Source organism: Muscardinus avellanarius, assembly GCF_963383645.1.
Source record: "Muscardinus avellanarius genome assembly, chromosome: 3".
NCBI classification, from domain to species: Eukaryota; Metazoa; Chordata; class Mammalia; order Rodentia; family Gliridae; genus Muscardinus; species Muscardinus avellanarius.
In genome coordinates, this window is record NC_137788.1 from 97,747,752 (window position 1) to 97,817,353 (window position 69,602).

Consider the following 69,602-nt stretch of genomic DNA (forward strand, 5'->3'; position numbering starts at 1 on the left):
GCTTGGAGGTAGAAAGCCCTTGAGTTCAATCCCCAGTGCCGAAAAGGAAAGAAAGAAAAAAGAAAAAGGCATTCCAGCTGTGAGGCAGGAGAGCAGGAATCTTAAATTGAGGTAATCCTACTGACAAAAATATGTAGCTCTACTCTTGTATTGATGCAGGATAGAAGAAATAACATAAATAGGCAGAAAGAAGACAGACAGGAAAAAGTAAATATAACTTTAACAACCTGGTGTCTCATACCTTTACTCCCCAAACCAGGCTTGTCTCCCCCAAATTCCTGGGAAATTAGTAAATCTTAAATCTTAAAAGTTAAGGAAAGACAGGTGAAATCCCAGTACTTGGGAGGCTGAGACAAGGAGGACCCAGGCTTGTGGCCAGCCTCGGCTACTTAGTGAGACCCTATTTCAAAATAAAGAATAAAGCCGGGCGTGGTGGCGCACGCTTGTAATCCCAGCATTGGGAAGGCTGAGACAGGAGGATTGTGGTTCGTGGACAGCATCAGCTACTTAGTGAGGCCCTCTGCAACTTAGTGAGACCCTGCTTCAGAATAAAGAATAAAAAATAGGGCAGGGGGTGTAGCTCGGAGGTTGCCCCTGGGTTCTATCCCCAGACCCGCAAAATAATAATGATGATGATGATGATGATGATGAATAAAAAATAGGGCTGGGGATGTAGCTCAGAGGTAGAATGCCCCCTAGATTCAATCTCTAGCACCACAAATAAAAAATTTTAAAAAAAGGAAAGAATGAAACTATACCTTGGGAATGATTAACAAAGACAGATACCATATCTTGAGAAACCTATGACTTTAGGGGCGTTGGATCTTATCTACTGATCAGATAATGGAGACCACAATTATCCTAAAAAGTCTGAGAATGACCAGACCACCAGAAGCCACCTCTCACATACGTTAACATGCCTGCCCTCCCCCAAAGTTTCTTTTAAAAGAAGAGTCATGAGCTGGACACGGTGGTGCATGCCTGTGTACCTAGTACTTGGGAGGCTAAGACAGGAGGATCACAGGCTGGAGGATAGCCTCAGCAAGCTTAGCAAGACCCTGTTTCCAAATAAAAAATAAAACGGGACTGGGGGTGTAGTTCAGAGGCAGAATGTTCCTGGGTTCAATCTCCAGTATCACAAAAAAGAGGAGCCATGAACCCCCAAAAGGCCTTTCTCACTTTTGGGGTGGCCCGCATTCTCCCTTCAATGTGTATTTCTTACTTTCCTAAATTAAGCTCTATGTCTCTGACTGGCGTGAGCTGAAATTCTGTGTGTGTGTGTGTGTGTGTGTGTGTGTGTGTGTGTGTGTGTGTGTTAGACTCCTAGCCCAATTTTTTATTCTTTATTTGGATACAGGGTCTAAGTTGCGGAGGGCCTCACTAAGTAGCTGAGGCTGTCCACGAACCCTCCTGCCTCAGCCTCCGAAATGCTGGGATTAAAAGCGTGCGCCACCACACCCGGCTCTCTGAGCTGAAATTTTGTCCTCATGTAAGCCAAGGACCCTGCCAATCTTGGGTTGAGGAATCAACCCTTCTCCCTTGACAGCTCCAAGGTAGAAAGCAGAGATTCAGGGAGAAGGTTTAGTGAAGCGCCCAACCTCATGAGAAGAAAACTGGAATTTGCGGGTGAGCCAACTTTCAGGTCAGGAATCAGAGAATCAGAGAAGAGCCTGAAATATGCCATTCAACAGTAGGAGGAAACAAGCATCCACACTTAAACAAAATGCGCTCTGAGCCCTTACAGGAACTAAGGAGGACACGCCCACGCACCACGCCGCTTCCGGCCGAGAGGGGGCGCCCGCGCGTGTCCGCCGCGCATGCGCCGGGAGGGTGGATCGGCGCGCAGGCGCAGTGCGTCCGTCACCGGGTGGCTGCTGCGGTACTGCTCCTTGCTTCCCCAGAGTGTTGGCCCAGAAGATAGGAAGATGGTGCTAGATCTGGATTTGTTTCGGGTGGATAAGGGAGGGGACCCAGCCCTCATCCGAGAGACGCAGGAGAAGCGCTTCAAGGACCCGGGACTGGTGGATCAGCTGGTGAAGGCAGACAGCGAGTGGCGACGATGTAAGTGCCGGGATGCGCGGGGTAGCCCTCTAATCCTAAACGTAGCCTCTTCTCGAGTCCAGTCACTGCTCCAGAGGCCACGGTTTCCACCCTTCGTCAGATGCCCTCTTGGGCTTCGGTGGCTCCAAGACCCTCCTGTCCCCAAAACACAGGCTGGGAGCCGGAGTCATCCCACTTTCCCCGGCTCGGGCGGCGCAGGGTCCTCCGCGCGTGCTCAGTGCCGGTCGCTGCCTTTGCCGCTGGGAAGGAGCGCGGCGCATGCGCCTCGGGAGCTGTCATCTGGGCCGGCCAGAAGAAAACCCGAGCGGGAGGTTTGGTAGGGGTGGGGTGTCTTTTCTCATCTTTAGCATGGCCACAGCCTGGTCCTCTGTTTTGAAACCACTAAAGGCTGTTGCCAGAGGTTGAGTCACATCTGAAGCACAGTAGGTCTACTCCCCCTATGTCAGAAGCATTTGGGGACTGTGGAAGCCACTCCAGGCTAAAAACAGTGACCCCAGAGCATTGCGAAAGGCCCTCCTTCTGACCTATGGGTATACCTTTAAGAATCAGGAGTCCTTTGTATGGCAGGTCAGACAGGAAAGGAAGGGTGCCGTAATGAAAATTTAAAAAAAAAGCTTGTAATTATCGAAGTTGTTTATGATTTGTGGGAGCTTCTGGAAAAGGGGCAAAAAACCAGAAACTTCTTTCACAAGCTAAATAAAACTATCGAACTCTGCCTGTCAATTTCAGCCTAGACTAGAGTGGTCAGTGGTGGCCGGATGTTGTCAAGCACATGTGATCCATTTTGTCTGATGCAATATGTCTGCAACCAGCTGAGAGCCAGGTTTAGGCCAGCATGCTGCAAAGGCAGTTGCTATGCAACAGCGTGATGAATTTCTATTAGGGAAATTGATTTTCCTAAACTTATAAGGTGTTAGGTATAAAACAAAAAAGTGGGTTTTTTTGTTTTTTGGTGGTACTGGGGGTGGAACCCAGAGGCTTTCTACCTCTGGGCTATACTCCCAGACCTTTTTTATATTTTATTTGGAAACAGGGTCTCACTAAGTTGCTGAGAGCCTCACTAAGTAGCTGAGAGCCTCACTAAGTAGCTGAGGCTGGCTTCGAACCCGTGCGATCCTCCTGTCTCAGCTTCCCAAGCGCGGGGATTACAAGCATGTGCCACCATGCCCGGCTAAACAAAAAAGTGTTTAACTTGAGTTGTCTGCTGATTTTGTATCTCTTAGGGATCGTGCTAATATAGTTTGGGAGAGTCCACACTTGAATCTGAAGTTTTGAGTTGCAGTGGAATTGAAATTTGCCAAATGTTTTTGTGTAGGACAAAAATATACTGAGCAATATTTTATGGAATCAGAAGTATCAGATTGTTCTATCAGCCCAGATGTTAGCTGTGAAATGACTGAATGTTGTGTATAACATACAAATCTGTGGGAAGTTTTTTCTCATATCTGACAAATGGATATGAGATGAGTTCTTTCGGGACAAAGATTTGGTCATATATACATATATACATATATATACACACACATACACATATATAAACCATATGTATGTATATATAAAACATGTATATGTAAAACATACATATATATGTCAGAGGACAAGATTACAACAACTTAAAAGTCTTAATTTGCTTTATTTTGCAAGTTTAGAATCAGTAATCCATCATTCTGTAAAATAAACATTCCTGTGAGCTGAGCATAAGAGATAGGTTTTGTACAGAAAGCGGAAACAAAGAATAAAGCATCCGGGCATGGTGGCGCACGCTTGTAATCCCAGCATTCAGGAGGCTGAGACAGGAGGATCCCGGTTGCAGACAGCCTCAGCTACTTAGTGAGGCCCTTTGTAACTCAGTGAGATTCTGTTTCAAAATAAAGAATAAAAACAAAAATAGGGCTGGGGGTGTAGCTTGGAGGTAGAATGCCCCTGGGTTTCATCCCTAGTAACACACACACACACACACACACACACACATAAATAATAAATAAATAAATAAATAAATAAATAAATAAATAAGGTTGCTTTCCCTGTAAGATGAGGACAGGGAAAGAGAACAATAGAAATATAACTTACTGGTTAACATCAGATTATTTTGGTAATGCTTAAAGCTGAGGAAACTTCATTGTCATGTTGAATGAAACTGGCTTACATAGGAAATTTGTTTTCTCCTAATTTCTGGGAAGGTCAGATAACAATTTAGTTTCAGATTGATGATGTGGAACTTCAGCATAGATGTCTACAGTCATTTTTGTTTGTTTGTTTTTAAACGGGTCTAGGATGGAACCCAGGGGCATTCGACCTCCGAGCTATACCCTCTGCCCTATATTCTATTCTTTATTTTGAAACAGGTTCTCACTAATTTTCAGACAGTCTCACTAAGTAGCTAAGGCTGTCTGCAAACTGCAGTCCTCCAGTCTCGGCCTCCTGAATGCTGGGATTACAAGCCTGGGATTACAAGTGTGCGCCATCACCCCTGGCTACAGTCTTAATTTTTAGTCTGATTTGCTGGGGCCTGGTGTGGTAGCCTAGTCTAAAACAATGGTCTCCTCTAATTTTTATTTAATATGTATACACATACACAAATTATACATAAAATTCCAGTACCTAGCACTGCACCTGGTCTTTGGTAAGGGCTTGATAAAGGTTTTTCAGATGTGTGAGTATCATCTGTTGAGGGTTTTTTTTTTTTTTTTTGTGGTACTGGAGATTGAACCCAGGTGCTCTCTACTTCTGAGCCACACCCTCAGCCCTATTTTATTTTTTATTTTGAAACAGGGTCTTGCTAAGTTACAGCACACTGGCCTCAAAACCATGATTCTCCTGCCTCAGCCTCCCAAGTATTGAGATAACAGGTATGTGCCATCACACCCAGCTGTAGTATATTTTCAGTGCAACTATTAATTTGAGTATTTTCTATGTGACAACCCTTTCCAACATTCTTTTTGCATCCAAAGGGAATTCATTATTTTCTCAATCCCTTGGCTGTTCAAGTTGGTCTTTGGCAGATCTTGTATCAAGGTTCTCTTAAATTTTGAACTTCTGCTGGGCGTGGTGGCGCACACTTGTAATCCCCGCGCTTGGGAGGTTGGGACAGGAGGATCGCACAGGTTCGAAGCCAACATCAGCTACTGAGTGAGTCTCTCAGCAACTCAGTGAGACCCTGTTTCCAAATAAAGTATAAAATAGGACTGGGAGTATTGCCCGGAGATAGAAAAGCCCCTGGGTTCCACTCCCAGTACCACAAAAAAAAAAAAAAAAAAAAAAAATGAACTTCAGCCAGGCGTAGTAGCGCACGCTTATAATCCTAGCATTTGGGACGCTGAGATAGGAGGATCATGGTTCACAGACAGCCTCAGCTACTACTTAGGTCCTTTGCAACCAGTGAGACCCTGTTTCAAAATAAAGAATAAAAAAATAGGGCTGGGGGTGTATCTCAGAGGTAGAATGCCTCTGGGTTCCATCCCCAGTACCACAAAATAATAATAATAATAATAATAATAATTGAACTTCATAGCAGAGGATGAGGTTCTGTCATCCGCTGCAGTGAGGACTCACTGCAGACTTACTATAGCCAGAGCCTTAGTAAGAGCTCCGATGATGCTCCCTGGTGAGGGCACAGAAAGCTTCCCAGGCCTCCATTACAGCCATATCTGTTCATCTCCCTGGAGGCTCCCAACATGCCGTTGGGCCCTGGAGAGAATTACAGGAGTCTGCAGTGACTTGGAGTCATAAAAACACCACATTGGATTTACTACAACTCTTCTAATTCCAGAGATTTGAACTGTGATTTCTTCTTTTAACTCAGAGTTGCACAGTGAGGCCACATTTGGGCCTATGTGGCTTGTCTGCTCCCTAACCCATCAGATTTCCATGTATGCTTCTTGTTTTTGCTGTGCTGGGATTGAACCCAGGGCCTCACATTTTCCATGTCTCTTGACGTCTTCTGCCAACCCCAGGAATTCTCTTCTCCCCCAAATGTGCTAGCCTAATGAGATTTCTTTTTTTTATCATCAGTTGAAGTTTTTGTTTCCTTATAACCCTTATGTACATGCCTTGAGCCCGGCCCCCATCATGGGTGGCGAGTGGAATCGCTTTCTCACCGCTTTCAGTTTCACACTGATTCTCCCCAGGCAGAGGCCAGGCCTGGAGCGTCTGATCTGTCTAGAGTACAAACCTAATTCTTCTACTTGCGGGCCTCATTTTAGAGTGGCACTCAACCTTATCATAGCACTCATAGATTAGGGTGTGAGCCACATGGGTAACTGTACATTTGCTTGTAGTCTAAACATATAAAGAGAAGCAGGCGAGCCAGCCATGGTGGCACACCCCTGTAATTCCAGTACTTGGAAGGCCAAGACAGGAAGATCGAAGGTTCAGAAGCAGCCTCAGCAAGTATAGAGACTCTCAGCAACCTAGCAAGACCCTGTTTCAAAAACAAAAAATAGCCAGGCAGCGTGGCACACGCTTGTCATCCCAGCATTTGGGAAGCTGAGACAGGAGGATCGTGGTTCACGGACAGCCTCAGCTACTACTTAGGCCCTTTGCAATTCAGTGAGACCTGTTTCAAAATAAAGAATAAAAAAAAATAGGGGTGGGGTATAGCTCGGAGGTAGAATGCCCCTGGGTTCTATCCCCAGTACCACAAAAAATTAATTAAAATAAATTTTAAAAAAAAGGGCTAGGGGTATAGCTCGGAAATAGAACGTCCCTGGGTTCAATACCCAGTATCACAAAAATAAAAAGAAAAGGTAAAATTAATCTTGGTAATATGTTTTATTCAAAATAGTATATCCAAAATTGTTTTTTCAATGTTTAATCAATATAAAAAACTTACTAGGATAATCTGTATTCTTTGGTTTTTTTATTTTTATTTTTTGGTGGTACTGGGGGTGGAACCCAGGGGCTTTCTACCTCCGGCTATACTCCTAGACCTATTTTATACTTTATTTGGAAACAGGGTCTCACTAAGTTGCCGAGAGCCTGACTAAGTATTTGAGGCTGGCTTCCAACCTGTGCGATCCTCCTGTCTCAGTCTCCCAGGTGTGGGGATTAGAAATGTGTACCACCGTGCCCGGCTGTATTCTTTGTTTTTTATGCAAGTCTTAAAAGTACAGTGTACATTTCGCACTTATAGCGCATCTCAACTCAGCTAGCCACATTTAAAATGCTCCACAGTCATGTGGCTAGAGGCTACCATGTTGACTTCATTTGTTCGCTGTTCTCCATATATTATCTCCTAACTCTTTTATAGCATTTATATTATTTTATATATGCCATTTCTGGACTGATTTTATTGAGATGTAATATATACAATAAAGTATACGTTGATTAATTTACAACTCTGTACACCTATGTATAAATTAAAGTTCATCCATCCAGATGAAAGTCTAACACAAGCCAGACATGGTGGCACACGTGGAGGCTGAGACAGGAGGATCAAAGGTTCAAGGACAGTCTCACCAAGTAGTGAGACTCGTCAACCTAGCAAGACCCTGTTTCCAAATAAAAGTAAAGTAGGGGTGGACCTGTAGCCCAGAGGTAGAATGCTCCTGAGTTCAATCCCTAGTACTAATAAAACAAAAATGTAACACATTTTTATCATGCTGTTAGGCTCTCGCATATCCCTTTCCAGTCAATCTAATAGTATCCTAACCTCTGTCACCATAAATACTTTTGCCTGATTTTGAACTTTAGATAGTCTTAGTATATACTTTTGTAAAAAATGGCTTCTTTTGCCGGGCGTGGTGGCGCACGCTTGTAATCCCAGCGCTTGGGAGGCTGAGACAGGAGGATCGCACAGGTTCGAAGCCAGCCTCAGCTACTTAAGTGAGGCCCTCTGCAACTTAGTGAGACCCTGTTTCCAAATAAAATATAAACTAGGTCTGGGAGTATAGCCCGGAGGTAGAAAAAAGCCCCTAGGTTTTACCCCCAGTACCACCAAAAAAAAAAAAAAAATGGCTTCTTTCAAAAACACATGCAAGCTGGGCCCAGTGGCACACACCTGTAATCCCAGTGTTTGTGAGGCTGAGACAAGTGGATTGCAAGTTCAAAGCCAGCCTCAGCAATTGAGTGAGGCCTTGTTTCCAAATTAATAAATAGTATAGGGCTGGGGGTGTAGCTCAAAGATAGAGTACCCCTGGGTTCAATCCCCAGCACCACAAAGCAAAAACAAAAATGCACACTAGGTGGTTCGTGTTCACTGCTGAACACCACTCCATTATGTAAATATCCCAGTAGATTTGATTGGTATATTTACATAATGCCATCTGTGCAAAGTGGGTTGTTACCAATTTGAGGGTATTATGAATTAGCTTCTGTGTACATTCTTTTTTTTTTTTTTTTTTGGTGCTAGGGATGGAACCTGGGCTTAGCACATACTAGCAGGCCTTCTACCACTGACATATATTTCAGCTCTAGGTTTTCTTCTGTTGAGGTGGTGGTGGTGGCATTGGGGATTAAACTCTAATATGATGCCCCAAGGTAGGGGCATTCTACCTCCAAGATACAGCCTATTTTATTTTTATTTGGAAACAGGGTCTCAGAGGTTGAATAGAGTCTCACTACTTGCTGAGTCTATCCTCAAACCTACGATCCTCCTGTTTCAGCCTCCAAGTACTGGAATTCCAGGTGTGCACCGCCATACATGGCCTATGTATATCCGTTTTTGTTTGTTTGTTTTGTTTTTCTGGTACCGGGGATGGAACCCAGGGGCGTTCTACTTTTGAGCTACACCCCCAGTCCTATTTTTTTCAAAGGACCTCACTAAGTAGCTGAGACTGTCCACGAACTGCGATCCTCCTGTCCCAGCCTCCAGAATGTTGGGATTACTAGCATACACCACCACGTCTGGCTCCTATGTATATTCTTTAAAAAATCTTAATTGCCAGGTGGTAGCTCATGCCTATAACCACAGTACTTGGAAGGCTGAGACAAGAGGATCACAGGTTCGAAGCCAGCCTCAGCAACTTAGACTCTGTTTCCAAATAAAAAAATAAAATAGAGCTGGGGTGTGGCTTGAAGGTAGAAGGCCACTGTGTTCAATTCTCAGCACCACTACAAAAGAAAAAGTAAGCCAGGTATGGTAGTGCATACTTATAATCCCAGCATTTGGGAGGGTGAGACAGGAGCATGGCAGTTCAAGGACAGCCTCAGCTACTTGGTGAGGCCCTCTGCAGCTCGGTGAGATGCTGTTCCAAAATAAGGAATAAAAAATAGGGCTGAAGATTGTAGCTCGGAGGTAGAATGCCTCTTGGTTCCATCCCCAGTACAGAAAGAAAGAAAGAAAGAAAGAAAGAAAGAAAGAAAGAAAGAAAAGCTATTTTAAATTAACACATTATAGTTGTATAAATTTATGAGGTACAAAGTAATGGTATAGCCCATGCAGTGGTACACGCCCATAAACCCAGTACTTGGAAAGCTGAGGCAGAAAGATTGAAGGTTGGAAACCACCATGCCATAACTTAGAGGTACAATGCCCCTGGGTTCAATCCTTAGTACCACCAAAAGTAAAAGTGCTGAGCAGAGTGGCCTACGTTTGTAATCCCAGGACTTGAGAGGGTGAGACAGGAAGATCACTTGTAATCAGTACTTGGGAGGCTGAAACAGGAGGATCTCAGGTTCAAGGACAGCCTTAGCAAATAGTGAGACTCTCATCGACCTATTGAGACTCTGTTTCAAAATAAAAATAATAGAGTTGGGCGTGGTGGCAGCACTCTTGTCATCCCTGCTCTTGGGAGGCTGAGACAGGAGGATCACACAGGTTTGAAGCCAGCCTTAGCTACTGAGTGAGGCTCTCAGCAACTTAGTGAGACCCTGTTTCTAAGTAAAAGATAAAATAGGTCTGGGAGTATAGCCCAGAGGTAGAAAGCCTCTGAGTTCCACTCCCAATACCACCAATAAATAAATAAATAAATAAAAATAATATAGGGCTGGAGGTGCAGCTCAGAGGTACAGTGTCCCTGGGTTCATTCCCTAGTACTACAATAAATAAATTAAGTAATGGTATGATTTACAATGTGGAATAATTAAGTTAAACCATTTAACGTATCTATCACCTCATAGGCTATCACCTTTATTGTAGTGAAAACATGTATATTTGGGGGGGGGGCTGAAACCTGGGCCTCACACATTTTGCTCTACCATGAGATGCACCCCAGCCTTGTCTTATGTATTGTTCAAGTAGGCATACGCGCCTGTTTTGTTACCTAGATACCCAGGAATGGAAATGCTGGCTCTAGGGTGGGCGCTTGTTTGGATTTAGTGGATACTGTCAAAGTGGTGGCAGTGATTGGTATTCTCACTAGCAAAATTGGAGTTCCAGTTGCTCTACATTTTTGCCAATATTTGGCAAAATTGGCAGTCTTTTAATTTAGCTATTCTGATGGATACAGTGCTGTTTCATTATGGATTTATTTATTTATTTATTTATTTAATTTATTTATGGTATTGGAGACTGAACTCGGGACTTTCTACCTCTGAGATACACTCCTCAGCCCCTTTTTTCATTAATCAATTATTTGTGGGTCTGGGGATGGAACCCAGAGGCATTCGACCTCCGAGCTACACCCCTTGCCCTACTTTTTATTCTTTATTTTGAAACCGAGTCTCACTGAGTTGCAGAGGGCCTCACTAAGTAGCTGAGGCTGTCCGCAAACCGCGAGCCTCTAGCCTCAGCCTCCCGAATGCTGGGATTACAAGCGTGCGCCACCACGCCTGGCTTAACATGTTTCTTAATGATGAACTACTGAAAGTTTCCCCTTGCGGTTAGGACTACAGCAGGGTGTCAGTTATCATCACCTTTGATTAAATCATGCTACAGGCTATGCCATGTGAAGTAAGGAGACAGGAGGATTGCAGATTGAAAACCAACCTCAGCAATTTAGCTAGGCTCTCAGCAACCTAGTGACACAATTTCAAACCAAAATATAAAGAGAGTAGCTCAGATTTAGAAATCCCTGGGTTCAATTCCCAGTAACCCCCAAGACCACTGAATATACAGAATCTGGTGTGTGTGTGTGTGTGTGTGTGTGTGTGTGTGTGTGTGTGTGTGTGTAACAATGAAAAAGAATCAGATAATTGGAGATGTGAATGGCATACAAGACCTCTACACCAAAAACTGCAAAACATTGCTAAGAGAAATTAAAGATTATAAAGCCGGGCATGGTGGCGCACGCTTGTAATCCCAGCATTTGGGAGGCTGAGACCTGAGGATTGTGGTTTGCGGGCAGCCTCAGCTATTTAGTGAGAGACCCTGTTTCAAAATAAAGAATAAAAATAGGGCTGGGGGTGTAGCTGGGAGGTCGAATGCCCCTGGGTTCCACCCCCAGACCCGCAAAATAAATAAATAAATAAATAAATAAATAAATAAATAAATAAATAAGTAAGTAAGTAAGTAAATAAGTAAATAAAACAGGGTCTCACTAAGTTGCTGCGGGGCTTTCGGGGACACTTATCCAAACCATAGCAAACACCACAGCGCTATGACAAGGGAGTCTTAATGATGCGCATCTCTTCTTCATTTACTTGGCTTCTTTATTCTTAGGTAGATTTCGGGCAGACAACTTGAACAAGTTGAAGAACTTATGTAGCAAGACAATCGGAGAGAAAATGAAGGTAAGAAAACAGAAATAGCCATGGGAGCTTCAGGACGGGTATTCCATCTTGTTCTTAGCTAACATTCACTGAAGTTCTAACTCAGTGTCTAGTTCTATAAGACGCTGAATTGCTTACCAGGGGAGGGGAGTTATTATTTATTTATTTGCGGTACTGGGAATGGGACCCAGGAACATTCTGCCTCCAAGCTATACCTTCAGCCTTATTTTTTATTCTTTCATTTGAAACAGGGTCTCACTGAGTTGCAAAGGGCCTCACTAAGTAGCTGAGGCTGTCCTTGAATCTAGATCCTCCCTGTCTCAGCCTTCCAAATGCTAGGATTACAAGCATGTGTCACCATGCCTGGCTTTATTGTGTGTGTGTGTGTGTGTGTGTGTGTGTGTGTGTGTGTGTGTGTGTTACTGGGGATGGAATCTAGGGATATTCTACCTCTGAGCTATACCCCCAGTTCTTTTTTTTTTTTTTTTTTAAATTTTGAAGCTGGTTCTCACTAGGTTGATGAAACTCTCAGTACTTTCTGAGGCTGTCCTTGAACCTGTGATTCTCCTGTCTCAGTCTCCCAATGGAATTGCAGGCATGCGCCACCACTCCTGTGAATTATTTACAAAAGAAAGGGAGGAGGTCTGGGGAAGTAGCTCAGTGTTAGAGTGTTTGCCTAGCATACACCTGCCCTAGGTTCTAGCCTCAACATCACAAAAAAGGTGAGATGAGCCAGGTGTGGTGGCACACAGTTGTAGTCTCAGTACTTGGGAGGTTGAAACAGGAAGTTCACAAGTTTGAGGGCAGCCTCAGCCATTTAGTGAGACCCCTTTTCAAAATAAAAAATAAAATAGGGCTGGGAGCATGGCTCAGAGGTAGAATTTGCTGAGTTTAGTGCCCAGTCCCACCAAATAAAGGGGCGTGGGGGTGAAGAGGCGCCCAGCCACTCACTTCAGGTCCATTCCCTGTGTTCTGGTTAGATCTGCCACCTAGTCGTTCATGGTCAGTTCTGTTCTTACAGTAGGAATATCAATTCCAAGCCGCTCTTTCCGTTTCTTTCTTGAGCTCAACCAGGAAGGGTCCCTTAGGGTAGACTTCAGAGATTTTGCCCCAGGACGATCCTGCTTCTTCACAGAAAGAGCGCAGATACAGTCAGCATCCTGAGCCCAAGCCTCCCGTTGGCCATGTGACTTTTGGGGAAGTTCACATCTGGGCCTCTGTTTTCTCATCTGCAGAATGGCAATACAAATAGCTGTAGAGTGGAATTAGAACTTTTTTTTTTTTTAAATAGGGTCTCACTAAGTTGTTGAGGGTCTCACTTAGTTGCTAAGGCTAGCTTCAAACCTATGATCCTCCAGTCTCAGTCGGCCAAGTACTGGGATTACAGGCAGGTGCCACCAGACCAGCCTAAGTTTATTTTTTAGTGTGGAAAACTTGGCACAATGCCTAGAACATTGTAGTTGTTCAACAATTGTAGGCTACAGTAAATGGCAATTAGTTACTAGCCTTCATCCAAAACATCCTTCTGGAATATTAAATTTTAGCTCAGTTTTTACTTAGGAATCTGGAATCGTTTTTATTTTATTTTTAATTTTTTTTTTTTTTAGCTTTTCAAAAAATAGCCCTTTAGCCCCAAAAAACATATTCAATACGCCCTACAATCTGGATCATTGTGAAGTTGTAAACTTGAAACTAAGCAAACAGAACAAAAAAATTATAAAATCTTGGAACTGGAGCCAGTCAAGAACATAACACAAAGATCACCTGGGATTTTTAGCACCTCGCACTTCATGATAGCCTGCGTCTTTCTCTTTGACAGGATTTTGCTAGCCTTCCAGATGGAAACTGATTATCAGTAACACACACTTTTCTTCTTATGGGACTCAGGCTGCTTAATCATTTGCGGGTCAGACACCTCATAATTATATTAATTCCCATGTGTCCCCCACCGAGGTGTTCTTGGGGACATGTAGACAGCACCAGCTGGTGTTTCCGCGGTGGGCCGGGAGCGAGCGCGTCCACCCGCAGTAACCTCTTAGGTTTGGTTTACTGTCAGCCCCACAGGCGGCGTTCACTTTTGCTGTCACTGGGGTGGTAGTAATAGTGCTTTAATTTGTATAGCACTGGAAAGTATTCAAGTACTTTTATCGACATCTCGTTTTGGTTGTGAGCTTTACTGCAAATCTGTAATGTAGGTTTTCTTTGTTTATTCATTTTATTTGTGGTACTTGGGATTCAACCCAGGGACATCCTACCTCTGAGCTATACCCCCAGCCCTTTTACTTATTTTGTTTGTTTTTGTGGTGCTGGGGATTGAACCCAGGAGTATTCTACTTGCAAGATACACCTCCAGCCCTATTATATTTTTTATTTGGAAACAGGGTCTCATTAAGTTACTGACAGCCTTGCTAAGTTGCTGAGGCTGGTTTTGAACCTGTGATTCTCCTGTCTCAGCCTCTTAAGTACTGGGATTACAGGTGTGCACCACTACATATGGTGGTTTGTTTATTAATCTGTTAATGATTTATTTATTTTTTGTAATATCCAGGATTAGATCTAAGGTCATTCTACTCCTGAACTATACCTCCAAGCATATTTTTTTCTTTTTGAAACAGAGTCTCACTAGGTTGTTGAGGCTGGCCTCAAACTTATAATTCTCCTTTCTCAGCCTCCCAAGTACGGTTATTACAGGCATGTGCCACCACACCCAACTAATTTTTTTTAAATTTTGAATCAGGGTCTTGCTAAATTGCTGAGGGCCTCCGTAAGTTACTGACGCTGGCCTAGAAACTGCAATCACCCTGTCTTAGCCTCTCAAGTACTGGGATTACAGGCATGTGCCAACACACCTGGCAGCAGTATATTTTTATCAGTCCTGCTTATTTATTTATATATTTATTTTGGGGGTACTGGAGAGATTAAACCCAAGGGCATTCTACCTCCAAGCTACATCCCCAGCCCTTTTTTAAAATTTTTTTTTTATTATTTATTTATTTATATTTTATTTTATTTATTTATTTATTTATTTATTTATTTATTTATTTATTTATTTTGGTGGTACTGGGGTTCCGGGAAGCCCTTCTACCTCCGGGCTACACTCCCAGACCTATTTTTCATACTTTTTTATTTGGAAACAGGGTCTCATAAGCCAGCGCGCGCGGCTGGCTTCGAACCTGCGCAATTCTCCTGTCTCTGCCTCCCAAGCGCGGGGATTACAAGCGTGCGCCACCACGCCCGGCTAAATTTTTTTATTTTGAAACAGGGCCTTACTAAGTTGTGTAGGGTCTCACTGAGTTACTGAGGCTTGCTACAAACCTGTGATCCTCCTGTCTCAGCCTCCCAAGTCTTGGGAGTACAAGCATGTACCACCAGGTCTGACTTTATCAGTCCTATTTAAAGAGTAAGGAAATAGGCTTAGATATATTCTTTTTTTTTTTTTTTTTTTTTTTTGGTACTAGAGGTGGAACCCAGGGGCTTTTCTCCCTCTGGGCCACATTCCCAGACATATTTTATATTTTATTTGGAAACAGGGTCTCACTAAGTTTAAGTTGCTGAGAGCCTCACTCAGTAGCTGAGGCTGGCTTCCCCGTCTCAGCCTCCCAAGTGCTGGGATTACAAGCGTGCAACACCATGCCTGGCTAGGCTTAGAATATCAAGGAATATTAAGGAGCCTGCCTAAGTCACAGCCTGAGTCGGTTGCAGAGTTAAACATTGGGCTCAGAACATGAGTTCGCTGCCCTTAGGGACTACTGCATGGCATGGCTTACTGCTGCGTGCTCCCCCGCCTGTTAGCCATCACTCAAGTCCGGAGGGTTAGGCCATCATTTTCTCCCTCTGTAATCTGTCCTTGGTTTTCTCAAGGCTCATTCTGATCATTTCAGACTTGTGTAACTTTTTCAGATGATTCTGCTCTGAGTTACTGAAGGGTGTGAATGGAGTCATGGTTTTAATCCTTACTTCTGGCTTTGGTCTATGAGGATGAGTAATAATAAACGTGAAGAATTTCCATACTTAACTTTTAGAAGAAGATTTAGTTATTTCTTATAATTCAGTTTTGTGTAGTAGGATAAAAGGTTGTATAAACATAATTCCTACTGTTTATTAATCCCAGCATTCGGGAGGCTGAGACAGGAGGATCGTGGTGTGCGGACAGCCTCACCTACTTAGTGAGGCCCTTTGCAACTCAGTGAGACCCTGTTTCAAAATAAAGAAAAAATAGGGATGGGGGTATGGCTTGGAGGTAGAATGGCCCTGGGTCCCATCCCAAGTACCGCAAAAAAAAAAAAAAAAAAATTAAAAAAAATCTTTAGGACATTTGAACATGATTAAAAGATCTTTAGGACATTTGACCATGATTTAGTTATTTATTGTGGTACTAGAGCTTGAACCTAGAGGTATTCTACCCCTGAGCCTTTTTTTTTTTTTTTAAATTTTATTTTATTGGTGCACTATATTCATACATCATAGTGGGATACAAACTTTTGTAGACATACATGCACACATCGCCCAGTCAGCCCCCACCCGATCCCCACCCCATTCTCTCCCCATCCCTCCTTCCCATGCTTGGCTTAGTGGTTGACATCTAGTATTATAGCAATTTATCCAAAATTAAAAATGATGATCTCACATAACAGTTTCATTTGTCTGATACCAAGCGTTTGATGATTTAAAGATAACATTTCAATATTTCTTTTTGCTTTCTTTCTTACCAGAGCATATTTTTTTCTGTTTTTTTAGGTGGAACTATCATATATTTATATATTTATTTTTCAGAAAAAAAATCTATCCTAATATGGAATATGAATTCTAGATACCCAAAACGATCTTGAAAAAGAACAAAGCTAGCAGATATATATTTTCTGATTTCAAACCATATAAAGCTACAATAATTGAAACAGTGTAGTACTGTTCTAAAGGCAGATATATAAACCATTGGAGTTAAATACAAGCCTAGAGCTAACTTCTTCCCTATATTGTCAAGTTATTTTTGACAAGGTTTCCACGAAGATTTGGTGGTGGAAATAATAATCTTTTAACTAAATATTGTTGAAAAATAATAATTACATGGAAAAGAATAAAATTGGACCCTTACCTAATCCCACATACAAGTATTAACTCAAACTAGATAAAAGACCTAAATATAAATCTTAAGACTATAAACATTTAGGAGAAAATCTGGGTCATAAAACCTCACAACATTGAAATTGGCAGTGATTTCTTGGATATGATTTCAATGGCACAGGCAACAGAAGAATATACAAACTCCCTAAAAAATAAAAGAAAACATTGTATATCCAAAGACAATGTAAACAGAGTTAAAAGTTACTAATAGAATTGGATAAAATATTTCCAAATGCTATATCTGAAGGTATATTAATATTCCAACTAGAAATCCTAAAAATTAACAACAATAAAGGCAAACAATACAATTTAGAGATAGGTAAAAGACTAACATAAATAATGAATCTCCACAAATAACCAATCTTAGTTGTCTGTTGGATGGAAACTCTTGTTTCTCTGGTTCTGGTGAGTGTTACCTATTTCTTCTTTGTAGTTAATCTCTTTGAGTATTTTCTCTAGCGCTGGTTTTGAAGACATAAATTCCTTCAGTTTCTGTTTGTCATGGAAGCTTCTTATTTCTCCATCTAATTTGATAGAAAGTTTTGCTGGGTAGGAAATTTTTGGCTGGAAGTTGTTTTCTTTCAGAGTTTGGAATATGTTACTCCAAGCCCTTCTGGCTCTCATGACTTGGTTTGGGAAGTCTGGAGTGATTCTAATTGGTTTGCCTCTGAATGTCACTTGGCCCTTTGTTTTTGTTGCCTTTAAGATTCTCTGCTTGGCTTCCACATTGGTCATTTTGACAATTATATGGCGTGGGGATCCTCTTCTCCGATCCTGTCTAAAGGGAGTTCTATAAGTTTCCTGGATCTGTGTATCAACCTCTTGCTCTATATTTGGAAAATTTTCTGCTATTACTTCCTTGAAGAGATTGTTGATCCCTTTGGTATCACTTTCTTTTCCCTCCTCTATTCCAATTATTCTTAGGTTAGCTCTCTTAAGATGGGCCCATATTTCTTCAATGTCAGATTCCTGCTGTTGGATATCTTTTTCTAGATTAGAAACTATGCATTCATTTTTGGATTGCTCATCTTCTAAGAGCGAGATTCTGTTCTCCATGTGTTCTAATCGGTTGTTTGTGCTTTGAATTGAGGCCTTTACTTCATTAATTGCATCCTTTATCTCTTTTTGGCTCTCTCTGAGTTCTTTTCGAAGCACCTCTATTATTTCTACAGTTATTTTCCTGATTTGATCTTCTAGAAATCTCTGATTTTCTATTTTATCAGGTTCTGATGTTGTGGGGTTGTGCACATTCATTACTCCAATGTTATTCCTCTTTCCCATGATTTCGGAGGTTTGTGCCTTCTTTGGGTTCTTCCCTTGGGTCACTATGGCTTCACTTAAGGTGCTCTGGATCTCGAGTCTGTATTATCTCAGACCCCACTACTCCTTTACTGGGTTGTATCACAGAGTCTCCGACCCAGGGAGTCGATAGAGGCTGCTTTAAACTATGGGGGGTGCCAGGTTGCACGCTCTCCTATGGTGTGATATCTCTGCCACCACCACTCCCTCACTGGGTCAAGTCCCAGGAGGCACAATACTGGGATTTCTCCTCTGTGGCCCGCAATTTGACTCACTGTTCTTGAGTACGTAGATGTAGCTGTACTGGACTCGGTGAATTCACTGCTGCTGCCGCCGCCGGTAGCAATATGGCGCCTCTGCCACGCCCTCGGCCATGAGGCTGGCGTATTTTTTCTTCTCTGGTTTTGATTTCCACTCTGAATCCCTACAGCGTGTGCTGAGCTCAGCCACTGGGAGCTTTAAATGCTGTCTGCGCCGAAAGATCCCGCCTGGCTGTTCTGCAGCGGCTCACCTCGGCTTGCTGTAGCCGTCCGTTGAGTTCGCCGCTGCCGCCGGCAGTATGGCGCTCCTGCCGCGTCCTCGGGCGCGTGTGTCTCCTCTGTGGCCCTGAGCTCTGTTCTCAGTCCGCTTTCTCTCTGGAGCCTGGTGGTTTTTTTGTTTTTCTGGTGATGGTGTTTTCTGGCTATGAAAGGCGCATCTTTTTGTGGTAATGGAGATTGGTTGTTAGCGGGACTCTTAAGCCCCGCTTTTCTCGGTCGCCATCTTCCCGGAAGAGAGCCCACTGAGCCTTTTATATGAGTTTTGTCAAGGTCTTATGTAGCTTATTTAATACCCTTGGACTGATTTTTATTTTTTTATTTTATTTTTTTGCTGTACTTGGGTTGGAACCCAGAGGCATTCTACCCCTGAGCTATACCCCCAGCCCTATTATATTTTTATATTGAGAGAGTATCTCACTAAGTTGCCAATGCTGGCCAGAACCTGCCATCTTTCTGTCTCAGCCTCCCAAGTACCGGGATTACAAGTATGTGCCTCATTTTCTTTAACCGCGTGTGTGTGTGTGTGTGTGTGTGTGTGTGTGTGTGTGTGTGGTGGGGGGTGAGTACTGAGGATTGAACCCTGGGGCATTCTACCTCTGAGCTGCACCCCTAGCCCTATTTAATTTTTCTTTTGAGACAGGGTCTCCCAAGTTGCTAAGGGCATCGCCAAGTTGCTGAGGCTAGCCACCAACCTTCGATCCTCCTTCTCAGCCTCCCAAGTACTGGGATTCCAGGCTCTTTAACCCTTACATTTAAGAGGAATTGACCCTAGCCGGGTGTGGTGGCGCACGCTTGTAATCCCCACACTTGGGAGGCAGAGACAGGAGGATCGCGCAGGTTCGAAGCTAGCCCCGCGCACTGGCTTAGGAGACCCTGTTTCCAAATAAAAATGCAAAAATAGGTCTGGGAGTGTAGCCCGGAGGTAGAAGGGCTTCCAGGAACCCCAGTCCCACCAAAAAAAAAAAAAAAAAAGAGGAATTGACTCTTAAAATTGTCTTCTTCAAATTGTCTGGCTCTGTGTACAGGATTATAAAAGATGTTTTGGCAGAATATCATAAAGAAGACAGCAGAAAGGAACCAGGAGGGAAAGAAAGAATCCCTGGCTCCACCCCTGCCATTTGGTGGCGTTGTGTTGATTGCTCAAAGCTGAGTTCCAGATTCTGGAATTTTGTGTTCCTTGGCTTTCTGATAATGTCATCGTTCTGTCCCTTTCTCACCTTTCTCCTCAGTCTCTGGTATTGTTCTGAGTGTGTAGATAGATAGAGATTTGCCCTCAGGGCCTGCTCTTGGCACCACAAGGCGCAGTGGTTTAGAGCTCATAAGCATTTCAACTACACTCTCCATTTCCATGTATGAGTATTTTCTGTCCTAGGAAAGCCCTTCTGATGTTTTGGGGGGTTTTGTTGTTGTTTTGTGGTCCTGGGGATTGAACCCAGGGGCATTCTACTTCTGAGCTACACCCCTTGCCCCATTTTATTCTTTATTTTGAAACAAGGTCCCACTAAGTTGTGGAGGGCCTTAGAAGTTGCTGCGGCTGGCGGCAAACCTGTGATCCTCCTAGCTCCGCCTTTCAAGTACCAGGATTATATTCTTAAATTATTTATTTATCTATTTTGCAGTAGGGATGAAACCCAAGGGATTCTACTTCCAAGCTACATTCCCAGCCCTATATTTCATTTTTCTGAAACAAGGTCTCTCTCACTGAGTTGCAAAGGGCCTCACTAAGTAGCTGAGGCTCTCTGCGAACCTACATCTTCCCGTCTCGGCCTCCCAAATGCTGGGATTACAAGTATGCGCCATCACCCATGCCCGGTTTTATTCTTATGTTCTTGGTGTTCACTTTCTCACTACAACAGATTAATTGACTTGTTAAGGATCAGAAACCTAGAAAGTAGCAGACTAACTTGAAACTTTGAGGTCTGACCTTTGGTTTACTAATTTTTCTCTTAAGGTTACAACTTAATATAGAACAGTTTATTATTGTTATTTAACATTTTTATTGGTATCATTATCATTTATTAGTATTTATAATTATAATGATCATTTATTATCGTAATTGTTACTGTTATTTGGTGGTGCTGGGGATTAAATCCAGGGGCATTCTACCTCTGAGCTATACTCCCAACCCTCAGCCCTCTTTTATTTTTTATTTTATTTATTTATTTATTTATTTATTTATTTATGGTGCTGGGGATGGAACCCAGGGACTTTCTACCTTCGGGCTATACTCCCAGACCTATTTTGTATTTTATTTGGAAACAGGGTTTCACTGAGTTGCCGAGAGCCTCACGAAGTAGCTGAGGCTGGCTTCGAACCTGCGCAATCCTCCTGTCTCAGCTTCCCAAGTACTGGGATTACAAGCGTGTGCCAACACGCCAGACTTATTTTTTTTTTGAAACAGGATCTTGCTAAGTTGCTGAGGCTGGTCTGGAACCCCATGGGCTTCCTGTCTCAACCTCCTTGAGTACTGGGATTATAGGCATGTGCCACCACGCCTGGCATAATTTATGAATTTGCTGTGAACTTCAAACAATGTCAGAAATGTTTTCTATTTAATCAAGGTGGGTTTTCTTTTTTTCCTTCTTTCTTTAGAAAAAAGAACCACTGGGAGATGATGAGTCTGTTCCAGAGAATGTGTTAAATTTCGATGACCTCACTGCAGACACTTTAGCAGTACGTTACAGTCCTTTTCTACGTTGGTGTCTCTTCTTCTGTCTTGACTTCATTCCTCGGCAGCAGATGCTGGCGCTGCTGCACACAGCGTTGGGGCAACCTTGAACTCCTATTCTTGTCCTGCTGTGTACTTAAAGTACTTCCCCTATAGCAGAGGTAGAGACAGATGGAGTGGGGAAGTCAGGGAAGAACAGAAAAAGAAACTTCACTGTTTGCTTTATGTAATTCCATTTTGTACTCTATTTCACAAAGTCAAAGAATTTCCCAATTTGCTGTAATCCAGTAAGTGGTCACTAATGGGGGCCTAGAACAGTAATTTTCAAGTGCTTTTGTCACTGAATCCTTTCTTGAAACATTCATCCATTCATTCATTGGCTTTTTTTTTTTTTTTAATTTCAAAATAGGGTCTTAGTAAGTTGCTCGAGGTGGGCTGGAATTTGGGATCTTCTTGTCTTAGCCTCCCAAATACTGGGATTACAGACATGCGCCAACATGCTTGGCTTCTTGAAACCTTGAAAAGCAGAAGTGTAAACCATGTTTACTTGCCTGTAATCCCAGTTTCTTGGAGGCCACGATGGGAGGATTTCAAGTTCAAGGTCAGCTTGGGCAGCATGGTGAGACCAGCATGGTGAGACCACGTCTCCATTAAGTATAAACCAAAAAAGCAAAGCTGCTGTGTTTGAAGGGCTGGGTTGCTCTTTCTGGCTAGCCCAGCCTGCCGTGAAGGGTCCCACTCAAGAAATCAAGGCACAGCTGGAAACATCTGCAATAAGGAATGCAAAATAAGCTGAAGACGAGGGCTCTCGAAGCTAATAATCTTCCTGGAGAACATTTGAATTTGTATACATAATAGAGTGCGAAATTGGTTTAATCAGGAAAGTCGAAAGTGCAAATTAAGGGAAATTCTCTTAGGAGAGCCACAGCATTAAAACCCTTGGGACGTATGGGAACAGCAAGAATTACCAGCATCTACCCACCTGCCTTGGGCGTCCCCAAAGGAAAACGCCAGTGGGTTTGTAAGCAGGATTGTATGTATCCATGTGTGAAACAAATCTCAGTGTTTTTCAAAGACCTTCATTTTCCTTTTTTGGTTTTTTGTTTGTTTGTTTGTTTGTTTGATGGGACTGGGGATTGAACTACTCTGAGGTACATTCCCAGCCCTGTTTTATTTTTTATTTTGAAACGGGATCCTGCTAAATTGCTGAGGGCCTCACTAAGCTGCTGAGGCTAGCCTCCATCCTGTGATTCTCCTATCTCAGCCAAGCACTGGGATTATAGCTGTACACCACCATGCCTGTCTCATTTTCTAGTTTTTTTTTTTTTTTTTTTGGTGGTACTGGGGTTCCTGGAAGCCCTTCTGCCTCCAGGCTACACTCCCTGACCTATTTTTACATTTTTATTTGGAAACAGGGTCTCCTAAGCCAGCGCGCGGCTGGCTTCGAACCTGCGCGATCCTCCTGTCTCTGCCTCCCAAGCGCGGGGATTACAAACGTGCGCCACCACGCACGGCTCATTTTCTAGTTTTAAAATGCTGCCGCGTCTCTCTCACTTTTGAGGTGGCTCACATTCTCCCTTGAATATGTATTTTTTACTTTCCTAAATAAATCTCTATGTCAATGAATGAATGAATATGTTCTCATGGGGCCCTGGATATAGCTCAGTGGTAGAATGGTTGCCCAGTAAGTGTAAGGTGTTTGGTCCCAGCCCCAGCATTGCAAAAAAAAAGTGTGTGTGGGGGGGGAGTGTATGTGTGTGCATGTATGTATATATATTAAGATAAACCTCTACCTGAGGGGTTGTCACTAGAAGACAGCAGGGTTAGGACACCAGCATCTTGTTCCCATACCGTCCCTGCCTCATAATGTCCTGGGTATAAGTCTGGGCTGGTCCTCTACAGAACCTGAAAGTCTCACAGATCAAAAAAGTCCGACTCCTCATCGACGAAGACATCCTGAAGTGTGATGCCGAGCGGCTAAAGTTGGAGGCAGAACGATTTGAGAATCTCCGAGAGATCGGGAACCTTCTGCACCCCTCTGTGCCCATCAGTAATGACGAGGTAGGTAGGCAGGCGTGGGCCTCGTGGGCCGCACAGCTGAGGCGCCTTCCTCCCTGTTGCGGGCGGGGGAGGGAAGAAGGCTGTGGACACTGGCCCTCTTGTCAGCAGCCGGCTTTTTGTGTATTCCCTCTGCCCACCAACTGGGCACTGGCGGAGTCAGATCCAGGCCTGATTGGGAAGTAGCAGAGACAGCAGGTAGGAGGAGACTCCTGGCACAGAAATCTCTTCTAAATAGGGCTGCTGTCCTCCAGTGCGTGTTGCCCCTGGTAGCAGCGAGTCCTGTGGGAGGGATCTGCTAAGTCAACCTAACCCCCTCGCCTGCACCCCGCTGCAAACCGCAGGTTGAAGGGAAATCTACATGATAAAAGCTTCCTGCTGCGCGGGAGCTTCCCCAGCACAAAGCTGCTCTGAGCCTGGTCTTTGTTCCCAGACACCCCAGCCGTGGCAGGGCCCATCTGTGCCTCTTTCATTCATTCTCTGGTGAACATTAAACTCTTACAGGCTGGGGTGTGTGGCAGGCCTGGAGTCTGAGCAGCCTCAGGAGGTCAGGGCCCAGAGCCCGCCCTCCTGTGGCCCTGAGGCCAGTGAGAGCCTGGAAGGAAAGTCGGCCTTCTCCTCGGTGCCCCAGGCGGCGCTCATTGTCGGGGCGGATTCTTGAGGAGTCATCTAAAAGAGTAAAAATAAATAAACCAAGAGAGTACTGTACCTCTCTTAGAAAATCCTGATTCCCAACCTCATGGCTAGTCGTGCCTCTTGGATTTTGTAAACTATTATTTCCTTGAGGAGCAGATTCCCTTGACTAACTATATATAATGACCACAACTTAGTGTTTAGTTTAAGTGATGTCCTCACAAAGCTCCATTGTTCTTGGATGTCATCTGGAAAGATGGAGGTTATAGAATGTAAAAGGCATGTGTACCCAGTGCATTAGTGCATGCCTATAACCTCATACTTGGGAGGCTGAGACAGGAGGATCACAGGTTCAAGACTAGCCCCAGCAACTTAGGTCCTCGGCAACTCAGCAAGACCCTGTTTCAAAATAAAAAGGTGTAGGGGTGTAGCTCAGAGGTAGAATATCCTTGGATTCAATCCCTGGTGGCCCCCGAAAAAGAAGAAGGAATGTATGTCTCCTGTCTCCTTAGGATGCAGACAACAAAGTAGAAAGGATTTGGGGCGATTGTACGGTCAGGAAGAAGTACTCCCACGTGGACCTGGTGGTCATGGTGGATGGCTTCGAAGGCGAAAAGGGGGCCGTGGTGGCTGGGAGCCGAGGCTACTTCCTGAAGGTAAGAATTGGAACCAGTAGGGATAAAAAAGGAAATTTTAAAAAACCAAACCTGCAGAAAATCATAATCATGCTTAAAGAGGCTCACAGCTCCACCACTTGTACTCCCTGCCTCTCTGCAAATGTGTAGCAATTAGATGCAATTCTCTTTCTAAGGCAGCGAGTGCTTATCCAGATTCCTTAGAACAAAAGCCACTCGATGATCCTTCATATTGAATATGTTTTGCTGACTGAATCAGAACAGTCTCTGCCTTTGAGGAGCTCAGTGTAATTGGACAGTCAGACAAGTAACAAAGAAACAAAACCCAACTTGGTAAGCCTGTGGTTTGAGTAGACCCAGGGTGTTTAAGGATGGGTAGGTGGAGGCTCCAGTCCCGATTTACTGGGGCCAAGGGCAGATGAATTCAGGGAAGGCTTCCAAAAGGATATGGTACAATAATTTGGGAATACTGTGCACTTACTATGTTTACAAATGAGTCTAGTATTTTAAGAATGAGCAGAGGAAAACTCTCCCATGCTCCCTGGGTGAATAAATTTTTCTTACATTGGACTCTTAAACACAATACTCTTAACCAGGTGCCTGTATGATAGACTGCTGGGCTTCGGCGTTACTCTCCTGGCATTTGTTGGGGCCCGGGGTCGTTCGGCCTGCTGAGTGCCCCTGGGTAGTCCAACCCATCGCCCAGCTGCCCGAGGGTCAGTTCCTGCAGATGAACAGGCCCAATCCCACGGTACTGTGTCTCCTCCTGTAGGGGGTCCTGGTGTTCCTGGAACAGGCTCTCATCCAGTTTGCCCTCCGCACCTTGGGAAGTCGGGGCTACATTCCCATTTACACCCCATTTTTCATGAGGAAGGAGGTGATGCAGGAGGTGGCACAGCTCAGCCAGTTTGATGAAGAACTTTATAAGGTAAGTAGCCTGGGCGAGTGTGGTAGAACGACTGGCTTCCGAAGCTTAACTCCAGCAGCGTGGAGCAGCGCCGGCCAGCATGACTTTCTGTCATGGTGGAAGTCTGCTGTCTCTATGGCTGTCAAGCATTATAATATGCCTAATACAACCAAGGAAGCAGATGTGTGTGGCTGTTGGCCACCATACTAGATAGGGTAGACAGAGCCTCTTTTCTCTTTCCTCTGCTAAGTTGTATGATGTATGTAAGTTGAGCATGCTCTATCACCAGGAGCTTAGAAAAGAAGCCCATTTATTAGATGCTACACAAAAGGAAGTGAATGGGCCAGGTATGGTAGTGCACACCTGTAATCCTAGTACTTGGGAGGCTGAGACGGGAGGATCAGAGGTTTGAGGACAGCATCAGCAAGTAGCAAGACCTTGAGCAAGACCTAGTGAGACCCTTTGTCAAAAACAAAAAAAAAAATAAAAGCACTGGAGGTATAATTCAGAGGTAGAATGTTCCTGGGTTCAATCCCTAATACCACACACACAAGAGAGAGAGAGAGAGAGAGAGAGAGAGAGAGAGAGAGAGAGAGAGAGAGAAATGAGAGAACCTCTCTAGCCATTTGTGAATCACCACCAGCTCTACCACATTGAACAGCACAACTCTAGAGCTGTCTGTGTTATAGGGCTAAGTCTTCACTCTTTAGATGGTAGGGTAGTTTTTCAGGTCCTCAAACATATGCCCGTAGGAAGTTTCCACTGCCTGCTTTTTTTTCCCCTTCTTTCTTTCTTTCCTTCCTTCCATCCATTCATCCATCCATCTATCCACCGGAGCTGAACGGAGAGGCATTCTACCTCTGAGCTACACTCCTAGCTCTTTTTATTTTTGAAACAGGGTTGCAATAAGTCACTAAGTTGCTGAGGCTGCCCTCAAACCAGGGATCCTTCTTTCTCAGCCTCCCAAGTACTGGGAATACAGGTGTGCACTACCATACCTGGGTTTTTGTTGTTCCTGGGGTTTTTTGTTTGTTTGTTTGTTTGTGATTTTTTTAGGTCTAGGGATGGAACCCAGGGGCATTTGGCCTCCGAGCCACACCCTCTGCCCTATTTTTATTCTTTATTTTGAAACAGGGTCTCACTAAGTTGCGAGGGCCTCACTAAGTAGCTGAGGCTATCCGCGAACCGCAATCCTTTGGTTTCAGCCTCCTGAATGCTGGGATTACAAGCGTGCACCACCACTCCCAGCTTGCTGTTATTAAAGTAATAAATACATCACCGAAAATTTAGAAATGGCAGGACAATCAATCATCCACTTTCTCACTGCCTTAATACAACAATTGTCTCTCTTTTTTTTTTTTTTTTTTTTTTTTTTTTCTTCAGTACTGGGGATTTAACCCAGCGGTACTCTACCACTGAGCTCGCTACATCCCAGCCCTTTTTATTTTTTATTTGGAGACAGCATCTTGCAGAGTTACCCAGGCTATCCTTAAACTTTCAATCTTCCTGCCTCAACTTCCTGAGTCTCTGGGATTACAGGCTTTTGCCACGTGCCAGTCCTTAATTTGCATTTCTTTTCTTTTTTTTTTTCTTTTTTTTGTGGTACTGGGGGTGGAACCCAGAGGCTTTCTACCTCCGGGTTATACTCCCAGACCTTTTTTTATATTTTATTTGGAAACAGGGTCTCACTAAGTTGCTGAGAGCCTCACTAAGTAGCTGAGGCTGGCTTCGAACCTGTGCGATCCTCCTGTCTCAGCCTCCCAAGCATGGGGATTACAAGCATGCGCCACGCCAGGCCTTTAATTTGCATTTCTTTGATAGCTCTCTGGGACCCCATTTTGGACAGACCCATTCCCTCCCACTTCCAGGCAGAGATTGACAAAATCCTCTATGCCCCATCACTCCCGTCTTTCCTGTGATCTCTTACACAGGCGTCCCTCCGTCTAACTGGGTTAGGTCGCTCCTCCCACAGGTGATTGGCAAAGGCAGCGAGAAGTCCGATGACAACTCCTTTGATGAGAAGTACCTGATCGCCACCTCAGAGCAGCCCATCGCTGCTCTACACCGGGACGAGTGGCTGCGGCCAGAGGACCTGCCCATCAAGTACGCCGGCCTGTCCACCTGCTTTCGCCAGGAGGTTGGCTCCCACGGCCGCGACACCCGAGGCATCTTCCGAGTCCATCAGTTTGAAAAGGTGAGTAGATCGGAGTAGGAGACTTCTATCTACGTGTCCAGATGGTCACAGAAGAGACAGCATCTGTGTTCCCAGGCCCTCCGTGGCTTCGGCTGCTCCCCTGGTTGCCAGCATCTTTGCTCTGGGGAAGAGCCTGGGGGAATGTGGTGTAGTGGTCTTGAGCACAGACTGGAACCAGGCTGCCAGAATCCAAGCCCCAACTCCACAGCTGACCGGCTGTGTAACCATAGACACATTGCTTAATGTCTCTGTGCTCAGTTTCCACCCCTGGAAAAAGAAGATAACGATGACGGTCCCCACCTCACTGGGCTGCCTATAAGGATCAAGCTCGTCAGTGGGGGGTACGCCTTTAGCATGGTGACAGTGTGCACAAGATCCGCAGTGGCTATGTAAAAGCTGGCCGTTAGCCGGGCATGCTGGCGCACGCTCGTAATCCCAGTCCTTGGGAGGCTGAGACGGGAAGATTGCAAGTTCGAGCCTCAGCTACTTAGTGAGGCCCTCCGCAACTTAGCAAGACCTTGTTTCAAATTCAAGAATAAAAATAGGGCTGGGAGTGTAGCTCAGAGGTAGAATGCCCCTGGGTTCCATCCCTAGTACCCCCCACCCACCTACACACATACACAAAAGCTGCTTTCCAGTGTAGTTGAGCACCCACCCTCGTGCTGGGGCCCAGCCCAGCTTGTCCCCTGTGGAGTGGGGCTCAGCCGATATTAGCAGGATGTCTCCGCTTCAGTCCTTCAGTTTGCTCACCCTGTTTGCTGTCCCTGCCTCCTCGGATCCCTCTCTGCAGATTGAGCAGTTCGTGTACTCGTCACCCCATGACAACAAGTCCTGGGAGATGTTTGAGGAGATGATCGCTACTGCAGAAGAGTTTTACCAGTCTCTGGGGATCCCTTACCACATCGTGAATATTGTCTCAGGTAGGGGACCCCTCATCTTACAGCCTCCTTTTCCCACGTCCCACTGACACCACGACCACCAGCCAAAGAGCTCAGTGCAGTTCATTAGCCACATTCATTAGCGTGTGGCGCCCTTCTCGCTTGGGAGCGTCTGCCCAGGAGAGCGGATAGGATGTGAAGTAAAGAATTCCTCTGGCTCACTGGAGGTTGGCCTCTGAAATACCATCCCTCCTTCCTGAATTCTAGGGGTTTTTCCTTACAGGTTCTTTGAATCACGCTGCCAGTAAGAAGCTCGACCTGGAGGCCTGGTTTCCAGGCTCCGGAGCCTTCCGTGAGTTAGTCTCCTGTTCTAATTGCACAGATTATCAGGCTCGCCGGCTCCGAATCAGATATGGACAGACCAAGAAGATGATGGACAAGGTAGTTGGTCCCCGGGAAGGTGGGCAGTGGGACCTTCAGCACAGATGTGTCCGTCCTGTTTCTCAGCCCTGGGAGTACAGTAGTTCCCAGCACCACGAGAAAAGCTGGGCTTCTCAATCTAGACCAAGAAGGGAATCTGAAAATGACTTCTGCTGAGTCAGGACCGGGCTCTTTTAGCTAGAAACCTGAGTCTAGCTCTATTCTTCAAGGTAATTCCAGCTTTTCTCTTTCTGGCTTTGTTTTCCTAACTCCAGAGAAAGAATAATCTCCGTTTATCTACACAGAACAAGTCGAAGGCAGTGTCTTCCCTCTTTGCGCCTAAGAAGGTCGGGTTGTAAGCTCATCTCTCAAACCCAGTCTTCAGGCCCGATCTGTTCTAAGTTGGGCTCGTCATGGGTTAAAAGGAGGGGCCACAGTGGTAGTTTCTTCCTTCCTGCCAGCTCTCCTCAAGATACAGGAATCTACCGCTTGTCTACCTCTCTCAGGCAGACATGAGAGTTCTTCCTGGAGTTACCTAATAGGCAGCAAATAATAAACAGAGTTAAAGTTAAGAAAAAAGGCAAAATAGGTAGAACCCATCATTCTAATGTGGGGAGTTGTAATTGGGGGTTTCTGGCGAATGGATGGTTCCTGGTCATCAGTAAGAGAAGCTGAAGGCTGAGTTTGCTTTCCCGCTGGGGCCCTCTCCTCGCAGGTGGAGTTTGTCCACATGCTCAACGCTACGATGTGCGCCACCACCCGCACCATCTGCGCCATCCTGGAGAACTACCAGACTGAGAAGGGCATCGTCGTGCCGGAGAAGCTGAAGGAGTTCATGCCTCCAGGTAACGCTCCCGGGCAGCTGCCTTGTCTCCTTTTTTCTGTCTTCCTGAGCTTCTGAAGAGTGGGCCCCTTGCAGAATGTACCACATTTTCTTATCAGCCAGAGTCCCCAAAACTCTGCCTTCCCTCGGGTGCTGGACAAGGCAGGGGCCTGTCTGGGGACACAGTGGTGCGAGTGAGGTATTCAAATACTGCTAAGAGTCCGACCAGGGAAGAAAAGACAGGCTGAAACCAGTGCCTGCTGTGGGCACCTCTGTGTGCAAAGGGATCTCGGTCTTGGTGAATTCTCCTCTGCAGTCTTGGGCCTTGAGGCTGAGGGGTCATTTGCTTGGGTCTTCCTCCCCAGGACTCCAAGAACTGATCCCCTTTGTGAAACCTGCACCCATCGACCAGGAGCCATCGAAGAAGCAGAAGAAGCAACATGAGGGCGGCAAAAAGAAAGCAGCAGCGAGAGATGTCGCCCTGGAAAACCAGCTGCAGAGCATGGAGGTCACCGATGCCTGAATATCGCTCCTCCCAGGCTGCCAGGCTTCATTTCTGTCAGCTGGGACCTCAGAGCCTGCCCAGGGGCAGGGAGGCCAAGTACCCACTCCTTGCCCCGCCCCGTGACTGCACAGCTCCAAGGGGAGTGGTCTGCCGTGCACAGCGCTGGGCACGGGCTCGGCCACTGATGACTGGAGAAACCATGTAATAAAGCATCGCCGGGGAGGGCTTCAGACGCTTCCTCAGTCTTGTGCTGGGCTGGCGCTGTGTGGGACTGCACTCTTGTTTTCCCTTCCAAATAAGCTCCATTCAGCTAGTCAGAGGCTCTCAGCGAGTGGGCGAGAGGGCAGGGGTAGATTTGGTGAAAGCTCAGGAGGAAGTGAAAACCTTAGACACACAGCTTGTCCGACAAGGGCCAGGATCGCTGTAAATTCACTCCTGCTAAACAGTGAGACAGGAGTAAGCCGGACGTGGTGGCGCACGCTTGTAATCCCCGCGGTTGGGAGGCTGAGGCAGGAGGATCACACGGGTTCGAAGCCAGCCTCAGCTACTGAGTGAGGCTCTCAGCAACTCAGTGAGACCCTGTTTCCAAATAAAATATATTAAAAAAAAAAAGGTCTGGGAGTATAGCCCAGAGGTAGAAAGCCTCTGGGTTCCACCCCCAGTACCACCCAAAAAAAAAAAAAAACCACCAGAAACAGTGAGACAGTAGTAGCTTAGAGACCAAAGTTGATGTAAAAGCCTCCTTTCTACCACTTGTGTTCCCTAGGAAGGGCTCCATGGAAAGGGAGGCATCAGGGTAGAGGACTACTTAATCCATGTCCTCAGGAGTGTGTGTTGGGTATCTGTTCCTCTCTCTGTCCCTCTCCTCTCCTCTCTTCTCCCTCCCCTCTCTCCTCTCCTCTCTCTCCTTTCTCTTACTAAGAATTGAACCCAGGGGCATTCTCCCTCTGAGCTATACCTCCAGCCCTTCTATTTTTGAAACAGGACCTCACTAAGTTCCTGAGGGTCTCATTAGGTTGCTGAAACTGGCCTCAAACCTGCCATCATCCTGTCTCAGCTTCCCAAGTACTGGCATTACAGGCCTGTGCACCACACCTGGCTAGATTCTCTCTTTACAGCCATTCCCAAAGGGGAGAAAGGACTGCATATCGGCTCATTGCTGCAGCTCCAGGGCTGCAGGTAGCTGTTGGGGCGGAGGGATGTGGGAAGAGTGTTTGTCCTTCGCAAGAGCAGCCGCCATTGCCATTGCCCTAATCGCTGGGCACCCTTTCCCTAGGGAGGGTGGAGTTCAGGTTTCCTCATCTGCTCCCTTTCATCTATAATCTTCATCCCTCGCCCTAATAACACCTTAGGTTAGTCTAGCGCTTCTCTCCTGGCAGGTTAAAGTACTTCCTCGAGATGATCCCTTTTATCTTTGTGATGGTCCCAGAAGGTAGGGTGGAGACATGATTATACCTGTTCCCTCTAGAAGGCAGCTGTAGGAGAGGGAGGGCAGATGAGACAGTGTGGCCAGGCGGAAGCCCCGGCTCCTTAGCAGGGCTCTGCAGCTGGGTGTCTTTGGGAGGTGGAGGGCTGGGGTGTAACCTGGTCTGTCCTCGTGGCCTGCTTGGGCTTGGAGAGACCATGTGCTCAGTTTCCCCTGGAAGCCAGTCCTTTTGGTCTTGCTCCTGGAAACCCTGTCTGAACTGCTGTGCCTGAAAGGGTGGCCACAGTGACTCTGTTGCCTGGCCTGCTGTCCCCGCTGGGGCCCACAGGCAGGCTCTGCAGCCCTTGCCCCGGGCTAACAAAGCCAGGGCAAGAGGACAAAAGATCAGGCTGCTCCCATTTGTAATTCAGAAGGACCAGAAACTCACATTCCTATGGCCACAACTATTTAGTTGGAAGAAAGGCAGCTTACACAGTGAACAGGGAGCTATTTCTGCCCTGCCCCCACCCATTATTTATGAACTATTAGATGGTTCCAGGTGGCTCTGAGCACCCCACCCATCTCAGCCCTGGTTGAGGGGCTGCCATGCCTGGCCCCCCACTCCTACTTTCTGGCTCCTGGCGCTCTAGCCTCCTCTGCCAACAGGAGGTGTTGCTTTTCCCCAGGGCCCTGCAAGCTCCGTGGGAGGGCTTGTGGGAGGGCAGAAGCCAGCCGGGTTGCTGCGCCCCCAGGCAGTGGGCCTGGCTCTTGCCTCCCCCACAGCAACAGCTGACTTACCTTCTCACCCAGCTGGTTTTCTGGAGCTGGCTGCACTTTGTGCAGAGCCATCCTCCTGCCCTAAGCAGCCATGCCCCTGTGCCAGCCTTCCTGGCTCCCTGGCCAGGAAGGTTGTCATGCAGAGCCACACCCCCTGCTCCCTGCAGCAAAGGAGAGGAGTCAGTAGTAGCCAAGGCCAGGGTGACAACAGTTTCCTCCCACAGTCGCACAGGAACACGTTAGCAGGCGGGCACAGTCGTTTTCTGGTGTTGACCCTGTGCACCACCGGGAGCAGGGCTGACTGAAAGAAGGGGATCCAATTCCTGCTCTCAAAGAACTCACAGTGTTGCAGGGAAAGGTGCGGCTCACCCTCCTCCCTGGAGCAGTGGGGGCGGGGGTCTGATGCAAGCCTCCTTTAGGATGGGCTGACCTACCTGGAAGCTGAGCAATTGGGAACGGGCCCAGGTAACCTGGACTCCACCCTGGCAGCTGCCTCTGCAGCCCACGATGGATGCCCTCATCCCTGGCACCTTGGCCTGCCCCATCTCCAACCTCAGCTCCCCAGGTTACCTCAGCAGACAACCCCAGAGGCCTGGTGCAGTGAGTCAGAGCCCTGGGTCCCTTACCTGCTCTTGGTTCCCACACCCAGGAATTCAGGGCCCAAGATGCAAGTGTGGGTGCTTCAGACAAGACACTGGGACCTGGTGTCTGGCCTCTAACCATGAGTTTCCACCTGAAGCCACATTTCAGAGACAAATTGGAAAGTACAAGACAAGGATGGGGGACCCAGTGTGGGCCGTGGAGGCCTGCCTGAACTCATGTCTGCTGGGCAGGGCAGCCTGTTGGCCAAACATTCCCCCAGACTGCAGCCTTACTCCCAGGAACACTCTGCCAAGACCTGCCCCGCCTTCCTTCCAGGAGGAAGCTTTTCCTGTTTAGCCTGGGTCCTAAAAACACCTCTTCCCCAGCCCCCATACCTCCCACAGGGCCCAGGGCAGCCCTGGCTGCACTCCCAGGATGAGCCTGACAGGCAGAGCTGGGATGGGCCCTGGAGAAATGCACTACATGTCAGAGCCTGTGCTGGGATGAGGGGCCTCTCTGCCCCCCCCCCAGTCACCTTTCAGCATGGGGTTCCCCAACAGCTCCTCCCAGAGAGCGACAAAGAGGGGGTGCAGCTCAGCAGGCCCTGGTGGGGCTGCTGTCTTCCTCACTAACATTGCCCTTTTAAGAGCCCCCCCCAACGGGGCTGAGAGGGTGCTGCAGACTGGTTCCTGTTGCAAAAGCCCAGCCATGTGCAGTTCCCCCACCAACCTGCCAGGGAAGACCTGGGCGCCAGCGCTCCACCTTTAGAGGCAGGGGGTCCCAGTGACCCCACAGAAGTCCCTTTTCCTGGAGCGAAAGTCCTGCCTAGCTGCTCTAATTGGCTGCTTTGCAAGCTGCATTTTGGAGTGTGCCTGTGCCCCCATAGGGTTGGGCTTCCCTCCCCCTGCACAGGCCCGCTGTCAGAAATGGTCTGGGAAATTATTTTTATGGAGATGTAAATTGCTGATAAGATGGTGTGGCCCTTCAGGAGGCTTGGATTTTTTTAGACTCTATAAAGCTCCCATTATCCTAAATAGTGTTTGTCCTTCCCTTCCATCTTGTCTCAGAGGGGAAAAAAAAAAAAAAAAGCGTTTTTACGCTTTTTTTTCCCCCCAAACCTGCGCTAATCTGCCTGTGCCCCGGATCTCACCACCCTGCTGTGTCCGCTAGGTCCTTGTTCTTCAGCTAGCTCTCCCCTAACCTTTCCCCCTCTGGTCTCCTGTCCCCAAGCTTCCCCTCAGCACCAACCTCTTACACATTCACCATCTTCTGCCTCTCCTGTCAAATTCATCCCGTCAGGCTCTTTTCCCTCTAACACCATAGACACGTGCAGGCTCTGCTAGCTCACAGCATTCCTAGCCCTCCTGTCTCCACCCCCTCAGTGTGGATGCTCCAGATGGGGAACCCCATGAGGGAGAAGGCCTAGGTGACTAGGGTGCAGATTGGGGGCGATTTTGAGTTGAGGCTGGAGCAGTACACAGGACCTGACCCGACCTGCTGGTTCCCCAGGCATCTGGCCCCCTTGCTCTTCTCTGCAGGCTTTCCTACCATCATGTGCGGGACCCCCAAACCCATTTTCCCTTATCTGAGCATCTCCAGCAGGCTCTCAAATCCAGAAGCCCAAAGCCTAAATCCTCATTCTCTACCCCCTTCCCTGGCCCCAGGTATTCACCCCATAGAAAGTCCTACAATCACCCTGGTCATTCCTTCCTCATCTTCATCCTGCAGTCACCCTGGACCACTCCTTCCTCATCTGTCCCAGAGTCCCACTGAGTCTCCATCACTGGGGTTTGTTCCTTTGACATCCTGCCCCACCCCTTCTCAGATGCTGCCTCCTTATCCCCCCCTCCCCGCTGCCAAAACACTTCAGAACATTCCCCTCAGTTTACAAAATCCAGACTTGGCTGGGCGTGGTGGTGCATTTTGTAATCCCAGCACTTGGGAGGCAGAGACAGGAGAATCGCTCAGGTTCAAAGCCAGTCTCAGCTACTTAGGCTCTCAGCAACTTAGTGAGACCCTGTTTTCAAATAAAGTATAAAATAGGTTTGGGAGAATATCCTGGAGGTAGAAAGCCTCTGGGTTCCACCACTAAAAAAAAAAAAAAATCCAGATGTCTCAGCCAGAGTCCATGTTCATCAAAATGTGGCTCTGGGCCGGGCGTGGTGGCGCATGCTTGTAATCCCCGAGTTTGGGAGGCAGAGACAGGAGGATCGCACATGTTCTAAGCCAGCCTCGCTGGCTTGAGACCGTTTCCACATTTAAAAAAATAGGTCTGGGAGTATATCCCAGAGGTAGAAGGGCTTCCAGGAACCCCAGTACCACCAAAAAATAAATAAATAAATAAATAAATAAATAAATAAATAAATAAATAAATATGGCCCTGGGCCAGGCATGGTGACGCACGCTTGTAATCCCCATGCTTGGGAGGCGGAGATAGGAGGATCGCACAGGTTCTAAGTCAGCCTCGCTGACGTAAGAGACCCTGTTTCCAAATCAAAACAACAAGGTCTGGGAGTGTGGCCCGGAAGTAGAAGGGTTTCCAGGAACCCCAGTACCACCAAAAAAAAAAAAAAAAAAAAAAGTGGCCCTGGAGTCCAGCATGATAGCACACACCTGTAATCCCAGTACTTGGGAAGTTGAGACAGGAGGAACACAAGTTTGAGGCCAGCCTCAGCAACTTAGCAAGAACCTGTTTCAAAGTAAAAATAAAAAGCCGGGCGTGGTGGTGCACGCTTGTAATCCCCGGGCTTGGGGAGCGGAGACAGGAGGATTGCGTAGGTTCTAAGCCAGCCTCACTGGCGTAAGAGACCCTGTTTCCAAATAAAAATATAAAATAGGTCTGGGAGTGTAGCCCGGAGGTAGAAGGGTTTCCAGGAACACCAGTACCACAAATAAATAAATAAATAAATAAATAAATAAATAAATAAATAAATAAATAAATAATTTTTAAAATTAAAATAAAAAGAACTGAGGACACATATGAATGTCCCTGGGTTCAATCCCCAGCTCCAAAAAAATAAAACAAGATGGCCAGGCATGGTGGCACACACTTGTAATCCTAGCATTTGGGAGGCGGAGACAGGAGGGTCACAGTTTATGGACAGCCTCAGCTACTACTTAATGAGGCCCTCTGCAACTCAGTGAGACCCTGCCTCAAAATAAAAAATAAAAAATTGGGCTGGAGACATAGCTCGGAGGTAGAATGCCCCTGGTTTCCATTCCCAGTAACACACACACACACACACACACACACACACACACACACACACACACATCGAAAAAAAAAGCCTTTCCTAAACTGGGCATGGTGGCACACACTTGTAATCCCAGTATTTGGGAGGCTGAGATGGGAAGATTGCAGGTTCTCAGCCAGCTTCAGCTACTTAGTGAGGCCCTCTGCAACTTAGTGAGACCCTGTTTCAAAATAAAGAATAAAAAACAGGACAGGGGGTGTAGCTCAAAGGCCGAATGCCCCTGAGTTCCATCCCCAGACCCGGAAAAAAAAAAATTTATATATATATATATATATATATATATATATATATATATATATATATATATAATGGTGTGTGTGTGTGTGTAGTACTAGGGATTGGAACCTAGAGTGTTCTACCTCTGAGTTATCTCCCTTATTTTATTTTTAACTTGAAACAGAATCTCACTAGGTTTCTGAGGATGGCTTTGAAAGTGCAATCCTCTTCTTTCAGCCTCCCAAGTTCTAGAAGTACAGGTGTTCACCACCATGCCTGGCTACACTTACATTATTAAAATTTTTTTTTAAATGATGCCAGGTGTGGTGGTGCATGCCTGTAATCCTAGTATGTGGGAGGCTGAACCAGGAGGATCGCAGGTTCAAAGCCAGCCTCAGCAATTCAGTGAGACTTGCATTAACTTTGTGAAACCATTTTCAATAAAATAAAATAGGGCTGGGGTCATAGCTCAGAGGTAGAATGCCCCTGAGTTTAATCCCCTGCACCATACACACACAAAAATTTAATTAATGAATATAGGCCAGTAATAACCGTTGTCTCTTTATTATATTTTATTTTATTGCAGGTCTGGGGATGGATCCCAAGGGCATTTTACCTCTGAGCTATGCCCCCAGCCCTATTTTTTATTCTTTATTTATTTGAAGCAGGGTCTCATTGAATTGCAAGAGGCCTCACCAAGTAGCTGAGGCTGTCCACGAACCGCGATCCTCCAGTCTCAGCCTCCCAAATGCTGGGATTACAAGTGTGCACCACCACGCCGGGCTCAGTTGTCTCTTTATACCATACTGGCTGCCCCTTGAAGTCAGCACTGGAGTCTTGTTCATCAGTGTACCTCACAGGGCCACCCAGCCCCGTGGCCAGAGCATGGCTAGGGCCAGGCAGGCCTCCCTCCTCTGCTCTGACAACTTTAACAACTAAGTTATTACAGACTTGGCTTTGGGATTTGTTGCTCACAGCTCAGCACAGGCTCCATCTCTTCTCCCCTGTGCTCAGGGACTGAAATGATCTCAGCTAAATCTTAAATGGACCATCACTATGGGATGCTGGGTCTATTAAGCACTGTGGGTTGAACCTATCACTGGGATAAGGGTCCAATGCCATCTTTAATTGAGCCCAAAGGAAGGTCTTATTTAAAGAGTTGGGACATCAGGCCCACTGGCCCTGGTGTCAGCTGACATTGGAAATGCAGTTTTGGGGTTAAAGTGAGTGAGTTCAGAGCTTCCTGTAGAGCAATCTAGAGACCCAGCTGCCTATCAGATGAAAGTTCTGAGCATGAAGAGAAACTTGGTCACCCCTGTATGCCTGCCTGCCATCCATCATCCATCCATCCATCCATCCATCCATCCATCCATCCATCCATCCATTTGACCCATATTTACCCAGTGCCCACTATGTGTCAGGCCCTATGCCAGGTGCTAGGTACTCAGGACACATTCATTCTCACTGGTCCTAGAGCTTACTGCTAGTGGGATACAGCTGTTAGCCAAGTAAATTAACAAGTACATACTCTACGTAATTACAAATTGCCATACAAGGAGGGCGCGGTTAAGTCTGCTGTGTTCAACAGCTGGAAGGAAGCCAGGGTGTCCAGAACAGAGTGAAGGGGGAGGAGCAGAAGGGGTTGGACCACTCCACACGGGGCTTTGTGGACTGGGTTATGAGAAACTTGGATTTTATTCAAGGTGGGACAGAAAATCCCCATGCAAAGTTTCGAGAAGGGGAGCAACATGCTTGGATTCATGACTTTGTAATGTTGCTCCATGAAGGACATCATGAGAGGCCCTTTAATCAGACAAATACAAAATATGTCACCTTAACAGCCGGGCGTGGTGGTGCACGCTTGCAATCCCAGCACTTGGGAGGCTGAGACAGGAGGATCGAAGCCAGCCTCAGCGACTTAGTGAGGCTCTCAGTAACTTAGTGAGGCCCTGTTTCCAAATAAAATATAAAATAGGTCTGGGAGGATAGCCTGGAGGTAGAAAAAGCCCCTGCGTTCCACCCCCAGTACCACAAAAAATGAAAAGAAAAAAATATGTCACCTTAACAAGAAAATGGGCTGTACTCTTCAGTCACTCTCATTTTAAAAAACAGAGAGAGAAATAAAGAAATAAAGAAAGGAAGGAAGGAAGGAAGGAAGGAAGGAAGAAGGAAGGAAGGAAGGAGGGAGGGAGGAAGGAAGGAAGAAGGAAGGAAGGAGGAAGGAAGGAAGGAAGGTAGAAAGAAAGAAAGAAAGAAAGAAAGAAAGAAAGAAAAAGAAAGAAAGAAAGAGAAAGGAAGAAAGAAAAGGAAGAGGAAAGGCTGGGCATGGAGGTGCACGCTTCTTTTTTTTCTTTTTTTTTTGTGTGTGTGTGGTGTTACTGGGGTTCCTGGCAACCCTTCTACCTCCAGGCTACACTCCCAGACCTATTTTATACTTTTTACATTTGGAAACAGGGTCTCTTAAGCCAGCATGGCTGGCTTCGAATCTGCGTGATCCTCTTGTCTCCGCCTCCCAAACGCTGGGATTACAAGCGTGAGCCACTGCGCCCGGCAAGGTGCGTGCTTATAATCTCAGCACTTGGGAGGCTGAGACAAGAGGATTGTGGTTCACAGACAGCCTCAGCTACTTAGTGAGGCCCTTTGCAACTCAGTAAAACCCTGTTTCAAAATAAAGAATAAAATTTAGGGCTGGGGGTGTAGCTTGGAGGTAGAATGACCCTGGGTTCCATCCCCAGGACCACAAAATAATAATAATAATAATAATAATAATAATAATAATAATAAATACAATAAAATTTAAAAAAAGAAAAGCCAGGCATGGTGGTGCACGCTTGTAATCCCAGTACCTGAAAGGCTGAGACAGGAGGATCGCAGGTTCACGGTCAGCCTCAGCTACTTAGTGAGGCCCTCTGCAACTTAGTGAGACCCTGTTTCAAAATAAAGAATAAAAAATATATAAGGCTGGGGGGTGTAACTCAGAGGTAGAAAACAGAAAGAAAAGAAGAAGAAAGAAAAAGATTAAAATGGCATGTAACCAAATGTAATGCATAAACTTGTTTTTTGAGGGGTGGGTACCAGGGATTGAATTTAGGGGAATTCTACCATTGAGCTACATCCCTGCCCCTTTGTATTTTGAAACAGGGTCTTGCTAGATGGCTGAGGCTGGCGTTGAGCCTGAGATCCTCCTGTCTCCGCCTCCCAAATTTTGATGCAGAGGTGTGCCACTGTGCCAGGTGTAAACTTCTGGTTTAAAAGCAGTAGCTAGAGCCGGGCGTGGTGGCGCACGCTTGTAATCCCAGCACTTGGAAGGCTGAGACATGAGGATCACGCAGGTTCGAAGCCAGCCTCAGCTACTTAGTGAGGCTCTCAGCAACTTAGTGAGACCCTGTTTCCAAATGAAATATAAAATAGGTCTGGGAGTATAGCCCGGAGGTAGAAAGCCTCTGGGTTCCACCCCCAGTACCACCAAAAAAAAAAAAAAAAAAAAAGAAAAAAAAAGAAAAAAGAAAAAGAAAGAAAGCAGTAGCTAAAACCTTCTGGAAACAGGAATTTGGAATGGACTGGATATTATATGGTTCTGGGAATTCTCATTCATCTTCCTAACTGTGGCAGACATTTGTGAGTGCACTGGAGACAGGAGAGGGCCCTGTTGCTTGGGAACTGTCTGTTGAGGGGCCTACAGTTGAGGCACAACTAAGTGAACATTTTATTTTCCCATCATTATCCAAAAGCTGTGAGAGATAAAGCAGAGTCAACAGTGACTGAAGGCAGGCAGAGAGTACTTATGAGGCCATTCTTTTCTTTTCTTTTTTTTTTTTAATTGACTGGGGATAAACCCAAGGCATTCTACCTCTGAGCTGTACACTCAGCCCTTTTTATTTTTTAAATCTTGAAACAGAGCCGGGCAGCCGGGCGTGGTGGCGCACGCTTGTAATCCCCGCGCTTGGGAGGCTGAGACAGGAGGATCGCACGGGTTCAAAGCCAGCCTCAGCTACTTAGTGAGGCTCTCAGCAACTTAGTGAGACCCTGTTTCCAAATAAAATACAAAATAGGTCTGGGAGTATAGCCTAGAGGTAAAAAGCCCCTGGGTTCCACCCCCAGTATCACCAAAAAATTTAAAAAATTAAATTTTGAAACAGGATCTTGCTAAGTTACTGAATGTCTCCCTAAGTCCCCGAGGCTAGCCTCAAACTTGCCATCCTCCTGTCTCAGCCTCCCTAGTACTAGAATTACAGGCATGTGCTGCCATTCCCAGCTTTTTTCTTTTCTTTTTCTTTCTTTTCTTTCTTTTTTGTTTTGTTTTGTTTAAGATGAGGCCTTGCTAAACCAGGCTTGGTGGTACATGCTCATAATCACAGTACTTGGGAGGTGAGATAGGAGGTTTGTGGCCAGACTCAGCAATTTAGGCTCTCTACAACTTAGTGAGAACTGGTTTCAAAATAAAGTAGAGCTGGGGGTGTATCTTAGAGGTATAATGCCTCTGGGTTCAATCCCCAGTACTACTACATAAATAAGTAAATAAGTAAATACATACATACATACATACATACATAGGGCTAGGTGTGTAGCTCAGAGGTAGAATGCCACTGAGTTCAATCCCTTGTACTAAAAAAAAAAAAAAAAAAAAGATAAGGTTTTGCTATGTTGCCCAGGCTGGTCCCAAATTTCTGAGCTCAAGCAATCTAATCCTACTACCCCAGCCTCCCAAGAAGCTGGGACTACAGGTGCATAGCCCTGTGTCTCCCTTACTAGACTGCTCTTTCCATTTTTCTCAACGCGTGGAAATTTGCAAATTAAAACATTTCCGCCGTGGGTGGTGGCGCACGCTTGTAATCCCCGCGCTTGGGAGGCGGACACAGAAGGATCGCGCAGGTTTGAAGCCAGACGCGCTGGCGTAAAAGACCCTGTTTCCAAAACATAAAATAGGTCTGGGAGTGTAGCCCGGAGGTAGAAGGGCTTCCAGGAACCCCAGTACCACCAAAAAAAAAAAAAAAAAAAAAAAAAAAAAAAATTTTTCCCAAGGGTGTTTTGTTTCTCGTGCTGGAAGTTGAACTCCTGCATGGGAGGCAGGGGTTCGACCACTGAACTCTACCCCCAGCCTGCAAGGAATTTTTAAACTTTTATATGTTTGTGTGTATGTATTTGTTCATTATTTTGAAGTGCCGAGGTCAAAGGCAAGAGATTGTTTTAAACCTCTGAAATGTTTTCTTTCTTTCTTCTGCTCACAGCATTTGCGGTGTCGGCCCCTGAGTGTGGGGCCCTGTTGCTGTGGGTCTGTGATAGCACAGCACTTCATGGCGGGAGCTTATAGTAAAGAACCGTTCGCCTCATGGAGGGCTCGTGGAGGCTGGGAAGCAAAAGAAAGGCAAATACACACATACACATACACACACACAAAAGAAAAGCACATACACTATATATGTGTATATACACACACATACATACAAAGAAAACAGAATATATATATTTTCCCCTGCAGTGCTGGGGCTCAAGCTCAGAGCCTTGCACATGCTAAGCAGGTGTTCTACCATTGATCTATACACCAGTCCCTATGTTAATTAAAAAAGAAAGTCTCCAATCAGGCGTAATGACACAGTCCTATAATCCCAGTACTTGGGAGGCTGAGACAGGAGGACTACGAATTCAAGGACAACCTCAGGAATTTAGTAAGGCTCTCAGCAACCTATGGAGACCCTATTTTCAAATAAATAAAATCGGGCTGAGGATGTAGCTTGGGGGTAGAATGCCCCTGGGTTCAGTTCCCAGTACCACACATACACACACACACACTCACACACACACACACACACGCACACGCGCACACACACACTCACACACACACACACGCACACACACTCACACACACACACGCACAGAATAAATAAATACAATCTTCAACAATAATTGAACTTACATAAATTTCCAACTTTACAGAGGTACAAAGGGTGCCCATACAATTCTTCTGTTTTTCATTTCCTCATAAATCCCATAAGACATTCAACTTTATTATAAAAGAGGCTTTGAGCCGGGCGTGGCGCACACTTGTCATCCCAGCATTCGGGAGGCTGAGACAGGAGGATCCTGGTTCGCAGGCAGTCTCAGCTACTTAGTGAGGCCCTCTGCAACTTAGAGACCCTGTTTCAAAATAAAGAATAAAAAATAGAGCAGGGGGTGTAGCTTGGAAGCCGAATGATGCTGAGTTCCATCCCCAGAACCCCCCCCCCCCAAAAAAAAAAGAGGCTTTGTATCTAACTGAAGTGTTTTGATCATACTTAAGGCAGCCTTGGCTAAGCTATGGTGTTTGGTAGGTTAGCTGTGTGTGCGTGTGTGTGTGTGTGTGTGTAGTAGTAGTAGTAGTAGTAGTAGTAGTAGTAGTAGTACTGGGGGTTGAACTTAGAGGCATTTAATCTCTGAGCTATATCCCTGACCCTTTTTATTTTCCTGTTTTGAAACAGGATCTCTCTAGGTTGCTAAGAGTCTTGCTAAATTGCTGAGGCTAGTCTTAAACCTGTGATCTTCCTGTCTGAGCCTCCCAAGTACTGGGAGTACAGGCATGCATCACGACATCCTTGTAGTTAGGTATATTAAATGCATCTTGACTTACGATATTTACAGTGAGTTTATCAAGAAGTGACTCTATTTCAAGTTGGAAATTAAAATATTTCCGCCAGACATGGTGGCGCACGCTTGTAATCCCCGCGCTTGGGAGGCGGAGACAGGAGGATCGTGCAGGTTCGAAGCCAGCTGCACTGGCATAAGAGACCCTGTTTCAAAAATATAAAATAGGTTTGGGAGTGTAGCCCGGAGGTTGAAGGGCTTCCAGGAACCCCAGTACCACCAAAATAAAAAAAAAAAAAAAAACAATTTGACTGCTGAGTAGACTGGTTTGAAGAGGCGGCAACAATCCCTCCCCAATCTCTCTCTCTTTTCTCTCTCTCTCTCTCTCTCTCTCTCTCTCTCTCTCTCTCTCTCTCTCTCTCTTGAACCCAGGGGCATTCTACCTAGGAGCTACACCCCCAGCCCTATTTTTTATTCTTCATTTTGAAACAGGGTCTCAGTGAGTTGCAAAGGGCCTAAGTAGCTGAGGTTGTCCATGAACCCAGATCCTCTTATCTTAGCCTCCGAAATGCTGGAATTACAAGCTTGTGCTACCACGCCCGGCTTCTTTTATAATTTTTTTTTAAAGATGAAGTCTTGCTAAACTGGGTGTGGTGGCACACACTTGTAATCTCAGTACTCTGGAGGCTGAGCCAGGCAGGTCCACAAAGCCCTGGATGAGAGCTCCCCTCTGTGCCAGATCTGGGATGGGGATGCTGAGAAACAACAGTGCCAGCCCACAGGAGACTGCCCTTCAGCTGCAAACAAAGTGGGGTCATAGCTTGTTGGGAGCCATTAAGGCCTTTCCCTAGATTGGTGTCTCTGACTCAGTTGACTGTCCTTCTCCCAGAGTCAAAGTTTGGGGTTATGGGAAGTTCAAAGAGGTCTGAGAGAGGATCAGGTGGTGATGACACAAGGGTACTGATAGGCCTATCTATAATGTGTGTGTTTTGTATTGGTCTTTATTGTATTCTGGTGGTGATGGCACGAGAATGTTGATTGACCTGTAGCTGTGTATAAATACCTCTGGAAAAACAAACCCGGGGTCAGTGTCTGCACAATAAAGACGAGATTGACCAAGAAGTTGCGTTGGCCAGGAGTGTTGGTGCAATAGAGAATACTGACCCAGGTATAGTCGTCGACCCGTAGGAAATATTGACCCACATACAGGGGTCGACCAGTAGAGATAGTAGGCTGGCGGCTCCCCCATGTTAGAATTTAAAATTCTCCATCCTTACGCCTCACTTCAGAACCCATACTCTTGCCAGCTGGCTCCGGCAATAGCTAGGCGTGGTGGCACATGCTTGTAATCCCAGCATTTGGGAAGCTGAGACAGGAGGATCGCAGTTCACAGACAGCCTCGGCTACTTAGTGAGGCTCTTTGCAAATCAGTGAGACCCATGCCACAAATAAATAAATAAATAAATAAATAAATAAATAAATAATAAATTTAAAAATAAATTTTAAAAAAGGAAAGAAGATGGGGGCAGCAAGCTGGGCATACAAGGCGGGTGGAGACAGAGGCACACAGGCATCTGGCCTGCCTGGTTTGCTGGTTCCTGGTCCACCTCATAAGCCAAGAGCTCTACATGGCCAAGTTCTCTCCTCTCAGTCCTACGCCTGTTGTGAAACCATACTAACCCTAGAAATGGGACCAAGTGCCAAGGTCTCTCCCCACCCTATTCTCCCACCAAAGGAGCTGCCCTGCCCACCCACCAAGGTCACCTTGACCTTTCCCATCAGCAGTTTCCCTCCCCCTTCCCAGCAGGCCACTGGCTCTAGGATTTCAGTCTACAAGGATCCACCAAAGAGAGAGGTCATCTCCTTCCTTCCTTCCTTCCTTCCTTCCTTCCTTCCTTCCTTCCTATTGAACCCAGGGGTACTCTACGTAGCCCTGCTATATCCCCAGTCCTTTTTGTTTTTTGTTTTGAGACCGAGTCTTGCTAAATTGTCCAGACTGGCCTAGAACTTGGGATCCTTGTGCCTCAGCCTCCCACAGTGCTGGGATTATAGACACGTGCTCACCTGGTTCTTCCTGATGTGGCCCTCAGCTGCCTTCCAGGGTGCTGGGCCACAACTGATCCATCCCAGTCTCAGCTCCAGCCAAAGTGACACACATTCCTCTCCCTGTTCAGAGTATACTGCTTAAGAGCATAAACTCTGGAGCCAGGCTGCTTGGCTTTATATCTCAGTTGTGAGTCAGGCACAGCAGTTCACACCTGTAATCCCAGTACTTGGAAGACTGAGACAGGAGGAGCCCAAACTTGAACCCAGCTTCAGTAATTTAGCAAGACTCCCAGAAACTTAGTGAGACCCTATTTCAAAATAAAAAATAAAACAGGCGTTGTGATTTAGCTCAGAGGTAGGCCTCTGGGTTCAACGCCAATACCACAAAACAAACAAACAAAACTCAGTTGTGTAACCTGGGAGAAGACACTTAACCTGTAGGCTGATTTTGCTGATGAATTCTTGCCAGGAATACTGTTCCTGATTTTTTTCAAGATGTAGCTAAAGTCCCACCTGCTCCAGGAAGCTGCCTGGGATTTCTTCTCTCGATCACTCTATCCTTTTCTGTCCCAGGTGCTTCCGAAGCATTTCTTCTGAGCTGTCCTGTTGAGCTGAGAGCCGGCACCATACCTCATCCAAGTGTGTTCTGTTCTAGGTCTTGGAGACCCCCAGGCAGTAACCTGGGTGAGGAAGGCCAGACAGAGCTGGAGGGAGCCCAGCCTATCTCACAGGCCCCTTGACCTCTCAGGACTCCAGTAGAAAGTGGGAGCTTTGCATAATAGCGTGATAGAACTTCACTGTACCTTCATTTTCTCCCAAGTGAGAAAGTGGTGGCCTAAAGGTTCCCTACAGCTGGAAAGATCCATGAAGCAGGAAGCCCTCGCCCTACGGGTCTCACCACCAAGGCCACCAGTCATTTGAGATTCCCAGAGATGCTCATAAAACTTGGAAGTTTCTTCTCTGGCTCAGGGAGGTGGAAGCGGCTGAGGGGTGAGTGACTGGAGGAGGCAGCTGTCTGTCTGGCCTAGGGTGGGGCTGGAAGGGGATTAAGTACTATTTGCAAATATGCTTGGAGATAAGGGAAAGGTTTCTTGCATCCCCAGTCGGTCTGCCCTGGGCAGAGGCCACTCACCTAGAAGGGGCTTCAGTGTCACACACTCCCTGGCTGCTCCTGCCTCCTTGCTGGGCTGCAGAACTACATCCCAGGATCTAGAGCCAAGCTGCCTTCTCTCCTATCTGGGAAAGGTGTGTGTGTGTGTGTGTGTGTGTGTGTGTGTGTGTGTGTGTGTGTGTTACTGAAAATTCAAACCAGGGGCGTTCTACCTCTGAGCTCCACCCCCAGCCCTTTTTTATTTTACTATTTGGAAACAGGGTCTCACGAAGTTGCAGAGGCTGGCTTTGAACCTGCAATCCTTCTGTCTCAGTCTCCCAAGTTCTGGGATTACAAGCATGTGCCACCAGGCACAGCTTCGGGAAAGCTCATTTTAGCTACAGAGGGAGACAGATGGATGGAGAGTTGCAGTTTCTCCGCGCGTTGGCTTGGGCCTTCGTCAGAAATGAGAGTCTCATTACCCAACCCCAATTCAAAGGATAATTAACAGATGGTATAATTTCCGAGCATTCTCTACACCACATGGCTATTAGGTGAAGAGCAGAATGCCCACGCAGCCCCTAATCCTCTCAAATCACAGAGTCCAAGGGAGCGTGGAGAGGCAGAGCCCTGCGGAGGCCACGCCAGGCTCCTCCTCCTCTGGGCTGCCTTTGGCCTTAACTAGAAGTAAACTAAAGCTTCAGGCCATCTGCCCAGGCCTCTTGCACCTCTGGGAAGGGAGAGGGGAGCCCTTTCCTGGTCGCCCTCGGCTTCCCCGCCCGGCTCTTTCTCTCTCTCCAGCTTCGTGCATGGACTTCTCTGAGGACTCCCGCATGCTGCCCACTTCTTTCAAGTGGAAGGTGCTGTGGGCCTGCTCCAGGGAGAGGCCCAGGAGCCCTGAACACTGGGCAGAGCTCTCTGCTGGTCATCAGACTGTAGGTGAAGGAGAGAGGAGAGGGGAAGGCGTCCCTCCAAACAGGAGGAGAAATGGGCAGTGAAAGCCATTTGTCTAGGACCTAGGAAACCTGTGTTAAAAACTCAACTTGTGAGCCGGACATGGTGGCGCATGCTTGTAATACCCGCGCTTGGGAAGCTGAGACAGGAGGATCGCACAGGTTCGAAGCCAGCCTCAGCTACTTAGTGAGGCTCTCAGCAACTTAGTGAGACCCTGTTTCCAAATAAAATATAAAATGGGTCTGGGAGTATAGCCTGGAAGTAGAAAGCCTCCGGGTTCCACCCCCAGTACCACCACCAAAAAAACCAAAAAAACAAAACAAAACAAAAAAACACCCCAACCAAACAAACAAACCCCCCCCAAAACTCAACTTGCTGGGCATGGTGGTGTACACCTGCAATCCCAGTACCTGGGAGGTTGAGACAGGAGGCCAGCCTCAGTAACATAGGGAAATCCTGTCTCAAAATAAAAATAGCCAGGCGTCATGGCACACGCTTGTAATCCCAGCATTTGGGAGGCTGAGACAGGAGGATCGTGGTTCACAGACAGCCTCAGCTACTTAGTGAGGCCCTTTGCAACTCAGTGAGACCCGGTTTCAAAATAAAGAATAAAAAGGGCTAGGGGTGTAGCTCGGAGGTAGACTGCATCTGGGTTCTATCCCCAGTACCGCAATAAATAAATAAATAAATAAATAAATAAATAAATAAATAGTAGGGCAGTGGGGTGTAGCTCAGAGATAGAATGCCTCTGAATGCCTCTGATTTCAACCTTCAGTACCATAAAAAAATAAAAAATAATTAAAAAAAAAGCTCTGCTACACTGGAGGAACCAGCCCAATCTGGAAATATAAGTCTGTTTATTGTTCTGTGCCTCCAAGCTCAACTCTCCCTGAAAATCCCAAGTGGTATCAGAGATGGGGCTGGTGTTTTTCTATCTAGCAGCTGGACCCCCCAAGGGGCATCCTAGTTAGACCATAACCTTGCTAATGGGTGGAGGGCCTCAGGAACTCACCCCAGAGTGTCCTTTGAGATTTGGAGGAGGCCTTGTAGTGAGTGCTTTTAGCTGAGTTTGACCCAGAACCTGTGAGCAGGGACAGAAGTGAGGGCCCTTAAGGTTGGTATGCCTCCGGGCTTGGCCTCTGAGAGCCCTTCAAAATTTGAAAACCCAGGTGTGGCTCAGACAGGAGGATCTCAGGTTCACAGACAGCAAGCAGTGAGACTCTCATCAACCTATCAAGACCGTGTTTCCAAATAAAAGTTAAAAAATAGAGATGGGGTGTAGATCAGAGGTAGCACAAAGAGAAAAAAGAAAAAGAAAAAGAAAACAAGCAAGCAAGCAAGCAAGCAAAAGGGATAGTCGAGTGTAGTAGTGGCATGCCTGTAATCCCAGTATTTGGCAGACTGAGTCAGGAGGATTAAAGGTCTGAGGACAGCCTCAGCAAGCAGTGAGACTCATCAACCTAGGTCAACCTTATTTCAAAATAAAAATAAACTGGCCAGTATGGTGCCGCACATTTGTAATCCCAGTACTTGGGAGGCCGAGGCAGGAGGATCTCAGGTTTTTGGCCAGACTCAGCTACTTAGTGAGGCCCTCCGCAATTTATTTATTTGTTCGTTTGTTTGTTTGCTTGTTTGTTTGTTTGTTTATGGTACTGGGGATGGAACCTAGGGGTATTCTACCTCCGAGCTACACCCTCAACCCTATTATTTAGTCTTTTTTTTTTTTTTTTAAGATACTGGGGATGGAACCCAGGGACATTCTACCTTTGAGCTATAGCCCCAGCCCTATTTTTTAGTCTTTTTTTTTTTTTTTTAAATCTTTGAAACAGGGTCTCACTGAGTTGCGAAGGGCCTTGCTAAGTAGCTGAGGCTGTCTGGAACCACGATTCTCCTGTCTCAGCCTCCCAAATGCTGGGGTTACAAGTGTGTGCCACCATGCTTGGCTGGCCCTCCACAATTTAGTGAGACCCTGTTTCAAAATAAAGAATAAGGGCCGGGCGTGGCGGCGCACATTTGTAATCACAGCATTTGGAATGCTGAAACAGGAGGATCATGGTTCCCAGACAATCTCAGCTACTATTTAATGAGGCCCTTTGCAACTCAGTGAGACCCTGTTTCAAAAAATAAAAGAATAAACAATAAGTCTGGGAGTGTAGCTAGGAGGTAGAGTGCCCCTGAGTTCCATCCCCAGTACCATTAAAAAAAAAAAAAAAAAAGAATAAAATATAGGACTGGGGGCGTTCTCTAGCTCAGAGGTAGAATGCCTCTGGGTTCCAACCCCAGTACCAATAAATGAATAAATAAATACATAAATACATAAATACATAAAAAATAAAAAATAGGGCTGGGGGTGTAGCTCAGAGGTAGAATGCCCCCGGGTTCAACCTCCAGTACCACTAAGAAGGGAGACTGGGGCTGTAGCTTGGAAAGTGCTCCTGGCTTCAATCCTCAGTACCCTCCCCCCCAAAATATTTTGAAAAACATGTAACCACAGAGTGCCACCATATCATCATTACCACCCGTGACTAGCTTCCGATTGTTACTCCCTCTCTAAATTGCCGCGGGGATCCTGCACCTGCTGGGGGCAGGCCGGGGGAGCTGGGATGAATGGCTCCACTGGCGGGACTCTTGGAGCATCTGCACTGAGGGCGCTGGGTGGGCCCCACCCCCTCCGGCGCGGCCGGCGTCGCCGCTTTAAGGCGCGGCGGCGCGAGCAGGTCTATGGTAATGAGCCGCCGCCGCTCTGCAGAGCTGCCCGCCTGCCGGGAGGCGAGGAGCGCGGGGCTGCGCCCGGGCCGCGACGCGGAGCTGCCCGGGGACGGGCGCGGGCCATCGCGGGCGGCCGGGCCGGGCCGGGCGCGCGGCTCGGCGGGCGCAGGTGGGCGAGCGGGCGAGCGGGGCGCCGGGCCGGCCGCCGGGGCGCAGGTGGCGAGCGCGGGCGGCGCAGGTGGAGGCGGCGGGGCCGGGCGCGGCGGGGGGCGCCTCGCGGGGCCCCGCCGAGCCATCCCGGCGCAGGCCCGCGGGCGCACAGGTGGCCCCGGGGACGCGCGCCCGGGCCCGGGCATGAGGCGCGGCGGGGCCGGCAGGAGCCGGAGGAGGAGCCGCCGCGGCCGCTGACCCGGCCGGCCGGGAGCGGGGAGAGATGCGGAGCCGGGCTGCCAGCGCCCCCCTCCCAACGACGCTGCCGCCGCCGCCGCTGTCGCTGCTGCTGCTGCTGCTGCTGCTGCTGCTGCCGCCGCCGCCGCTGCTGGGAGAGCAAGTGGGGCCCTGCCGTTCCCTGGGGCCCGGGGGACGCGGCTCCTCGGGGGCCTGCACCCCCGCGGGCTGGCTCTGCCCAGCCTCAGCCTCGAACCTCTGGCTCTACACCAGCCTCTGCAAGGACGCCGGCACTGAGCTCGTTGGCCATCTGGTGCCCCACCACGATGGCCTGAGGGTCTGGTGCCCAGAATCTGGGGCCCATATCCCTCTTCCGCCGGCTCCCGAAGGCTGCCCCTGGAGCTGTCGCCTCCTGGGCATTGGAGGCCACCTTTCCCCACAGGGCAAGCTGACCCTGCCCCAGGAGCACCCTTGCTTAAAGGCCCCACGGCTGAGATGCCAATCCTGCAAGCGATCTCAGGGCCCAGGGCTCAGAGCAAGGGAAGGGTCACCCGAGGAGTCCCTGGGTGGGCGCCGGAAGAGGAATGTGAACACAGCCCCCCAGTTCCAGCCCCCCAGCTATCAGGCCACAGTGCCCGAGAACCAGCCAGCGGGCACCTCTGTCGCATCCCTCCGGGCCATTGACCCAGATGAAGGCGAGGCGGGTCGGCTGGAGTACACCATGGATGCCCTCTTCGATAGCCGCTCCAACCATTTCTTCTCCTTGGACCCGATCACCGGTACTGTCACCACAGCAGAGGAGCTGGATCGAGAGACCAAGAGCACTCACGTCTTCAGGGTCACCGCCCAAGATCACGGCATGCCCCGAAGGAGTGCCCTGGCCACGCTCACCATCTTGGTGACTGACACCAATGATCATGACCCTGTTTTTGAGCAGCAGGAATACAAGGAGAGCCTCAGGGAGAACCTGGAGGTCGGCTATGAGGTTCTCACTGTCAGGGCCACGGATGGCGATGCCCCTCCCAACGCCAATATTCTGTACCGCCTGCTGGAGGGGCCTGGGGGCAGCCCCTCGGAAGTCTTTGAGATTGACCCTCGCTCTGGGGTGATCCGAACGCGTGGCCCCGTGGATCGGGAAGAAGTAGAGTCCTACAAGCTGACAGTGGAGGCAAGTGACCAGGGTCGTGACCCAGGTCCACGGAGTGCCACCGCCGCTGTCTTCCTGTCTGTGGAGGATGACAACGACAATGCCCCCCAGTTCAGTGAGAAGCGTTATGTGGTCCAGGTGCGAGAAGATGTGACCCCAGGGGCCCCCATACTCCGGGTCACGGCCTCAGACCGAGACAAGGGCAGCAACGCGTTGGTCCACTACAGCATCATGAGCGGCAATGCTCGGGGACAGTTCTATCTGGATGCCCAGACTGGAGCTCTGGACGTAGTGAGCCCTCTTGACTACGAGACGACTAAAGAGTACACGCTCCGGGTGCGCGCGCAGGATGGCGGCCGGCCCCCACTCTCCAACGTCTCTGGCCTGGTAACAGTGCAAGTCCTGGATATCAACGATAATGCCCCCATCTTCGTCAGCACCCCCTTCCAGGCTACTGTCCTGGAGAGTGTCCCCTTAGGCTACCTGGTTCTCCATGTCCAGGCCATCGACGCTGATGCTGGTGACAACGCCCGCCTGGAGTACCGACTAGCTGGGGTTGGGCACGACTTCCCCTTCACCATCAACAACGGCACGGGCTGGATCTCCGTGGCTGCCGAGCTAGACCGGGAGGAGGTAGATTTCTACAGCTTTGGAGTAGAAGCTCGAGACCACGGAACCCCAGCCCTAACCGCCTCAGCCAGTGTCAGCGTGACCATCTTGGATGTCAATGACAATAACCCGACCTTCACCCAGCCAGAGTACACAGTGCGGCTCAACGAGGATGCAGCTGTGGGTACCAGTGTGGTGACGGTGTCGGCTGTGGACCGTGATGCTCACAGCGTCATCACCTACCAGATCACCAGCGGCAACACCCGCAATCGCTTCTCCATCACCAGCCAGAGTGGTGGTGGGCTGGTGTCCCTCGCTTTGCCACTGGACTACAAACTTGAGCGGCAGTATGTGCTGGCCGTTACCGCCTCTGATGGCACAAGGCAGGACACGGCACAGATTGTGGTGAATGTCACCGACGCCAACACCCACCGTCCCGTCTTTCAGAGCTCCCACTACACAGTGAATGTGAATGAGGACCGGCCAGCAGGCACCACGGTGGTGCTGATCAGCGCTACAGATGAGGACACAGGGGAGAATGCCCGGATTACCTACTTTATGGAGGACAGCATCCCCCAGTTCCGCATTGATGCAGATACGGGGGCTGTCACCACCCAGGCTGAGCTGGACTATGAGGACCAGGTGTCGTACACCCTGGCCATTACTGCTCGGGACAACGGCATTCCCCAGAAGTCCGACACCACCTACCTGGAGATCCTGGTGAATGACGTGAACGACAACGCCCCTCAGTTCCTGCGGGATTCCTATCAGGGGAGCGTCTACGAGGATGTGCCCCCTTTCACCAGCGTCCTCCAGATCTCTGCCACAGATCGTGACTCTGGCCTTAATGGTCGGGTCTTCTACACCTTCCAAGGGGGAGATGATGGAGACGGCGACTTTATTGTGGAGTCCACATCAGGCATTGTGCGAACGCTGCGGAGGCTGGATCGTGAGAATGTGGCCCAGTATGTCTTGCGAGCGTATGCGGTGGACAAGGGGATGCCCCCGGCCCGCACACCCATGGAGGTGACGGTCACTGTGCTGGATGTGAACGACAATCCCCCCGTCTTTGAGCAGGATGAGTTTGACGTGTTTGTGGAAGAGAACAGCCCCATCGGGCTGGCGGTGGCCCGGGTCACAGCCACTGACCCAGATGAGGGCACCAATGCTCAGATCATGTACCAGATTGTGGAGGGCAACATCCCTGAGGTCTTCCAGCTGGACATCTTCTCTGGGGAGCTGACCGCCCTGGTGGACTTAGACTACGAGGACCGGCCTGAATATATCCTGGTCATCCAGGCCACATCAGCTCCCCTGGTGAGCAGGGCTACCGTCCACGTCCGCCTCCTTGACCGCAATGACAACCCACCAGTGCTGGGCAACTTTGAGATCCTTTTCAACAACTATGTCACCAACCGCTCAAGCAGCTTCCCGGGGGGCGCCATCGGCCGCGTGCCCGCCCATGACCCTGACATCTCAGACAGCCTGACTTACAGCTTTGAGCGAGGAAATGAACTCAGCCTGGTCCTGCTCAATGCCTCCACGGGAGAGCTGAGGCTGAGCCGGGCATTGGACAACAACCGGCCTCTGGAGGCCATCATGAGTGTGCTGGTGTCAGGTAAGGAAGGGCCCAGGTGGCACTAGGGTGGGAGTATTCCCAGGGGGAAGGCCTGGGCTGGTGGCTGGCCCAGAGGGTGAGGGGGCAAGACCCAGCTGGGGAAGAAGCCCTAGGAATGCTGGTAGAGGTGCAGGCTCCGCCTGCCACCCGGGCTGGGCCTGCTGAGCTGCCGCGGTTGGCTACCCCTGCCTACCAGCCTGTGACGTGGAGGGGAAGCGCTATGAGGCTGCCCTGGCTGTGGCTGCCAAGAATTGTGAGAAAAGGCGCGTGGGGACCGGGAGGCCAGGAGAGCTGGGGGAGGGGGGGACCTGGCCAGGGGACCAGAGGCAACGCCCTCAGCACCATTCTTGCTTCATGCCCCGTGGGCACAGCCCTGTGATCTCATACAGCCTCTGGTGGGGGGTGGGGGCACGCAGGGGCCCAGGGCTGCTGCTGATGAGGGGTCAGGATCCTGTGGTCCTCTTCTGGCCCCTTCTGGCTCTGGACTGAGCTGCAGAACCCACTGACATGGACTTTGTTTAGTGCATTCTTTTCCCTCCAGACAGAAAGAGCCTGGCCTGGTTCCCCCTTGGAGCTCCCGCAGGAAGTGAGGCTGGAGCTCATTGTCTCTGTCCAAACAGACCCCCGCTGTCAGAGTCCCTGGTTGGGGTCTGGCTTGGGGGAGGGGCTGTGATGAAGTCAGGGCCAGGCTGAGGCCTCCTGGGCCCCTCACCTCCCAAGGGCCATCCTTAGGGTGCCAGCCTTCCCTGCTGGCTATGACTAGCCCTGCCTCAGGGAATGGTGTTTGGGGACCAAGATGAGCCAGGGGACTGCTGGGCTTAAAGGACAGAGACCCTAATCTGGTGGGGAGAGAGCAGAGTCCAGGGGCGTGGGAGCCTGGCCAGGACCCAGGCTGGCATTCCTGCTGCTTGGCCAGGCGCTCAGCCTGCAGACTCCCTGGGGTGGGGGAGGAGCTGGATGGGTGGTGAGGTGTTCTGTGCTTTCCATCAGCTATGGGGCTGAGAGGCAAGGAAGGGACTAGAGCCAGGCTGCCGGAGTGCCTTCCCTGAGCCTGGGAACAACTGGGCATCCTCATGGAGGGCACACGTTTAGCTAGGCTCCTAGGGATGGGTCGGGGCAGCCTTCACACATCTGGGAAGGAGCAGAGAACCTGGCAGGCTCCCACTCCCACCATCAGTAAGGAGCGTGGGAGAGTCGGGGCGTGGCTTCAGCCCCTCTCCACGCCTGCTCCTGGCTGGACCGCAGCCCTGCCCCCCCTTCAGGTGGTCTTGGGGACCAGGAGGTGAGCTTTCAGAGGCTGTGAACAGGCTCCCTTCCTCCTGAAGCTGTAGTTTCTGCTCTGGGAGGAGGAAATGGGGGGCATCCTGCTCTGTGTGGGGCACGTGAGGCAGTGGGAAGGAAGGGCCTCCCATCTCATCCTCCACCCCAGCCTGCCCTAGGTGAGTGCAGGCAGATACCAAGGGACAGGGGCAGTGGAGCCCTCGGCTTCCTACCCAGGCAGAGCCCCAGACCACAGTGCCCTAGAGGGGAAGGCTGGGCAGCCCGTCTTCTCAGCCCGGCCCACCCTCCCCCTCAGCCCTGACCCTTGGAGCAGTCGCCAAGGCAACCCCAAAGTTCAGGAGGCTGCCTCAGGGGAACTGGCTCCCACTGCCCCTTTGTTTTCCTTCTCTGCTTCTTTGTCTCTCCCTTCTTTCCCACCCTGCCCATGGGGGCCCTGCACTGCCTCTCTCTGTTGCCCTCTCCCCCAGCTCCTGTGCTTCTCTCTTTCCATCTCTCCCATTCTCTCCAGCTGGCTCTTTTCCTGGGCCTTTGTCTTCCCCAGTTTGGTCTCATGTTTATGCCTCTCTTCCTCCCGGGGGCTGCAGCTGCCCCGGCTTGGGCTGGACGGCTCCCCTAGAGCCTGCTTCCTTCCTCTGCAAGGACACTCAGGAGCTCCTGCCCATGGCCTGGTCAGTCCCTAGAGCAGCAGAGCTCCCCCAGCCACCCAGGCCTCCTGGGCACATCTGCCAGGGGAAGAGAGGCTGAGAGTGTGATTCTGGCATTTTCCCAGGGGCTGGTGGCTATGCCCAGGTGGCATTCCTGGGCCAGAGTCTATCTCAGGAGGACAGCTCACTCTCCACCCCTGTTCCCATCCTGTCTTTGCACCTGAGGTGTGACCCAGGTCAAGGCAGGGGAGAGGAAAAAAGCAGAAGGAGAGAACAGTGGGTTGACTGCTGGGGCAGGGACAATAGCAGAGGGGGCAGGTGGCCACAGATGGTGGACCAGATGGGAAGCACCAGAGACATGCTGGGAGAGGGGCACAGGCGGGGCCTGCGATGGTAGAGAGAGACACACGGGAGAGTGTTCCCAGGGCTGAGGGGCAGCAAGGCTTCTTTTGCTCACTGGTGTCTGCCAGCCCTTCCCCTCCCTAGATGAGTTAGGAACACAGTGTGGAATCTGGGTTTGCCTTCTGCCTGGAAGGAACATCCCATCCAGGAACCGCTGGATGCAGCGCAGTCCGCAGTCCGCCGCAGCTCTGGGCCTGCGTGCAGGGGGTCTGAGAGAGGGCAGCAAGCGCAGCCTGCTCAGGCTGAAGTCTGGAGCTGGCGATCTCAGGGCAGGCTAGAAGACTTGAACACTGGTGTCCGAGTAGACTGGTAGGAAGAACTAGCCTGAGCAGTAGCTTCTGCAAGCTGGAGAAGGAAAAAGGAGCAATGTAACAGGCTTGCTGGGGAGAGCGGGCTGGCCCGGCAGTGAGGCTGGAGGACGTGTGGGCAGTGAGCTGAGGGCATGGCTGAGATGGGCGTCTGCCCGGCTCAGCTAAGCTCCCCTCCAGAAGATGCAACTAAGAATATATTCCCATACCCCTCTCATGTTCCCATGCCACCCCAGAACCACTGGCTCCAACCCAATTCCTGCTTGGGTGTCCTTTTCTGTATCTGAGGCCTCTCCTACTATGTTTTAAAGACCTATTTTCCACTATCAGCATCTTAGTGTTTACCAGACACCTACTGTGTATAAGGCATCGGACTAAACAAAAATATGAGTATCCCTTATAGCCCTGCCACACCTCTCCCCTTCCCTGTGGCCCCCCAACTTTCACTTTGGAGCTGAATAAGATCCATTCCCATGTGTACACACACTCAGGTGTGCCTGGCATTCCTGGGCTTCAGGTGTGTGGGCGGAGTGAGACAACAGCAAGTGTGTCAGTATGTAGCTGTTTATAAGTGAGTGTGTCGCCTGGGGGAACCGCAGGCATTCGGGTGCAGTGCAGTGAGTCAGTCAGTCGAGTGGGCAAGGAGTCATGAGAGGCCCCAGAGGAAAGACCAGCCCGGTGGGGATCTGGGGTCTCCAGGAGGGAGCTGCCCAGGCTCTTCCACCCTGACTTGTGCTGTCTCCAGCATGGAGCAGTGGGCGGTGCCACCACCGGTTAGGGTGGCTCAGCTGGATTTCCTGGGGTGGGATCCCCCAGGCTACCCGCAGCAGCAGTCTGTGGGGAGAGTGGGGCGGGAAGAATGCTTTGTGTGGGGTGTTGTCATGGGGATAGCAGGCCTGCGCCCAAGTAGCCATGGGGCTCAGTGGGAGGGGAACCAGGTGGCCCATTGACCCAGTTCACCTCCCACTCTACCTGCTGCAGTATGTTGGGGGGCAGTCAGCCAGGGATATGGTAGTGTTGAGATGTAGAGAAGAAGGGGGGGATGATGTGTGTCAGTCTTTCATGGTGCTGTGGGCCCCACAGAGAAGTCAGCAAAGGACAGGTTCTTGTGCAAGGAAGCTGGAAGTCTGGTTTTTTTTTTTTTTTTTTTTTTTTTTTTTTTTTTTTTTTTTTTGCGGGTCTGGGGACGGAACCCAGGGGCATTTGACCTCCGAGCTACACCCCTGCCCTATTTTTATTTTTATTCTTTATTTTGAAACCGGGTCTCACTGAGTTTCAGAGGGCCTCACTAAGTAGCTGAGGCTGTCCACAAACCGCGATCCTCCAGGTCTCAGCCTCCCGAATGCTGGGATTACAAGCATGCGCCACCACGCCCGGCTGGAAGTCTGATGTAAGGGAGCAGGGCCCCTGGCTTGATGAACACACGAGCAAGGTGTGATGGTGCACGCCTGTAGTCCCAGGCACTCGGGAGGCAGGAGGATCACAAGTTCAAGATTAGCCTGGGCAACTTATGAGAGACTCAAAATAAAAAGGGCTGGGGATGTAGCTCAGTGGTAGAGTACCCTGGGATCCATCTCCAGTATTGCAAAAACACAAAACAAAAAAACCCACAAACCTGCAAAGGCGAAGCATGCTTCACAGCAGCAGGTACTGGGAATGTATGCAGAGAAAACTCTGATTTTGCAAATCTCACTCTCTGAAGCACTGGGGGTGGGGGAGTTGTACCTTAAGGAGTGACTTGCCCAACGAGTGGCTGATTTCACCAGGCACCTTTATGCCCATTAGAAAAGGCTCCCCGGACATGCAGCCAGAATTCTGCCCCTTCAGCGTCCCCTTCCTGATGCTCTGGCCGGGCCTGCCCCACGCCACTTCCTTGGGTGGGTCTGTGCCCCGGCTCCCCATCCTCACCTGAAGACTCCTGCTGACCCCTGTCACCCCCGCAGACGGCGTGCACAGCGTGACGGCCCAGTGCGCGCTGCGCGTCACCATCATCACGGACGAGATGCTCACGCACAGCATCACGCTGCGCCTGGAGGACATGTCGCCCGAGCGCTTCCTGTCGCCCCTGCTGGGCCTCTTCATCCAGGCGGTGGCGGCCACGCTGGCCACGCCCCCCGACCACGTGGTGGTCTTCAACGTGCAGCGGGACACGGACGCCCCCGGGGGCCACATCCTCAACGTGAGCCTGTCGGTGGGCCAGCCGCCCGGGCCGGCGGGCGGGCCGCCCTTCCTGCCCTCCGAGGACCTGCAGGAGCGCCTGTACCTCAACCGCAGCCTGCTCACCGCCATCTCGGCGCAGCGCGTGCTGCCCTTCGACGACAACATCTGCCTGCGCGAGCCCTGCGAGAACTACATGCGCTGCGTGTCGGTGCTGCGCTTCGACTCCTCGGCGCCCTTCATCGCCTCCTCCTCCGTGCTCTTCCGGCCCATCCACCCGGTCGGGGGGCTGCGCTGCCGCTGCCCGCCCGGCTTCACGGGCGACTACTGCGAGACCGAGGTGGACCTCTGCTACTCCCGGCCCTGCGGCCCCCACGGGCGCTGCCGCAGCCGCGAGGGCGGCTACACCTGCCTCTGCCGCGACGGCTACACAGGTGAGCCCCGGAGGGTGCTGGGGGCCAAGCGCGCGCCAGGCCCGAGGTAGGGGCTGCCTGGCTCATTGCCAGGTACAGTCACACCCGGCATGGCAAAGCCCCACTTACCCTTTGACAGCAGCCTGTTGTGGAAGGCAGGGCGAGGAGCCCTCACCGTGCACGCAGTCACGCACGCGCGCGCACACACACACACGCACACACCCCGGCATCGTGCTTGAGTGTGTATTCCAGCTTTGCTGCTAGTAGCTGTGTGACCCTGGGCAAGTTAGTTAATGCCTCTGGGCCGTGGTAATTTAGAATGGAGTTTAGAAAACTACTTAGGTCAAAAGTTGGTTGTGAAGTCAGGCATGATGGTGCAAGCTTGTAATCCAAGTACCTGGGAGGCTGAGACAGGAGGATCTGGGTTCTGGGCCAGCCTCAGCTACTTAGTGAGGCCCTGTGCAACTTAGACCCTGTTTCAAAATTAAAGAATAAAAAATAGGGCTGGGATTGTTGCTCGGGGGTAGAATGCCCCTGGGTTTAATTCCCAGTAGCGTGTGTGTGTGTGTGTGTGTGTGTGTGTGTGTGTGTGCGCGCGCACACACACACACACAAACAAGTTGTTTGTGAGTATTCAGTCAATGAGGCACTTGGAAAGAGCTAGTGTTGGCTTTGATTTAAGGGAATGCTGAGAAGGGGTGACTTCAGGTCTCATCATGGCTCAGTAGAGGTGAGGCTAGGCCCTACTTAGTTACCTTTCTGAGTTACAGCAAGCTCTTTTCTCCGCAGGCATTGCGGGGAAGGCATGGAGGATCTGGGAGACTGGGGGGTTTGGAGATGGAGTGTCTCAGCAGGACATTGTGCCTGCACCCGCCCTGTGCAGAATTGCTCCGTTGCCGCCTCCCCTGTGGGCCAGTGACCCGGGCCTTCTGCCTCCTTCCCTGGCCTCTCAGGGCTCAGAGTCTCTGCTCTGTGTCCTGACCCCTTCTGGCAGGCTGCTTAGGATGAGCCCTGTTCCTCCTTGTTCCTCCTCCCAGGCCTCCTCCCTGTCCTCCGCCCATGGCTCTGCTGGAGTGCCAGGCGGGCCTGCTGCCTAACCCACGGCATCTTCCTGCCCAGAACTTGCCAGACTCCACTCTTCTCTGCTGCTGTCAGGGTGGGGGAGGGGAGGGGCGGGCTTGGAGGAGGGAGGGGAGTCTTTGTCCAGGAGGATGGGGGGGGGCTTAGAGTAGGCGAACAACAGTTTCCATGGAAACAAGAGCCAGTCACTAGGCACAGGAGCTGAGAACCTATCTCTAGAATCTGGTGATGGGGAGGGAGAGAGAGGGGTGGATTTTCCCATCTGATGTTGTTGGAATTTTCAGCTCCTCCTCTGAATCCCTTTCTCAGATTCCCACTCCCCAGGTTGCGCAAGTGCACAGGGGTCCCAGACCCCAGAGCTCAGGGTGGGACAGCTCTCCTCCATTTCTAGGGGAGTCCTCAGCTTCCCTCCCCGAACCCATAATTCAGACAAATCCAAGCAAAAGCCTGGTCCCATCCCCAGGGAAGGAATGGGATCTCTCCATGCCTGACAGGGACAAAAGGACCAGTGTGGGGTGGAGAGGGCTGGCACAGTCCTCATGCTGTCCTGCAGGGCGTTCCCTTCCTGCACATCACCCCTGCGGGGCAAAACATCCCAAGCATGGCCCCAAAGGCTACCAGGACCACCATAGGCATGTGCCCACGAAGCCCAGACGGGTCCCGTCGGGACAGGCAGTGTGTGCAACTGTGATGAGAACGGTATGGTGGCCAGACTGTACCCAGGAAGGGCTGGGGTGTCACAGGTATCAGAAAAGATGGGTGCTCAAGAGGATGTGGAGATGCCTGGAGAGTTGCGGGGGGTCACCGGAAGCCATGAGAGATGTTACTGTGGGGAGCCCCAGGTCCCCTCCCCCTCAGAGCTTGGTCCTCACCCAGCCTTTTCTCCTGCCCAGGTAAGCACTGCGAAGTTAGTGCCCGCTCAGGCCGCTGCGCCCCAGGTGTCTGCAGGAATGGAGGCACCTGTGTCAACCTGCTAGTGGGCGGTTTCAAGTGTGACTGCCCATCCGGGGACTTCGAGAAACCCTACTGCCAAGTGACCACGCGCAGCTTCCCCGCCCGTTCCTTCGTCACCTTCCGCGGCCTGCGCCAGCGCTTCCACTTCACCCTGGCCCTCTCGTGAGTGGCTCGCTGTGGGGACCTGGGGCACCTCCCACTCTGTGGACAAAGTGAGCGGTCAGGCAGCCAAAGTGCTGGGGGAGGTTGGTGCAGAGCCAGGCGTCCGCTGGAGTCGCCTGTGAACTCTGCGGGCTGACCGTGCTCATCTGATGTTAAATTTTCTAGCTCCCCCATGAATCCTGATCTGTCCAGAGTTCAGGCCCACTCCCCATGTCACTCATGGGCTGGGAGCCGATGTTCCTCCTCCACACTCGGACCCCATGGTCCACAGTCTGGAGGACACTGGGCAGGGTGGGGGCCTGGCACCCAGGTGGGTGCTCCCATTCCTTGCCCAACCCCCCAACTCCTGTGCAGGTTTGCCACGAAGGAGCGCAACGGGCTGCTCTTGTACAACGGCCGCTTCAATGAGAAGCATGACTTTGTGGCCCTGGAGGTGATCCAGGAGCAGGTCCAGCTCACCTTCTCTGCAGGTGATTCCGTCCCCCCCAGCCCCCGTCCTTGCCCAGCTCACGAAGACCCTGTGTCTTGCAACTCCAACCCTAAGCCCCACACTCTCCCAGACAAACCTGAGCCCAGCCTCAACCCTAGATGCCCCCACCCCACCATTCCTCACCCTCTTCTGATCCCAGCTCAACTGGTCCTTTCCCCAGGAGAGTCCACCACCACAGTGTCCCCATTTGTACCTGGAGGGGTCAGTGATGGCCAGTGGCACACGGTGCAGCTGAAGTACTTCAATAAGGTGGGTATGGGAGGGGGACAGAATATCTGGTGGGTTCTGTTCTTGGGCCAGACTCCTGTGTAGACCTGGGCAGCATTTCTGACAGGAAGGGAGGGGGCGGGTGGGAACAGGCCACCTTGCAGGGGCATCCCCATCCCACTGGGTTCATAGGTATCCCCAAAGGTGAGAAGCACTCTGGCGTGTCTCCCTGCCTCCCCGTGAACCTGATGGGCTCCTTGCCCACCGCTTCCCTTCTCTGTCCACAGCCTCTGTTGGGCCAGACAGGGCTCCCGCAGGGCCCATCTGAGCAGAAGGTGGCCGTGGTGACTGTGGACGGCTGCGACACAGGGGTGGCGCTGCGCTTCGGAGCTGTGCTTGGCAATTACTCCTGTGCTGCCCAGGGCACCCAGGGTGGCAGCAAGAAGTGAGCAGGGGACGGGGCGAGCTGCGGGGCCAGGTGGAGAGAGTGGGCTTTCAGGGGATTTGAAGGAGGAACCAAGCCAGAAGAGCCCCCCTCGGCCTGCCTCCTCAGCCCCTCCCAGCCCCTGGGGGGGGGCACTGGCTGATAGATGGGGCGATAGAGCAAGGCTGCTGGGGCTGTGTGTGGGGGGAGGGTGGGTATGAATGCCCCGGTTGGGGGCACCCTTACCTGGCTCTGGCCTGCAGCGCCCCTTGGCCTCCTGCTCAGGCCCTTCGACTCCCTGGCCGGGTGGCAGGGCACAGGGAGAGAAGAGCCAGCAGCTCCACCCACCCTCACGTAGCTGCTGTTGTGTCGCCTAGGTCTCTGGATCTGACGGGACCCCTGCTGCTGGGCGGGGTGCCCGACCTGCCTGAGAGCTTCCCCGTCCGCATGCGGCACTTTGTGGGCTGCATGAGGAACCTGCAGGTGGACAGCCGGCACGTGGACATGGCCGACTTCATTGCCAATAATGGCACCGTGCCTGGTAAGGGGCCTGGGTTGAGGCTTCAAACACAAGGCAGAGAGGAGGGCTGTGCCTGGTGTGCATATGCCAACCCAGGTGCGACATGAAGGCCTCTCCAGTCCGGGGTCACTGAGCCTCCTTCTTTCCCTTCCAGGCTGCCCCACGAAGAAGAACGTGTGTGACAGCAACACTTGCCACAATGGGGGCACCTGCGTGAACCAGTGGGACGCATTCAGCTGCGAGTGCCCCCTAGGCTTCGGGGGCAAGAGCTGTACCCAGGGTAGGCAGGGCAGCCTCAGGGACCGGGACACTGCAGGGTCGGGGCAGGCCCTGGGCAGGGTGCAGTGAGCACAGCTGTGGGTGGAGAGCGTGTCTGGGCAGAGCCTGAGCGGGTAGCACAGGAGACAAAAGGCCCAGTCAGGGGCAGGCCCGGGCACAGTGTGGGGCGTGCCCCAGGCAGGTAAGTGCTGTGGAGGGCAGGGCTGACGAGGGGAGTGGGCGCAGGAGAGGCAGCGCCCAGCCTTGTGGAGCCAGCGGGCAGAGCATCACTCCCCGGGCACTCCGCGGCTCCGCCCCTCAGTCTCTCTTCATCTGCCTTTCCAGAAATGGCCAATCCCCAGCACTTCCTCGGCAACAGCCTCGTGGCCTGGCACGGCCTCTCGCTGCCCATCTCTCAGCCCTGGCACCTCAGCCTTATGTTCCGCACACGCCAGGCCAACGGTGTCCTGCTGCAGGCCGTCACCAGGGGGCGCAGCACCATCACCCTGCAGGTGGGAGTGGAGCGTGGGCCCCAGGCGGTGCCTCTGTGTCCTTTAGGGGGCAGGCAGAGGCTGGGCGGGGTCTTTTCCTGGGGAAACAAGGGTGGTTGGGTCAGTTTGGAGGGTCAATGCTGCCACCTATTGGGCTGGAGGGAAATAACATACTTTCTCTCTGGTCACAGTGGGCAGCAGTTTGGGGTTAGTGGGCTGGAAGAGGGCCCTTTGAGACAGTCTGCTGACTCTGCTTCCTCCTCCCATGCCAGCTTCGGGAGGGCCACGTGGTGCTGAGTGTGGAGGGCACAGGGCTCCAGGCCTCATCTCTCCGTCTGGAGCCGGGCCGGGCCAACGACGGTGACTGGCACCATGTGCAGCTGGCACTGGGAGCCAGCGGGGGCCCCGGCCATGCCATCCTGTCCTTTGACTATGGGCAGCAGAGGACAGAGGGTAACCTGGGCCCCCGGCTACATGGGCTGCACCTGAGCAACCTGACGGTGGGGGGAGTTCCGGGGCCAGCCAGCGGTGTGGCCCGCGGCTTCCGGGGATGTTTGCAGGTGAGCCTCGTCCCCTGCCCTCCCATCCCCATGGCCACCTGGAGCCCTGCTCCCCGGAGGGCCAACACTGTCCCTCCCTGCAGGGTGTGCGGGTAAGCGAGACACCAGAAGGTGTTAGCAGTCTGGATCCCAGCCGAGGGGAGAGCATCAACGTGGAGCCGGGCTGTAGCCTGCCAGACCCCTGTGACTCCAACCCGTGTCCTGCCAACAGCTATTGCAGCAATGACTGGGACAGCTATTCCTGCAGCTGTGATCCAGGTGTGCGAGGGACCTCAGGGCTGGGGCAGGTTGGCAGACACTTGGGTCTCACGGTGGCTCTGCTCCGTGACCTGGGCCAGGCCCGTCACCTCTCTGAGCCCTCGCCTCCTATGCTGCACAGCCATAGGCAGCTGGTACGATGCTCAGAGTGGAAAGAAGTGGGTGGAAGACAGTGCCAGGGAAGAGTGGGTACTGAGCCTTTCTGGTCCTTCTTGTCCCAGGTTATTATGGTGATAATTGTACTAATGTGTGTGACCTGAACCCCTGTGAGCACCAGTCCGTTTGCACCCGCAAGCCCAGTGCTCCCCATGGCTACATCTGCGAGTGTCCCCCAAATTACCTCGGGCCATACTGTGAGACCAGGTGAGCGGGCCGGGCCTGTGGCAGGTCGCAGGGGCTACTGCCTGTTGCTGGCAGGTCCCGCGGACCAGGCAGCCTACTTGAGCTGCAGCCAGGGTCACAAGGGCCACGTGTGGCCGCAGCAGGTAGGAGGGGCTGAGGGAGCTCACGCCTTCCTGGTTTCTCTCTGCAGGATTGACCAGCCTTGCCCCCGTGGCTGGTGGGGACACCCCACATGTGGCCCATGCAACTGTGATGTCAGCAAAGGCTTTGACCCCGACTGCAACAAGACAAGCGGCGAGTGCCACTGCAAGGTGATGGTCCTGACCAGACCCCCACTGTGGCGCCTCGGTCTCTGTCCTGCCCCTCCCTGGCCCTGGAGTGGAGGGTGGCAGTGGAGATGGGCCTTCCTGAACAGCACTGGGGACCTTGAGGGCCTTTGTTCTAGCGGGCAGGTGGCTCTCCATCTTCATATGTTGGGCCAGGGGACCCAGGAATATTTAGCTAGTGAGCGTGGGCCAGCTGGACCAGTTGTTTGCAGCCTGTTGTGATTTCTTGGCATTTCACCATTGGGTCCAACTTCACATCACTACCAGTTGTTAAGTGTTCCTGAGGAGGCGTGAAGTCAAGGAGCCTCTCTGTGGAGAGGGGCCACAGCTAAATGATTCATGAGCATCTGGGGAAAAGCCCAGGCCAGTGACCCCCATCCCTTCTCCTCCCTCCCAGGAGAATCACTACCGGCCCTCTGGCAGCCCCACCTGCCTGCTGTGTGACTGCTACCCAACAGGCTCTTTATCCCGAGTCTGTGACCCCGAGGATGGCCAGTGTCCATGCAAACCCGGTGTCATTGGGCGCCAGTGTGATCGCTGCGACAACCCTTTTGCTGAGGTCACCACCAATGGCTGTGAAGGTGGGGCTCTTGGGCCGGGTGCTTGCCTCCCAGAGAGGCCAGGATGAGGTTAGCTGCAGGTCTGGGGGGTCAGGGGAGGGTCAGGAAGCCTGGGCAGAGCCGGAGAGAAAAAGAGCGCACTGCTCCTAGTAACCATGTGTGTTCTTCCCTGCAGTGAATTACGACAGCTGCCCACGGGCCATTGAGGCCGGGATCTGGTGGCCCCGCACCCGCTTTGGGCTGCCCGCTGCTGCCCCCTGCCCCAGAGGCTCCTTTGGTAGGTGCTAGCAGCCTGGGATGTCATGTTGAGGACTTGGGGTGAGGGCAGGAAATACCCAGCTGCAGATTCTGGGGCTGCACTCTGTGGCCTCCAGGTCTAGGAGACTCCATGTCGCATCTTCCTGGGTTCACTGTTGGCCCTCTCCCAAGCCTTCCCAGGAGCGTTGGCATCTTAGATTCTGAACAGAAGGGCTGAGAAGTCTGCTAGGTGCGAAGGACTTAAAGATGATTTACATAGGGTTCCCATCCTTGGCTCACCACCCAGTACTGGAGTTATGCCACACCTAAGACAGGCAGGCTGGGGAGCAGGGGTGTTGGGGGTTGGCATTGCTCCTTGGACTGGCAGTGAGCAGAATTCATAGGCAGAGAGAGTGGCAGAGAGCACACAGTGGTCCTGCACCCATACTCCTGTGCTCCTGTAGCCCTTTCTTGGACAGACCTTGCAGAGATTCTTGGCTCTAGTATTCTATACTTGTCTGTCTCTTTACCGGAGTTGCAGGAGGCTGGGTCCTTGTTGGCCTGTCTACTGTCTCGGGCCCCTGCAGAACTCAGCCCGGTCTCAGGGCTTTCTGGGTGTGTCCATGAGGCCAGCCCTCTTGGCTTCCTCCTCCAGGGACCGCGGTGCGCCACTGTGACGAGCACCGGGGGTGGCTCCCCCCAAACCTCTTCAACTGCACGTCAGTCACCTTCTCAGAGCTGAAGGGCTTTGTAAGTAGACCCCATCTCCATCTCCTTCCCCTCCCTTTTCTCATCCTTTCCTCATCTTTGAGAAAGGGAATTCTGCTATCTCCTGTGTTTCTGGGGTCCTCACCTGGAGAGCCATTTCTCTCCCTTCCTGAGGCCCTGTTACTCCAGTCACAATTCCCATCCTCCTACCCTGATCCCTCCCTCACCCCCTTCTGTCCAGGCTGAGAGGTTGCAGCGGAACGAGTCGGGCCTGGACTCCGGGCGCTCCCAGCGGCTGGCCCTGCTCCTGCGCAACGCCACACAGCACACGGCTGGCTACTTTGGCAGCGATGTCAAGGTGGCCTATCAGTTGGCCACACGGCTGCTAGCCCATGAGAGCGCACAGCGGGGCTTTGGGCTGTCCGCCACGCAGGACGTGCACTTCACTGAGGTAGGGTCAGCGGGCTGGCTGGTGGGGTTCCGAGGAGCAAGCCTGCTCCTGGTAGTCTGTGGGGGATGGAAGTGGTTACCCCCAATGTTGGGGAGCCCACCTCTGGTGTGAGGCCTCCTGAGAGCCTGGGAGCCATGGTGCAGCTTGAGGGTCATTCAGAGGTCCCCTTCCCAACCTGTTAGCACATTCAGGTGACTTAGGAAATACTGTTTATACTGAGGTCTGCCCACTCTGCACTCAGCATCCTGATCCTCCCAGGGAATTGGGTAGGGTGTGCAAGAGAGTGAGGCGCAGGGCCTGGGGAGCTCCAGTGTAGAGAGTGAGGAGGAAAGGTTAGAGGTAGAGTATCCGATGACCCGGGGTTCCTGGGAGGCAGTGGGGAGCGCTTGGGGAAGGGCATGTGGATGGGGAACAGGGCTTGTCTAGGCACAGGCTGGGGCTTGGCAGTGGGTGACAGGTGTGGGATCCAAGCACATGCCACCGTGACCATGCCCACCCCCAGAATCTGCTGCGGGTGGGCAGTGCCCTCCTGGATGCAGCCAACAAGCGGCACTGGGAGCTGATACAGCAGACAGAGGGCGGCACGGCCTGGTTGCTGCAGCACTATGAGGCCTACGCCAGCGCCCTGGCCCAGAACATGCGGCACACCTACCTAAGCCCCTTCACCATCGTGACACCCAACATCGGTGAGACTGCCCCCCGGGGCCGGGAGGCGCTGCAGAGAGACTCGCCTCAAGAGCAGGCCTACGGGGGGCTTCTGCCTCACCTGTGCCCCCCTGCCCCCCAGTCATCTCTGTAGTGCGCTTGGACAAGGGGAACTTTGCTGGGGCCAAGCTGCCCCGCTACGAGGCACTGCGTGGAGAGCGGCCCCCAGACCTGGAGACGACCGTCATCCTGCCTGAGTCTGTCTTCAGAGGTCAGCGGGGCCCCGGTGGACCAGGGGTGGGCCCCAGAGCATGGTGCAGGCTGCACAGAGGGCAGGACCGGTCGGGCTCAGCAGCATTTCTCCTCCAGAGATGCCGCCTGTGGTCAGGCCCGCTGGCCCCGGGGAGGCCCAGGAGTCAGAGGAGCTGGCGCGGCGGCAGCGGCGGCACCCCGAGCTGAGCCAGGGAGAGGCTGTGGCCAGCGTCATCATTTACCGCACCCTGGCTGGACTGCTGCCCCACAACTACGACCCAGACAAGCGCAGTCTGAGGTGAGTGTCTGGGGACCAGGCGGGTGGTGGTGGGAGTGGGAAGGTGTGAGGGCAGCAGTGGGGACCAGGGCTGGGGCACCTCCTAGCGATGAGGATGTCCCCCAGTCACATGGCTGCCCTGGTGACTGTGCATCCGACCACCCCCTCCTCCCGCACCAGAGTCCCCAAGCGCCCGGTCATCAACACGCCTGTGGTGAGCATCAGCGTCCATGATGACGAGGAGCTCCTGCCGCGTGCCCTGGACAAGCCCGTCACGGTGCAGTTCCGGCTGCTGGAGACAGAGGAGCGGACGAAGCCCATCTGTGTCTTCTGGAACCATTCAATCCTGTGAGCCTGCCCTGCCGTCCCTCCCCCTCCAAAGATTTGGGCCGAAGCCCAGGCCCCCCTCCCTGACCGAGCCTGTCTTCTGCACGCAGGGTCAGCGGCACAGGTGGCTGGTCAGCCCGAGGCTGCGAGGTCGTCTTCCGCAACGAGAGCCATGTTAGCTGCCAGTGCAACCACATGACGAGCTTTGCGGTGCTGATGGACGTGTCCCGGCGAGAGGTCGGGCCCACAGGGGCAGCACGGAGCCAGGGTGGGGCCGGGCCCGGGCCGGGTGCTCAGGCCCTGCCCCTCCTCATTCCCTTGGCTCCCTGCCACCCACCTTGCAGAACGGGGAGATCCTGCCACTGAAGACACTGACCTACGTGGCCCTGGGGGTCACCCTGGCTGCCCTGCTGCTCACTTTCCTCTTCCTAACTCTCCTGCGGGCCCTGCGCTCCAACCAGCACGGCATCCGACGCAACCTCACGGCCTCCCTGGGCCTGGCTCAGCTGGTCTTCCTCCTGGGAATCAACCAGGCTGACCTCCCCGTAAGACACCCCCTCCCCAGGGACCTCCCCAACTTCTGGCCCTTTCAGGCTCCCTGGTGAAACTGCCCCTGCAGCACTGACTCTGGGAAGATCCCAGCCCTGCACCTGGCCCGCGGTTCCTCCTCTCTAGCTCCCCCCGAATGTCCCAGCATCCGAGGGGTTCCTGCCTCTGGTCCAGGCTTCCTCAACACCAGGCCTGCCCCGCTCCCTGACCCTCCCACCCCCACCCGCGTGCTAGCTGCGCCCTGGTCACTCACCCGGCGGCCTGGCCCTCAGTTTGCTTGTACAGTTATTGCCATCCTGCTGCACTTCCTGTACCTCTGCACCTTCTCCTGGGCTCTGCTGGAGGCCTTGCACCTGTACCGAGCGCTCACGGAGGTGCGCGACGTCAACGCAGGGCCCATGCGTTTCTACTACATGCTGGGCTGGGGTGTGCCGGCCTTCATAACAGGTACCCAAGCCCGAGGTTCACCTTTACGCCAAGCCCCAAGCCCCTGGGCCCTGAGACTCACATCCCTCTCCCCTAGGCATCCTTCTGATTTAGCCCAGTCCCTCAGGCCCCCGTGTGGAGGCTGGGTCCTCTTCCTGGAGGAGGGCGTGCACAGATGGTGCACAGAACCTTCCTCCTGCTCCACGCCTGGT

General features: G+C 50.7%; 2 protein-coding genes across 4 annotated transcripts in view; both read left to right on the top strand.

The window, feature by feature from the left end:
- Positions 1-1,925: 1,925 nt before the first annotated feature.
- Positions 1,926-30,347, top strand: SARS1 (seryl-tRNA synthetase 1; the record flags this gene model as incomplete). 2 transcript variants are annotated; one of them, XM_080693330.1, is made up of 12 exons in its annotated part: positions 1,926-2,065; positions 11,604-11,670; positions 21,201-21,281; positions 23,179-23,337; positions 24,480-24,623; positions 25,375-25,530; positions 27,482-27,703; positions 28,494-28,623; positions 28,865-29,022; positions 29,277-29,348; positions 29,717-29,846; positions 30,190-30,347. In XM_080693330.1, the coding sequence occupies 12 exons, from the start codon at positions 1,926-1,928 to the stop codon at positions 30,345-30,347; spliced, it is 1,617 nt and encodes a 538-aa protein (XP_080549456.1). The 2 variants fall into 2 exon arrangements, with proteins under 2 accessions (XP_080549456.1, XP_080549457.1); XM_080693331.1 differs by lacking the exon at positions 29,277-29,348.
- A 20,006-nt stretch (positions 30,348-50,353) lies between these two features.
- The window catches only part of CELSR2 (cadherin EGF LAG seven-pass G-type receptor 2), a gene marked incomplete at both ends in the record, with an annotated part of 23,022 nt that continues 3,773 nt past the window's right edge, over positions 50,354-69,602 (top strand). For both annotated transcript variants that reach the window (XM_080692049.1, XM_080692048.1), the window contains 24 exons: positions 50,354-53,681; positions 58,260-58,907; positions 60,860-61,082; positions 61,437-61,552; positions 61,733-61,821; positions 62,067-62,224; positions 62,581-62,744; positions 62,878-63,003; positions 63,327-63,493; positions 63,745-64,032; positions 64,116-64,290; positions 64,512-64,653; positions 64,823-64,943; positions 65,356-65,539; positions 65,694-65,795; positions 66,411-66,505; positions 66,705-66,914; positions 67,417-67,600; positions 67,702-67,830; positions 67,929-68,109; positions 68,269-68,436; positions 68,526-68,652; positions 68,760-68,960; positions 69,237-69,411. In XM_080692049.1, the coding sequence (XP_080548175.1) occupies positions 50,354-53,681; positions 58,260-58,907; positions 60,860-61,082; positions 61,437-61,552; positions 61,733-61,821; positions 62,067-62,224; positions 62,581-62,744; positions 62,878-63,003; positions 63,327-63,493; positions 63,745-64,032; positions 64,116-64,290; positions 64,512-64,653; positions 64,823-64,943; positions 65,356-65,539; positions 65,694-65,795; positions 66,411-66,505; positions 66,705-66,914; positions 67,417-67,600; positions 67,702-67,830; positions 67,929-68,109; positions 68,269-68,436; positions 68,526-68,652; positions 68,760-68,960; positions 69,237-69,411 (7,501 nt within the window). The remainder of the gene's footprint in view (positions 53,682-58,259; positions 58,908-60,859; positions 61,083-61,436; positions 61,553-61,732; positions 61,822-62,066; positions 62,225-62,580; positions 62,745-62,877; positions 63,004-63,326; positions 63,494-63,744; positions 64,033-64,115; positions 64,291-64,511; positions 64,654-64,822; positions 64,944-65,355; positions 65,540-65,693; positions 65,796-66,410; positions 66,506-66,704; positions 66,915-67,416; positions 67,601-67,701; positions 67,831-67,928; positions 68,110-68,268; positions 68,437-68,525; positions 68,653-68,759; positions 68,961-69,236; positions 69,412-69,602) is intronic.